Source organism: Hesperophylax consimilis, chromosome 20 (assembly GCF_061612785.1).
Source record: "Hesperophylax consimilis isolate HC1 chromosome 20, BYU_Hcon_1.0, whole genome shotgun sequence".
NCBI classification, from domain to species: domain Eukaryota; kingdom Metazoa; phylum Arthropoda; class Insecta; order Trichoptera; family Limnephilidae; genus Hesperophylax; species Hesperophylax consimilis.
The window spans coordinates 5,619,910-5,691,998 of record NC_142855.1 but is presented as its reverse complement, the minus strand read 5'-3'; the positions used below and the strand labels follow the sequence as shown (position 1 = coordinate 5,691,998).

The 72,089-nt window shown below is 36.0% G+C and overlaps 1 protein-coding gene across 1 annotated transcript; it reads left to right on the top strand.

Moving 5' to 3' along the window:
- Nucleotides 1-35,560: 35,560 nt before the first annotated feature.
- Nucleotides 35,561-52,552, top strand: LOC149413969 (uncharacterized). Its single transcript, XM_089643947.1, has 4 exons — nucleotides 35,561-35,737; nucleotides 51,455-51,613; nucleotides 51,706-51,900; nucleotides 52,320-52,552. The coding sequence occupies exons 1-4, from the start codon at nucleotides 35,561-35,563 to the stop codon at nucleotides 52,425-52,427; spliced, it is 639 nt and encodes a 212-aa protein (XP_089500073.1). The 3' UTR covers nucleotides 52,428-52,552.
- Nucleotides 52,553-72,089: the final 19,537 nt, after the last annotated feature.

Below are 72,089 nucleotides of genomic sequence, written 5' to 3'. Positions count from 1 at the left end.
AAATAAACAACAATCTCGCTAAACGTTGGCGGTGACCTATGGTAGGGGTGTTGGTTATCTAATAAATGGTTCCCGGGGCGGCGGTACACATAATTGTAATAGTTCTCGAGGGCTCTGATGTACAGACATTATGGCTCCTGTTGATTGACGAACATATACTAAAATATCGTTGGTTGGAATCGTAGCTTGAAATGACTTTAGCCATGTTTAGTAATAAACAAATTAGAATAAATTTTTTAGCAATCATAATTTAAAATTTGAAAAATTTAATTCTCACCAAACTAATCGCCGCAATTTTAATAGGCACATATTATGGATATTACGCTTTGTTTCAACTTAATCATTACAAGAAACTTACGTCGGGAGAAATGGTAAAAGATACATTAAAATAAAATTTTATTCAATCAATGTTCAAAATTTCTCTTATAAAATGACTTAGACAAATCTTACCCCATGAACCCGGGCACCCCTGCTAAGTCACGAAACGTAGTAAATGATGCATTAAAGTTACATTTTTGTTTAATCAAGTTCAAAAGATTTTGTTGATCTCATATATATTGATCTATTCCCGTAGTATGTTGATCCAGGTAAGAAGTTATTAGACAAAGTTGATCTGTGTCCCTATATATGGTTTTACTAAATGAACCAATCAAGGGGCAATCGGTGGACTGTTCATCACAAGGTTTTATGTGATTCCGTAATCTTTTGTGATATTGAACTCAAAGTATTAGTCTCTAGAGTCGAATATCGCATGAAATGACCGTGAAATGGTACCGTTTCAAATCAAAATGACGTGTGTTGCTTGAATTGTTTATAAGAAATGTATGCGTATTTAGATCGAAACGAAAATTTCGCAAAAACAAATCCATAAAAAAATCATAACTTAGCAGGGGTACACGGGTTCATAGGGTGAGGTTTGTCTAGGTCCTGGCGGCGGATGCGTTTTCCCATCTACTGCGTGGCGGGCCGGATCGAAAGAAACTGGTTGAGGGATACCTTTCGACCATAAAAATCCAAAATGGCGGCAAAAGGAATAATGTTATGTAGGAAATTTTGAACCTGTATCTTTTACCATCTCTCCTGATTACGCTTCGTGACTTAGTAGGGGAGGCCGGGTTCTTGGTCATAATGGGTAATTAATGGATGATTGGACGCGGTTGGAGCTAACTAAAAACTGTCCAAAGAAGCGAAGCTAGCAGTCCACAATGGAGTGCTGGTACCTACCCTAATATATGGAAATGAAGCATGGAATTGGCAGAAGAAGGCTGAAAGTAGACAGAATACTGTAGAAATGAAATCCCTGAGGCATATGTGCAGTAAAATCATGTATGACGAAATGTGCGTATGCTGTGTCTATTCTACAGGTATTTTATAAGAGCCTGTTAAAAGAAGCTAGCAGCATTGATCCCCGGTGCACCGTGCACGTGCGTGATACTTGACGGACACGAGCGGAACACAGGTTCACAGTAAAGTTGATGTTATCTATGTATGAACGGGTCGTTTCTCCGACTCGTTTTACCGTAAGTCGGCTCGCATGTGGAACGAGCTATCAGCATCTGTTTTTCCTCGTCCATATAATTCGCGCCTCTTTAAGACCAGCATTAATAAATTCATTCCTACAGCCCCTACCTTAACCCGCCTCATAACGCTGCCCAACCGGTTGGCGACATAGTTTCTATGTATTTAACGTGTAAAGACAGGGGCGCTCTAGTGAGAGGTGTCACATAAAAAAATCATACCGCCGAATTTGAATATGGAGACTTACAAAAACTTCCGTCTGGAGCCAGTGAGACTATGGCATCCTCAAAGGAGACCTCAAAGGAGATGACGAGGAGGAAGGTGGGAGAGTACCTGGCTATTCAGATATAACCAAACACTAATTGTAAAATAGTGCAAATTAATTTTAATAAAATTTATTTGAACCCGCGACCTTCGGATTGCTAGTCGAGAGCCACCTTAGTTTGATATGTTTGGTGACTTAGCAGGAGTGCCCGGGTTTATGGGGTGAGGTTTGTTCGGTTCTTGGCGGCGGATGCGCTTGCCTACCAAATGCGTGGTGGGCCGGATCGATTAATCCTCTTTCAACGCATCGCCTTGCAACGCAGTAGGAGAGTTGGAATCTTATGTTTATCACTCGAACACACTGACCCCCAGAATACTACCCACCCATCCATACCTATTTCCTTCCCAGAACTCACTGACCTTCCTTTCTTTCAAAATACCCCCAACACAGCATTCACAAAGATGACATAGGCCTTGAGGGTTACGATTTTCCTTATGGCCTCCTGTGTGGAGACGATGTAAAAAAATACAAAAAATAAACAACTATCTCGCTAAATCGTTGGCGGTGACTAATGATAGGTGTATTGGTTATCTAATAAATGGCTCCCGGGGCGGCGGTACACATAATTGTAATGATTCTCGAGGGCTCTGATGTACAGAAATTATGGCTCCTGTTGATTGACGAACATATACTAAAACATCGTTGGTTGGAATCGGTGCTTGAAATGACTTTAGCCATGCTTAGTAAAAAACAAATTGGAATAAATTTTTCAGCAATTTCAATTTAAAATTTGAAAAATTAAATTCTCACCAATCTAATCACCGCAATTTTAATAGGCACATATTATGGATATTACGCTTTGTTTCAACTTAATCATTACAAGAAACTTACGTCGGGAGAGATGGTAAAAGATACATTAAAATAAAATTTTATTCAATCAATGTTCAAAATTTCTCTTATAAAATGACTTAGACAAATCTCACCCCATGAACCCGGGCACCCCTGCTAAGTCACGAAACGTAGTAAATGATGCATTAAAGTAACATTTTTGTTTAATCAAGTTCAAAAGATTTTTTAAGCATGGATTTGACGTTTTTGAAAGTTCCATTTCAATATAAATACGCGTGAGGCAGTCTATCCTCTTTAAGTACAGAGTCATTTTCATAGAATATGGATGTTCTAACGAAATCTAAAAAGTACCACAACGCGCGCGAAATTGGCGGTTACAAGTTACAACACATGCAAGCGGTCAAGTTTGTCAGAAATATATAGATCAACAAAATAAATCGTGTAAAATGTATATGCGACCGAAAAATGGGCGTGGCTTACAGCTAAATCTCGATGACACAAGTTGATCTGTAGGGATTTACATATGTATGCCAGCTTGGGTAGTGGATCAACATATCCGGGGTGGATCAACAAATGCAAACGGATCAACATATACCTGGCGTACCGTCGCGCGAGATCAACATAGTACGAGAGGGGATAAATATATAATATAGTGTATATATTTTTTTTTACATAGTATATATAAAAAAAAAAATTAAATTAAAATACTCTTGTACCACCTCATAACTTTACTTATTGTTTAGAAATATGTTTTTGCCTTTTAAATTCTTTGAATCATTTATTAACTAACCTATATTTTTATTACTTTTATTGTTATTTTTTGTGTTTATTTTTTGTTTTATTACTAATATTTTTTGTTTAATTTAAACAAATGTAAAAATCTTTTTGTTGTCCTCTCCTAAACACAAGCAGCTGCTTTATTAGGAGAGTGATTGATATATTGATGTTTATATGGTTAAAAAAAATTGTAACCTTGTTTAAATGTTTCAATAAATTAAAAAAAAAAAAAAAAAAAAAACTACATCTCGCACAGTTTCTGTGTTTTTAGATAATAATTGAAATTTTAACGGGTTTCATTATATTTTAAGTACAATTTGGCGTATATTTCAATTTTGTACATCTCATGCATTTTTTGTATGACCGATGAGTATTCCCCTTTATGTGGAATGCCTACGTGTCTCATCTCTGAAGCGTGGTGCCCCACCTATGAGGCGCTATGCCCCACCGGTGGGGCGTACGCCCACCGTGAGAAACACTGCTCTAGACTTTAGTACCTACCGGTGCTCAACCTATGAGGCGCTATGCCCCACCTCTGAGGCGCTATGCCCCACCGTGGGAAACACTGCTCTAGACTTTAGTACCTACCGGTGCTCAACCTATGGAAACACTGCTCTAGACTTTAGTACCTACCGGTGCTCAACCTATGAGGCGCTATGCCCCACCTCTGAGGCGCTATGCCCCACCGTGGGAAACACTGCTCTAGACTTTAGTACCTACCGGTGCTCAACCTATGAGGCGCTATGCCCCACCTCTGAGGCGCTATGCCTAACCGTGGGAAACACTGCTCTAGACTTTAGTACCTACCGGTGCTCAACCTATGGAAACACTGCTCTAGACTTTAGTACCTACCGGTGCTCAACCTATGAGGCGCTATGCCCCACCTCTGAGGCGCTATGCCCCACCGTGGGAAACACTGCTCTAGACTTTAGTACCTACCGGTGCTCAACCTATGAGGCGCTATGCCCCACCTCTGAGGCGCTATGCCTAACCGTGGGAAACACTGCTCTAGACTTTAGTACCTACCGGTGCTCAACCCATGAGGCGCTATGCCCCACCTCTGAGGCGCTATGCCCCACCGTGGGAAACACTGCTCTAGACTTTAGTACCTACCGGTGCTCAACCTATGAGGCGCTATGCCCCACCTCAGAGGGGCTATGCCTAACCGTGGGAAACACTGCTCTAGACTTTAGTACCTACCGGTGCTCAACCTATGGAAACACTGCTCTAGACTTTAGTACCTACCGGTGCTCAACCTATGGAAACACTGCTCTAGACTTTAGTACCTACCGGTGCTCAACCCATGAGGCGCTATGCCCCACCTCTGAGGCGCTATTTTATTTTTATTTTTTTTTATTTTATTTTATTTATTTGCAAAAACAGTACAAAAACCAATACATTGCAAAAGCGGTAAACAAATTATTGAAGAAAATTTTATACATAAGTATACAGTTAAAACATATGCAAAAGCGGTAAACAAAATATGGAAAAAAAATTATACATAAGTATACAGTTAAAACAAATACAATATTTCGCGCTTAAAGTCGTTGTAGGACATATGGAAAATATCCAAGTTAGCTGGAAGGGAGTTAATTAACCTAGTGAGTCTTCCCAGGGGCATCACCATTGGTAAGTTAGTTCTGGACCTGGGAAGAATTAAAAGCCTGTGTTGGCGGCCTCTCGTGAAATTATCCGGGACATAAAGTCCTATTTTTGACAGAATGTCTGGAATTGATACTAAACCATTCAGAAGCTTGTAAGCCATCATCAATAATGCGACGTCCCGTCTGGAACTAAGGCTGCAGATATTCAGCATTCCCGAGATAAATGCTGTTGGAAACAGCCATGGGTAAAAACCAAACTCTCTCATATAGAGGTATCGTAAAAAATTCTTTTGAATTTTCTCGACCATTAGTACATAGACAGTGTCCTCTGGCCCCCATACCTGAGATCCACTCTCGAGAATGCTACGCACTAAGCTAAAGTAAAGCAGCCTAATGACTGCAAGGTTTGTCAGTTCCTTTGAATTGTGTATGACAAAACCTAACATTCTTGTAGCTGATTTACAGATCTTTTCAATGTGAGCGTGAAATGTTAAGCGAGCGTCATACACAATTCCTAAGTCCTTATAAGTCACCGTATGCTTTAGTGATGTATCTTTCATTTTGTAATTAAAATATACGATCTTTTGTGACCTTGTAAAACACATAACTGAGCATTTTTGGAAGTTGAAACCGAGTTTGCTGTCAATACTCCAGTCAATAATTGCATTTATATCTTCCTGGAGCTTTTTACAGTCTTCTAATGATCTTATTCTTAAGAACAGTTTAATATCATCTGCAAAAAGTAAAAAACGGACGAATTTGATTTTTCCCCGAATATTATTTATAAAAATTAGAAACAATAAGGGTCCTAAATTGGAACCCTGCGGCACACCAGAGTTTGTAGGATACGCGTTAGAGTTAAAACCACCATAGGAAACGAATTGACATTTGAATTGAAACGAATTATGCCCCACCGTGGGAAACACTGCTCTTGACTTTAGTACCTACCGGTGCTCAACCTATGAGGCGCTATGCCCCACCTCTGAGGCGCTATGCCCCACCGTGGGAAACACTGCTCTAGACTTTAGTACCTACCGGTGCTCAACCTATGAGGCGCTATGCCCCACCTCTGAGGCGCTATGCCTAACCGTGGGAAACACTGCTCTAGACTTTAGTACCTACCGGTGCTCAACCTATGGAAACACTGCTCTAGACTTTAGTACCTACCGGTGCTCAACCTATGAGGCGCTATGCCCCACCTCTGAGGCGCTATGCCGCACCGTGGGAAACACTGCTCTAGACTTTAGTACCTACCGGTGCTCAACCTATGAGGCATTATGCCCCACCTATGAGGCGTTATGCCCCACCGGTGGGGCGTTCGCCCATCGTGGGAAACACTGCCTTAAACAAACAGCAACAATTTAAAAAATATATTTTTCTTAAGTGGGAAATAATATCGCTGAAAAAATCTCTAAGCCTCTACACATGCCTAAACCCGCAACCAGTAATACACAAAACCGAAATACACTATCCGTTTATTAACACTAGAAAGACCGGTTACTGCTCCATACCTATAAAGACCACAGCGGTCATTTTGACCGCTGATAACATGCGAGTTTATTATTATTGTAGTTGTATAATATTTGGCATAATATTAAATAAATTAAACAATATTTATATATTAAAATGATTAACTTTAATTAATTAGGTGCACATTTAGTACAAACTGTTTTTTTTTTTTTAATAATATCCGAGGCACTTTCCGCAAACAGATTTCTTACAATTATCATATGTGTCAGTTGTTTTATTTTTTTTTCATTTTTTATAAATTTGACACTGTTGTCTTTTAGAAGTTTTATTTTCCGGTTCCCTTTCTGTCAATTTTTCAGGAGCAAATACAACTGGACCAGCTCTGCTATTTGTATATGCTGTCCTTAGTACTCCAACAAGCTATAGAATAAAATTGTGACGAGATATATTTTTTTATAAATTATCCATGCATTTATGGCGGTTAGATCAAGTATGTTGTAGAAAACGTGCACAGGCCACCTTCTACTTCCAAACAAACTGCTGGTATTTCTCTCCAGGCCCTTCTCATTGTCCGACAATACTTGTTTATTCAGTTCATAATTTCTCTGCCAGCTTCATCGAAGTAAAAAAATTGTCAGTTGTGATATTTCGTCCCTTTTTGAGAAACGGTTGTTTCATTATTACATATTCTGGTAATGACTCATTTTAACGTTCCACAGTTTTACCTAAATATGGAAATCTATTACATAGGTATTTAGTTTCTACGTCCACTAGAAGCCAATACTTTATTCCAAATTTGTCAGGCTTATTTGCTATATACTGAGTAAACGGAAAACGAGTTTTGCTAGGAAAAAGCTGTTCATCGACCATCAAATTTTCACCACGAACGTAACACAGATTACAGTTTTATAAGAACTTGTTCCAAATTGCCGATGCTGGTGCAAATTTATCAGTTGCCAGTCGTGAAGATCTCGTAGTTCGTAAATCAAAACGCAAATATTTCATAATTTTTTTGAACCTGTTCTTACTCATAGTTTCATTGAATATGGGAGGTCCCCATAATGTCAACCATAATAAGTCAATATCCAGGTGGCTAGCATTATAAGCCCCGCGAGCATATCTTGGATAAAGAATCCTAAACATTTGGATCCTAAACAAACCCAGCTTAAAATGGCCCAAACGGTCACATTGACCGCGGCGGTCTTCGTAGGTATAAATCATTATATTTCGTTAAATAAATAAGGTACGTACCTGTTTTTTTCACCATGGTCGTTAAATCATGAATCATGAAAAGTAAAAAAAAAATCAGATGATTACCATAAATTTTAAGCAAAGTATCGTCATATTACATCGAGAAACGGTCAAAATGACCGCTTCGGTCTTTCTAGTGTTAAAAAACCAATGAATCCGAAATACAACATATAATAGAAAACATGCAAGGCGGCTCTTCTCCAGGTGTTTTCTCTGTCTATACCAAAGAATTTTTTTAATTTGCTGTTGCATTTGTTGTCGAACTGTGTTGATGTATAAAAACATATTTTTTATTATTTTACCTAGAATCGCCACAATTAAAAAAATATTTGAGAAGGTTTTAAAAATAAATCTACTCGCTGTTGAAAGTGTACAAAGTTTAATAATAAAAAACCAAGAGATTATCCAATACACCAGAATTTTGAAGAGTTTACAGTTTCAAATTTAATGATCTTTTCCGAAAAAAACCTAATTATTAAAATAATAAAAGAAAACATAATAAGAGCTTTTCAAGCTTTTGGTAATACTTACAAAAAACATATATATCAAACACAAAAATGTAACACCACTTTTGCTCAACATATATTTACTATTTATTTACATATATTTGAGGAAAAAATGCTTCAACAGCCCACCCGAATATGTCAAAAAATCGAAAACGATAAACAGCCACTAAAAGCGATTAAAGAAAAATTCTGTGTAAAAATACAAAAATGATGAAATTATCTTCATAATTGATATAAATTTGATTTATTTTATTTATATATAAATATATTTTTTAATAATCTTATTTCCGTAAATCATAATTAATTAAAAACACGTATTTTTCTTTATATTAATGCTTACCACTTTTATAAACACGAGCGCCTGCTTCTATAGAAGAGAAACATAAAAAAATCAAAAGCGGTCAAAAGTTATTATGCGAATTATTTTAGTAAATATAAATGATTATATTCTGTGAACTCTTTAATTATATTTAAAAAAATATTGCGTACGAATATGAATTAATCTTTTAGTTATTATTGTTAAGCAATAGCTTATTTCAACCAAATATATAAATTAACGTTATCTACGAAAACGTAGGTTATAACAAGCGTTGTGTTCCACAAAATAAAAAAGTGCATTTCGATACAATTCACAAATACTTGTTTGACAACAACTTTATTTTTTAAATCAACGTAGACAAACACGAAAGTCAAATCACATTATAATAAGATTTTTATTTAAATAATTCATAGTAAATTCTAAGGTTGGGTACAGAAATGGGTTTCAATAATTAACAGCCACAATTCTTAGATGCACAATGAATGTACGGACAAGTAATTGTATGCTACTGTTATTATTAATTTTACGATGGTAGAAATTAATGTGACAAATATTATTTATATTCTTAGAATTATGTTGCAACGAAATCGCTATGGGTTTTATCTTATGGCTAAAAAGGTTTTTTTCCAGTATGGGTACGCATATGACGAATTAAATTTCCCTTAAGAGCAGAGGAATAGGTACAGAATGCACATTTATAAGTTTTTTCTTCAGTATGGGTAAGAATGTGACGTTTTAAACTTCCCTTTTGAGAACAAGTATGGCTGCAGAAGGAACATGAATGAGGTTTTTCTCCAGTATGCGTAAGCATGTGACGTTTTAAACGTCCCTTTTGAGAAAATGAATAGCTGCAGAACGAACATGAATAAGGTTTTTCACCAGTATGCGTAGGCATGTGACGTTTTAAATTTCTCTTATCATAACATGAATAGCTGCAGAAGGAACATGAATAAGGTTTTTCTCCAGTATGCGAAAGCGTGTGACGTTTTAAATCTCCCTTTTGAAAACATGAATAGCTGCAGAAGGAACAAGAATAAGGTTTTTCTCTAGTATGGGTAATCATGTGACCTGCCAAATTTATCTTAAGAGAACATGAATAGCTGCAGAAGGAACACGAATAAGGTTTTTCTCCAGTATGCGTAAGCGTGTGACGTTTTAAATCTCCCTTTTGAAAACATGAATAGCTGCAGAAGGAACATGAATAAGGTTTTTCTCTAGTATGGGTAAACATGTGACGTGCCAAATTTATCTTAAGAGAACATGAATAGCTGCAGAACGAACATGAATAAGGTTTTCCTCCAGGATGCGTCTTCAGGTCCGATAGTAAGCCTGAAAAGATGGTAGATAAAGCTAAATAAGTTATTTCTTTAAAAAACAAGAAAATTATAAAAACAAATCAGACACAACAAAAGTAATTTTACCTGAAGTCTGGGTAATACTTTCAGAGTGCTCCAAGCATTCCTTTTTAACATCCAGCAGGTCTATGTCTATTTCCGTATAAGGAATCCCACCTCCGTCTTCTTCTCTGTGTCCTGCCTGGATCGGAACAGTCTCCACATTAATGCTACCTGGAATAACAAAACATCATCACAATAATATGTAAAGATCTGCTGAATGTCCAGCTGTTTGCAGTAACATAGCCTTTGCGGGTACAAATTTCAATGGCAATTAATACAATATAATTTATTTAAAAGAATAATTCCCTTTTTAACCACAAAACAAATAAAAAATGTCATCCCCAAGTGATTACCTGTAAGAAAAACTTTTTTTAACACAAATATTTGTTTTAACAAGAACTTTAGACTGCAAAAGACCATTTCCGAGAAAGTGCTAGTGAAAAACAAAATTAAATAATTTTCGTAATAAAATGACGATACCATTAACGAATGCATTAAATATACTATTGAAAAATCACGAAGGAAGGGTAAATAAGGAAAATTTGTAATTATTTTCACTTATTAACATTATACATTGTCTGTTGGTGTATAGTAGCTGAGAGAGGTGAATTTGGATTACTCTCATCGTAGCTTCTGTCATTCGGTCATCATACCTTAGAAAGCCCATATTCGATATAATCCATCTTTTTATGTTATGTAATGTACTTATTTGATTAAGTTCACTTAGAATTGTAATGTGCTCATCTCAGCACAGGAATTTTCTAGAGACACGAACAGCGGAGGACAAAAAAATTCCGATATCACCGTGATAAGTCATGATATAGAATGATCTTTTATAACACAAAAATACACTTTACATACAAATCTTATAATCTTAAATTATTTTTGGAATGGAGAACATTTAAAAGAGATACTTTATTTAAGTGGTAAAATATGGCATGGCAACTGCTTGAAGAACTAGGAATTAACATTTCACGTTTTCTTAGTTCGACAGTTTCCTGCAAAGCAATATGACAAATGTAAAATGAAACGTACTGATGGACGACAAGAGGTGAAGGAGAAAACAAGCAGCTGTCCTGACTGCGTCGTCTGAAACTACTTTGTGATAATATACTTAATGCAACTTACTAGTTGGCTGAACACTCCCAGCATACTGCAAACATTCCTTCTTTACATCCGGAAGGTGGATGTCTATATCCATATACGGCATTTCACCTGCGCCTACTTCCTGGTATCCTGGTTCCGTCTTGATGGAAAAATTCTCTTGGTTGGGAAGGTCCATGGCACTGCTGTTATGTGATGGTAATTGGTTAATTAATAAATATTAATTAATAAGTACAGCAAGGCTCTAATAATAAGGGAACTTGAACCTTCTGTTCGCGAATTCGAAGAATCTTATATTTAAAAACTTATTTGCGAAACATTAATGGCCAAGTCATCAATAATAAAATCAACTCAAATGGAAACCCAATACTAAGTTTGTCCCCTTTTAAAAATACCACTAGGCTCGGTTAGGTTAGGTAACGATACGGTATAGGTTAGATTATGGGTCGCCATTTGGTCAGTTTTTTTTTATCTGGAGAGTACATACAACATGACTCCTACTTCATAAAAAAAATGTGACCGCTCTTGAAGCTTCGTTAACCATAAGCTTGAAAGGAAAAAAAAAACGAACCTCGACACAAAAATGGCTCAAGGAACGAATTAAATTCTGTGAACGAATAAATGTTACAATAAAAGATATAAATTTGTTTTAGACCACTTTTATTTTAATTGTACTCTACCGGTTTCGGAAGCACCCTTCCTTTGTCAGGAGAATATTAAAACTTTTAATATTCTCCTGACGAAAGAAGGGTGCTTCCGAAACCGGTACAGTACAATTAAAATTATAGTGGTCTATAACAAATTTATATCTTTTATTATAAATTATGACGATTCACAAAGTAAATGCTTATTAAAAATATGTAATAAATTTTCCAATCATACTGTTTAATTCGCTACATACTTTTAAATACATTTGAACTTATCCAAAAATATAACAAGAACTTCGTTCCTGGCATCTCTATAAGAGCAATTCTTGCTTGAAGTATACCCAAAGTTAGTCAAATCATTATACATTATAATCTCAAATAATCCTTCAAAACTTCACGTCCTTTTGTCATGCCTGACATTTTTTATTTTATTTTATTAGTTAAATGTACGCTTACAAACAATTACGTACGACGGCTCCCTATGCCGACTGAGAAAGGTTGATTCAACCACGATACAGATGATCCAACTTGGTTGAACGATTATGTGATTAGATGTTCTAACCGTTCTCCTTAATAGCCACGCCACATATCACATACAACGCATCTCCACATGGTTCAACATTCGGCTTAACTCAACCAGATTGATAAAACCGCTTAACTAAACTAAATGGTATGTAAGGCACAATGCGTGAAGACGCACATAACCTCAATTAATTTGAACACAGAATATGGAACACGATCGATGGCATAACTCTCGGATTAATCCAGTAATATTTAAAGTAAATGGGTACTCACATTATCTTCTTACTCACAGTTAGCTGTTCAATGATCACAAGGGATTGCACATTTGATATTTACAACACATCAAGCTGTAAAGCGTCTTGTTCATTTGACAGATAGGCCGTAGCATAAATAAACAACTCACTAGATCGATATCTTCGGGCTTTTTGTACCAAGTAAATTAGTCTTCTATTTAACCATAGATATGCTAATAGACAAATTTTATGTGTTGCAAAAACTACGTCACACAGGATAGAAAAAACTAAAAAACGGCTTAACCGTAGACAATATAATTCTTATTCGGAGCCTACCCCAATCACAAGACAAAAATATGATTATAAAAATAAACATGTTTGAAATGTGGAAATACTCCCTCACAATAAGAAAGATCCATTCGACAAAGTGATGTTATGCGAAAATGAGCTTAAAGTATTTTTATTTATAGCTTATTTTCTCAGGACAGTGCTGTCAGGTGAAATCTGGTTGTTCTGAGATAAACAATCTGTCGTAAAAATAAACAAAACTGACTTAAAATTTGATAGCTTTTAAATTAATGCAGAACTATTATAAGGTTATCAAATATGAAATATGAATAATATTCACGTATTATATGTTATATGCTTTTAACGAAAGTATCGAATTTTGAAATTTCCTTGCTTTAACAGAAAAATGAAAAACACAGTGGATGTTTGTATTTCGTTTTAACATAAGTAAAATTTATACAAATGTATTAAACAAGATTTTATATTTAAGGTCATGGTTTCCTTATCAGAAAAGCGAATTTCTTTGGTCTTTTATGAATGGAGCAACGATTCCTACTTTGGTTGTATTGCATAAAATATAAATTTTAATGCAAGTTTTTTTTAATGATTAATATATAATGTAAATAAATATAGTTATTACAGAAACAAAAGTTTTTTGGAAAATTACTAATATAATTTGTATATTAATATAAATATAACAAAAACAGGAAAGCAATAATATATAAGCACAAAACACATTTAGAGGGTGTAAAAAGACAATATAAAAATACATAAACAGAAAATACAAGAATATGTTAGTACAAAACACATTTTAAAAAAGGTGTTGATATATAGGAAAAATAAATAAAGGAAAATACCATCTGTAATATTTAAAGGCTTTGAAACGAATAATATTAGAGGTAGAAGAATTCCTAGCAGACTAAGTTTGCCAAAATAATGGCAGAACCATATCAAGAAATATTTCGGGTGAAGGTCAGGTGTCATAATACAATTGTTAAAACAAACAGAATTATGAGAAACTTCCTCATAAGGAAAAAACATATTAATTTAGGATTTTTCAGAATATATATAGAATATTGCAATGCTTTAACACAATCCTACCACTGTTTGAGATTTGGAAATACTGCAAATAAATGCCTTAATAAAATAAAGAATCCAAAATGTATGCACTGCGCCGAAGACCACCAATACCAGGGATGTAAAATCTGGACCGCCCCCCAAATGTGCCAACTAGTGGGTTTCCAATCTAAAGAAAAAACTAAATTACCCAACAGATCACCTACCAAACATTTAGAAATTAAGTTAAGAAATTTCATGTCAAACATTGCTCAACAAAAAATCTAGTACGATTCGAAATAAACTGATATTACCCAAAAACAAACCATCAACCATACTTATTAAAAATTTTGATTTCATATCAAAACAATAAATTAGAAAATATTTTCGAAATTCGGATATACGAATGTACAACCACTAATACTTGTAACTATGTTTTCCCCCAAATTTCAACGGTTTATCAATAATTCACCAAAATATTCGATGTATATCCAGCAATTTCGATGAGTTCATTATTAAAATCAATAATTTGAAAATTCAACCGAAATGCATAGTGTTAACAGAGACATTCACAAATGATGATTCTCCCGCCTATCACCTACCAAACTGTAATTTCATCCCGACAACAATAAACATTAATAACAATAGCGGAATTGCAGTGTTCATTTATACTAAATTCAGTATTGTCACTATTTTAGAACACCCGATATTTCTTACTAACTGCATTCTAATTGAAATAAAACTCGATAAATATATTAATCATATAATTGCCATTTACAGAACACACGAATCCAATATTTTATTATTTAGGAACCAAATGAAAAATATTTTATTTACACTACAAGATAAAACCTGTTTCGATGCTGGCAATTTTAATATTAATATTAATGAAAATTCAGAAAGTCTTTTTAAAATGCGTGCATAAATTGTATGACTAATAGATTTTAAATCATACTCTTCTTCAATGATAAATTATACTACCAATCTTTTGTATGTAGATGATAAATTGAAGATGTCCACTGAAAAATTCACATTATTACCCTTCATTAGTATTCTGGGCAATGAGGAGCAGTGTTGGCTCGTGGCTTTTGGGTATACCAGAGTGCTATTTATAGTATTGTATGTAGATTTTCAGGAAAACCGAATTTTCGAAAAAATATTAAAACTCGTTTTGAGCTAAACTTAGCACGCTTATTTTTGTTGTTTGTTTTTGGGGTGTTATGCCGTGTTGCGCTAACTCCTTCTTTAGCCGACGTTTCGGACAGCATTGCAGTGTCCATCATCAGGGCACATCCGGTAGATCCGAAGATGTGACACATGTCTCAGTATTAATCTTACGCTCGTAACGGCAGCCCGCACGGTACTGTCTTCGCGCTCTCGTTACACCGCAACGTAACACTTTCATGACGGTAGAAGAGTTGTTGAATACGCTAAAAAATGAAGTTCAAAAAATACAAACCGTTAAAGACTCGAAAACCAAAACTAATATCGAAAAAATTATTATTGATCTTGACAATGAAGTGAAATCTGAAATATTAAAAATGCAACAACAAATAATTCAACTACAAGACAAACTTATCGAAAAAAACGACCAAATGGTGGGAAACTTTGAAAAAATAATGAAAAGCGCATCAACACCATCCTATGCACAGGTATTATCAACAACCAAAGTCACTCCTCGAGAAGAAGAGAGATTCTCAATCATCATTTCGTCGACCAAAAATAATGCTAAAGCAGAAGAAATTGAAAAGATAATAAAAAAAGAAATAAATTAAAGCAACATAAAGACAGGAATAAATGGTTTGAGAAAAACAAAAGAAGAAAAAATAATAATATCATGCCCAAAAAAGGAATATGCAAATACCTTAACCCCCGAAATAAAAAAACTGAAAACCGATTTGGTGGTAAATGAAATTCAAAAGAAAAGACCAAAAATAATAATAAAAGGATTAAAATCCAATCTTACTGAAGACGAAATAGTTTGCGGAATAATTACCCAGAACGAAGGAATTGAAGATGTTTACGAGGAAAGTGAAGACAACAAAATCACACTTATAACGGAGATAAAAAACACAAACATAAACGAAAAGCAGCGCCAGTTCACTAGCTACATCATGGAAACTAGTGGCAAAATGCGAAAAAGTCTCCTTGCACTCGGTAAACTAAATATACAGTTTCAACGAGTAAAAATTGAAGATTGCGATCCACTGACTCAATGTTTTCATTGCTGTATGTTCATGCATTCGGCTAAAAGATGCCTACACCGAACCAGCCCTCCAATTTGCCCACACTGCATGGGCGATCACATCCTTTCAAAATGTCCGGGAAGAGAAAAAACAGTACCAGCATGTGTAAACTGCACCAGACAAAATTCTAAATATGGAGAAAAAAACACCACGGACCACGCAGCCAACAGTATTAGGTGCAACTATAGAAACAAAATGCTGAAAATTGCGAGGGATCGCATCGATTACGACTAATGATGCATATTATTAATTACAAGTGTAACGAAAACCTAAATAATATGCACAATATTTTCAAAAAAATATTACGAAAAGCCCGCCCGCAAAAAGTTAACACGCAGTGATAATGTACAAGCCAACACATATAATATTATAATTGCAAATGTGAAGTGTATTCCCAGCGCCAACATTATTGTTAATTTTATTACTACCTCAAAATGAACGACTTTATAATAAACGCAATAGATAATTCATATAAAATAGACGAAAGGATTTTTGACACGGTAAATAATACAAACGATTTTATAGATATAAAACCTACAGCCAGCCTAATAATAATACACATGACGTTAGATCTTTGGAAAAAAATTTCCAAGAATTTCTAATAACTATTAAATAGACTTGACTGTATAATATTATCAGAAACGCATTCATCGAGTGAAATTAATTATAATATACCGGGTTACTCGTACTATGCAACAAAATTTAAAATTAACAGAAATAGCGGCGTCGCCATATTTGTATCAAATATTTACGCTGTCACAAGTGTAAATGAAATAATGGTGAATAATGTCAATTTATTAAACTTAGAGATAAATTTTATGAATTATTCATTTAATATCATTGCTATTTATCGGACACACTCTTCTGCTATAACCACATACATAGAAGAATTTAAAAAAATATTACAACAACATAGAAACAAAAAAACAATACTCATCGGAGATATTAACTTAAATATCGCTAATGACTACTCCTCTAACGATAAAGATAACTATTTAAATATGTTAGCAGAATTAAATTACATTTCATGTATAAATTCATACACCAGAAACATTATCGGACAACGACCATCTTGTATCGATCACATATTCACAAACACCAAAGATATACAAAATATATCATCTGCGGTAATTAAAACATCTGTAACGGATCATTTTGCATGTATATTTAATTATGACTACAAACATCAAAACCTCTCATTACCAACCACAACGAACGTTAATAATACTGATAAATACAACTATAGTATTAATATAAATTCTCTCACTAAAATATTAAGTAACGAAAAAGAATGGCAAGAAATATATCAATGTAACGATGTAGAAGAATGCTGCAAAATATTTGATAAAAAACTGAGTTTTCACATAAATGCTTGTAGAAATATTAAATCTAACAAAACATCTTCAAAACTAAAGTCAATCAAACCATGGATAACTCACGGATGAATCATCTCAATTAGACACAAAGAAACACTCTACAAACAATATACAAAACAACCGGAAAATATAACATTACAAAAACATTTCAAAGCTTATAAAAAAAAACTTATATATCTAATAAAAAACACAAAGGATGACTACTACAAACAAAAACTTGAATTATCTGGAAATGACAGTAAAAGGATTTGGTCCATCATAAATGAAATTGTCGATAAAAAAACATTTAAAAAATAAAACAATCAACAATGTAAATCATAATGATTCAAAAATCTGCTGTAAAGATAAACCTCTAGAAGCCGCAAATGTATTTAACAATTTTTTTGATAATGTAGGAAAAAACCTCGCTAAAAAAATCCAACAAGGCCTTACCCCAAATGACCCAAATACTACAGTAAATAATGAGCATAAATTTGAATTATTTCAACCAACAACACCAGAAGAAATTGAACAAATTATTACAGGTATGAAAGGAGGTTCTGCCCCTGGTTTTGATGGGGTCACAATACAAACACTGAAATGTATAAAAACACAAGTATCAAAACCATTAACTCATATAATCAATACAAGTTTTCAAAGCGGAGTTTTTCCATCCATGTACAAACAATCTGTAACTATACCAATATTTAAAACCGGCAATCCGGAAGAACCAACCAATTACCGCCCTATTTCTTTACTATCAAACATTGCAAAAATATTTGAAAAAATTGCCAAAAAAAGAATAACTCAGTTCATAAAGATTAATAATATAATTCATGAAAATCAGTTTGGATTCATGGAAAACAAAAGCACAAAAAACGCCATCGCTAAATTATCTAGTACCATACAAGACGCTTTAGACAAAACATTAAAATGTGTTGGTATTTTTGTTGATCTCCAAAAAGCCTTCGACAGCATATCTCATGTCAAACTAGTACAAAAATTAAAGATCGTAGGTTTTAATGACACAGCATTAAGTTGGCTAAAAAGTTATCTTCACCAAAGAACACAAGTTATAAAAATTAATCACGCATCTAGTCTACCACTCACAAGTGATTTTGGGATACCACAAGGTACTGTTTTGGGTCCTTTACTTTTTATCATGTACGTAAACGATATTTTCAAACAAAACCTCAGTGGAACAGTTATATCTTACGCAGATGATACAATTATCATAATTAAAGGTAATGACTGGAAAATTGTAAATGAAAATGCAAATAATGACATCCAAATTCTAAAAAACTGGTTCGATACAAATCTACTTACAATTAACGCAAAAAAAACAGTTTATATACCATTCACAATAAATAAATTCAAAACTAACCCCAACATTCATATAATAATACACAACAAAAAATGTAACAAAGATGTTTGTAATAAATCATGTACCATACTAAACCAAACAACTGAAATAAAATACCTCGGTGTAATTGTAGACCAACATATGAAATGGAACAGACACATATGTGAACTTGTTAAACGCATTAGAAAATGTATCTATATATTCATTAGATTAAGAAATGTTCTCAAGATAAACAACCTGAAAAAAGTCTATTACGCACTAGTCCAATCATTACTTCAGTATGGAATCATTGGGTGGGGAGGTGCATATGAAAAATTTTGAAGCTCTGTTAAAGTGGTACAAAAACTAATTATCAAAGTTATTTTGAAAAAAAAAACAACTTTCTCTTCAGCATCATTGTTAAAAATTTTCGAAGTACCAAAAATTGAAGACCTCTATAAAAAAGATGCAATATTACAAATATATAAAGAAACTGTAGTAAAAAAAAAAAATTTAACTCATCCTTAAGGCATAATTTTAACATCCAAATTCCTCTATTTTCAACACAACAAATGCACAATAACTACATTTACAAAGGCATAAGATATTTTAATAGTCTTCCCGAAGAAGTGAAAAAAATACCAGATTTTATTTTATTCAAAAAGAAGGTCAAATTTATCTTTAAAAAAAATTAATATCACCTATCAAATGTTATAACTTCAATTCATGTTACAACAAAAATTAACGTCACAATCCCTTTTTAAGTTTATATTTATTGTACTGTAATAATGTTAATTACTGATATAAACATGAAATAATTGTCAAATAACTCCTACGCCAAGCTCAAGAGCTAGCACTCTTCAGTGGAGTAGAATTTCAACAACATATGTTTTACACTATTACTTATTATTACCTAATTTTATGTACAATGTAACAATGTTATAAGTTAAACAATAAAAAAAAATAAAAAAAAATGTGTGTTCTGCTATCCTTTTGGAAATCGTCCGCTCTGTCTGGCCTACATAAACCTTGTCACAACCAGAGCAGCTGAGTTTGTACACTCCATCTGCTTCCAGAGGAAACTTAGTCTTTGCAGACCTCAGTAGATCTTGGATTTTGGTGGTGGTTCCGAAGAATTGGCATTTCGCACTTGGACGGGCCCAGGCCACAAATAAGTAAGCACAAACTCGACAACCAAAATTTACACATCTTCGGATCTACCGGATGTGTCCTGTTGATGGACACTGCAACGCTGTCCGAAACGTCGGCTAAAGAATGAGTTAGCGCAACACGGCATAACACCCCAAAAACAAACAACAAAAATGCTTTTGGCCGTGAGAATCTAAAAACTTACCTTAGCACGCTTAGTTGATGAGTTCATGTTATCGTAATTAGTCCCAGAATTTCTGAACTGAAAGAAATCCCGATTTCTAGAAATCTGGGATTGGTGAATGTTGCGTGTCGTATCTTGTGATTGTCCTGTTTTATATTTAAATTCAGTCAAGCCTAAGCTCTCTCACTTTCTCATGTTATAATCTTGGTGTGTAGAGCCTTTCACATTATTTTTTACTGTCTATGCCACCTTTTATATTAAATATGTTTGTCTATGGCACGTCATAGTGTAATATTGTCATGAATTTCGCGTCTATAATATCTTGTGTCTGAGGTCACGTCAAATTTTGTTTTGTTTAAAAATAGGGTGGTGATTCCAAATTAGGATTCAATTCTACATTATCATTCAGTCTATGTTCATTATCAATCAACTCTCGCTTCTCTTTCTGAGTTTTAAGTCTACCCACTTGTTTGTGAATTATTCCTTGAATAAACTAAGTAGTAACCATATCAAGCCAAAGCACAAGTGTTTTACTTAGAAAGAGAACCTCTCAACACCTCAATCTCTCTCAAAACGGCAAACCAATCCTTGGCGTGATAACGAAGGAAGCAAACAAGCCGATCAGCCTTACAACCTGACTGGAGGCTTCTGGAAGTCACGATCGAGGACGCTGCTCAGTGAAAACATATAAATCAAATATAAAAGTTAGTCAAAAATGCCCATAAACAACATATTCCGCTTTTAATGATGTTAGTAGGAGTAACAAACAAAAATACTAGAGAAATTTACGGGCAAAAATTTTCCTGCTTATATCATCTTTGGGAAAATGTAAAATTACAAAACTTTTATAAAACTAAAACAATAGTTTGGCAAACAAATATTAATGACCACCATAATTATTTATATTTTTATAATAATAAAATGAAAACGGAAAGAAATGTTCCAATTACCAAACAAAAAACAGTTTTTCGATATTAGATGAAAAATCAAAGCAGAAACTTCCTATACAATATAACATTCCAACAATGCTGAAAAATTTTCCAATATGTTTAATAAAAAACTTAACAACAGAGGTATCATTATACACAATTTCCAAATTCAGACGTCTACAACCTTGGATCATCACTTGCGGTCTTATAAAATCAATTAGAGAAAAAGAAAAATTATATAAAAAATATTCATATGATGAAAAAGTCAAGAACTTTCTAAGAAAATATAGAACTAAATTAACGAGTTTCATTAAAAAAAGTAAAAACGACTTCTTTATAAAAATTATTTCTACTTCCGAAAACATTCTGAAAGATATTTGAAAAACGGTAAATTATGCAATCGAAAACAAGAAAAAAATAATACTATTAAATAAATTAAACACGAACATAATATTATAGATGTATCCAGAGACCCTAAACAAACAGCAAACATTTTTAATTATTATTTCTCTAAAGTAGAAAATAACCTCGCTGAAAAAGCCTCTACACTTGCCTAAACCCGCAACCAGTAATACACAAAACCAAAATACACTATTCGTTTTTTTAAAAACTACTCACTCCGAAATACAACATATAATAGAAAACATGAAAGGCGGCTCTTCTCCAGGTGTTTTCTCTGTCTATACCAAAGAAATTTTAAATTATCTGTTGCATTTATTGTCGAACTGGGTTGATGTATAAAAACATATTTTTTTTATTATTTTACCGAGAATAGCCACAATTTAAAAAAAAATTATTGGCTTTAAAAATGTGTTTTAGGAATACCAAAAATACTGATTTATTTTCAAATGTATTTACGGAGATATGGAAGATTTCAAGAGCAATATAGACCATCGTTACATTATAGACGCGGGCGGGTTAGAGAACATAACAAAACTAACTGCACAATAAACTGTTACTCATTGAAAACTTCCAATAAAATTAAATACTTAGGAATAATTTTAGACTCAAACGTAAAGTGGGAAGATCGAATAAACCTTACCATAAAAAATAACAAAATTAGTTGATTTATTTTTGAAAGTTTGACACATCTCTTATTGGAACATCTAACGTCAATCTACTAAGCTATAGTACAATCAAATCTCCAATACGCTGTAGAGTCAGCTGGGGAGCTGCATACAAAAAAAATCTACTGCCTGATGACATTGTGCAAAGTTTTATTATAAAAAGTCAAGAGATTAACAATACACCCAATTTTTGATGTATTGTAAATAAAGAGTTTAAAGTTTCGAATTTAATGATCTTCGAAAAAAATGTAAGTATTAAAATAATAAAAGAAAACATAATCACAGCTTTTTAACTGATAATCATACTCGTCAAAAGCATATAATTCAAACACAAAAATGTAACACCACTTTTTCTCAACATATATTTTCTATAACAAAGTGTATATCGATACAATTCACAAATACTTGTTGGACAACAAGTTAATTTTTTAAATCAACGTAGACACACACGAAAGTCAAATCAGATTATTATAAGTTGTTTAAATACATAATTCAAAGAAAATTCTAAGGTTGGGTACAAAAATGGGTTTCCATAATTAACAGCTACAATTCTTAGATGCACAATGAATGTACGTACAAGTTATTGTATGCTATTGTTAGTATTAATTTTACAATGGTAGAAATTAATGTGACAAATATTATTTATATTCTTAGAATTATGCTGGCAAATAAATTGCTATGGGTTTTATCTTATTGCTTAAAAGGTTTATTTCCAGTATGGGTACGCATATGACGAATAAAATGCCCCTTAAGAGCGGAGGAATAGGTACAGAATGCACATTTATAAGTTTTTTTTTCAGTATGGGTAAGAATGTGATGTTTAAAATTTCGCTTAACAGAACATGAATAGCTGCAGAAGGAACATGAGTAAGGTTTTTCTCTTGTATGGGTAAGCATGTGACGGTTGAATGTTCCCTTATCAGAACTTAAATAGTTGCAGAAGGAACATGAATAAGGTTTTTCTCCAGTATGGATAAGCATGTGACGATTTAAATTTCCCTTTTCAGAACATAAATAGCTGCACAAGGAACATGAATGTGGTTTTTCTCTAGTATGGGTAAGCATGTGACGGTTTAATTTTCCCTTTTCAGAACTTGAATAGTTGCAGAAGGAACATGAATGAGGTTTTTCTCCAGTATGGATAAGCATGTGACGATTTAAATTTCCCTTTTCAGAACTTGAATAGCTGCACAAGGAACATGAATGTGGTTTTTCTCCAGTATGGGTAAGAAGGTGATTTTTCAAATTTGCCTTTATAGAACATGAATAACTGCATAAGGAACATGAATTTGGTTTCTCTCCAGTATAGGTAAACATGTGACGTTTTAATATTCCCTTAATAGAACATGAATAGCTGCATAACGAACATGAATAAGGTTTTTCTCCAGTGTGGGTAAGCAAGTGACATTTTAAATTTCCCTTTAGAGAAGAAGAATAGTTGCAGAAGGAACATGAATAAGGTTTTTCTCCAGGATGCGTCTTCAGGGCCAATGTCAAGTCTGAAAAAGATAGTGGATAAAGCCCAATAAGTTTGTATTATTTTAAATGAAAACAAAATAATATTAATACGGGTTCAGACAAATCAAACTGATTTTACCTGCAGTCTGGTTAATACTTTCTGAATGCTCTAAGCATTCCTTTTTAACATCCAGCAGGTCTATGTCTATTTCCGTATAAGGAATCCCACCTCCGTCTTCTTCTCTGTGTCCTGCCTGGATCGGAACAGTCTCCACATTAATGCTACCTGGAATAAAAAAACATCAACACAATGATATGTCAAGACGTACTGTGACAAGAGTGTCGGCCTGCGATTTGCGGGTACAAATTTCCATTAAATACATGTTAAAAAAAATAATCTAAATTATTTGTCATTTAAACAAAATTAATAATGCCATCACCGAGTCATTCACACGTAAGGAAAACTTTTTTTTAAAACAACAATAAACATATTAGTTTTTACAAGAACTTTATGCTTTGAAACACACTTTCCGAGAAAATGCTGGAGAAAAACGAATACGATTCAAAATAAAATGACGGTACTTATTACATATCGCATTAAAGATACTATTGAGAAATTACGAAGGAAAGGGAAATATGAAAAGAAATTTTTTATTTTTTTTTACTTTTAAACACGATGGCAGCTTTTTTCAGCGATTGTGTTCTATTCTTGAGAAGGTTAAGTTTCTTAATGCCAACCAAATAATGAATTCCGAAATCCCCTTCATAGGTCAGGATACAAGTTTAATTTAAAATACACGTTACAAATATTTTATTATCTCAAATTATTCTTTTTTTCTTAGGAACAGAAAACGTTTAGAAGAGATACTTTATTTTATTTTATTTACGATAAAATATGGCGAGGCATCAGATTGAGGAACAAGGAATTCTCTGCGGGCATTGTATGTTCACATTTTCTTAGATCGACGGTTTCCTGCAAAGCAATATTACAAAGATAAAATCAAAAGTACTGATGGACGACAAGAGGGGAAGGAGAAAACCAACAACTGTCCTGACTGCGTCGTCTGAAACTCCTTTGTGGTAATATACTTAATGCAACTTACTAGTTGGCTGAACACTCTCAGCATACTGCAAACATTCCTTCTTTACATCCGGAAGGTGGATGTCTATATCCATATACGGCATTTCACCTGCGCCTTCTTCCTGGGACCCTGGTTCCTTCTTGATGGAAAAATTCTCTGGCTTGGGGAGGTCCATGGCACTGCTGTTATGTGATGGTAATGGGTTGATTAATAAACATTTATTAGCGAGTCCACAACGACCCTTATAATAAGGGAGCTTGAACCCACTGATCACGCATTCGAAGAATCTTACATTTAAAAACTTAATTGTGAAAAATTTATGGCCATAACATATTCAACAACAATCACCAACAATAATCGAAAATTGTGCTAAAAACATTCTAAATTCGCTGAAGTTGAAGTTGAACTTGGGACGAGAATCGGTAACTGTTGTACGCCAGATGTTTTCAATGTTATTCTTGGAAACAGTGAAAGCCCTAACAAGTGCCCAAGGTGATTTATTATTCCGTCCGCCGCCTTTTATTTCGGAACAATGCACCACTAACATAATCACCAGAAACAAGTGTACAAGGAGATGGACCTTCCGAGCGTCACAAGGTTTGTTATCTATGTGAGGATACTGTGTCAGCGCTTAATTAGCAGCAGACACATACCTGGACGGATGACGAACCTCGTGCTGGCACTGTTGGTGGCGCGGTGCACTCTTTCGCTGCAGTAGCTGGTCCAGTTTCCTCACCACCTGGGATTCTTGCTGCAGAGTCTCCATCCTCTACCTTCGTCGAATGTCACAGCGGTGCTGCCAAGGTCTGGAATCCATGAGAGGACATTGTGTCAGCGCTCTATTAGCAGCAGACACATACCTGGAAGGATGACGAACCTCGTGCTGGCACTGTTGGTGGACGCGGTGGACTCTCTCGCTGCAGCAGCCGGTCCAGTTTCCTCACCACCTAGGATTTTTGCAGCAGACTCTCCATCTCCGTGTCACCTGTTTCTGTACTTCATTTTATTTAACTTAATTTCAATTTGTAATATTTATATTATTTTTTTTTGTAATATCAGCATTAACTGTACAGCGCCCCTGAGGTGATATTTCGCAAAAGCGGCGCTATAAAAATCATCCAATAAATAAATAAATAAAATCAAATCAACACAAATAGAAAACCAATACTTAGGTAGTTCCCTATTGACAAAGACCACTATCTTCCCACTACCTACCTACTCCTACAAACTCTGCCACTGGAACTCAGCACAATTCCATGCATCCCATATAAGCTTAAAATATTGGAAAGACATGTTACTGGTAGTTTGTTGTTATAGCTAAGATTATAAGTCCATTTCGTCAGTTTTTTACTCTGGAGAACATAAACAACATGACTCCCGCTATATTAAAAAAACAAATTGTGTGCTCTTGAAGCTTCGTTAACTTTAAGTATGAAAGGAAAAAAAACGAACCTCGGCACAAAAAGCTGCTACTCAAATAATAAAAAAATATATATTTTTGCGGTTTCATTCGCTTCATCCTTTTATATACATTGAACTGTTCCAAAAAGATAACAAGAACTTCGTTCTTAGCATCTCTATCAAAGGACTTCTTTCTTGTAGAATACTCAAAGCTAGTCAAATCATTAAACATATAATGTCAAAAAATCCATCAAAACATCACGTCCTTTAGTCGTGCCTGACATTTTTATTTTATTTTATCAGTTAAATGTACGCTCACAAACAATTATGTATGACGGCTCCCTAGGCCGACTGAGAAAGGTTGATTCAACCACGATACAGATAATCGAAATGGTTGAACGATTGTGTGATTGGATGTTCTAACCGTTCTACTTAATAGCCACGCCACAGATCACATACAACGCATCTCCACATGGTTCAAGTTGAGGTTAAACTCATCCAGATTGATACAACTTCCCAACCAAACTAAATGGTATGTAAAGCACAATGCGTGAAGACGCACATAACCTCAATTAATTTGAACACAAAATATGGAAAACAATCGATTGCATAATTCTCGGAATAATCCAGTAATATTTAAAGTAAATGGGTACTCACATTATCTTCTTACTCACAGTTAGCTGTTAAATGATCACAAGGAATTGCACATTTGATATTTACAACACATCAAGCAGTAAAGCGTCTTATTCATTTGACAGATAGGCCCATACATAAATCAACTATCTATAGATTGATAACTCCGCCCTCTTTCCATACGTTTGTTTGGTCAAGTTTTAACCTTAGATCTGACAAATTTGTATTCATCCGCATCGCTGACGTCACACCACACCATCGACAAAGGATAGAGGAAATTTAAAAAAAAGGCGCAACCATACACAATATAATTCTTCTTCCGAACCAACCGAAAACCAAATTCATTAGCCTAAAACATAAGTAAAATGTCACCCAAGACCACAAGGTCCCATCTGACAAAGCCCTGTCCTAAGAAAGAAATGACCTTTAAAGTATCTTCCTTTACAGCTTATCTTCTCAGGACAGCGTTTTATCAGAAGGAAGCTGAAAAAAAACTCGTAATTATATGTACAATATTTTTTTTTTAAATATAAACATGAAATACAATAATATAAGTACAAAACACATTTAGAAGGTGAATTTAGAAGAAATTACTGTATCAATATAAAACTAGCTGTTGGAAATGATAAATATTTTCTTTCAACATCCAACGCTATTGAAAAAAATAAATAAGTTAATAAGGCAGTCAATGATTTAACCTACTGTTTTAGCTGTATAAGCGTGTAATTACATTATTATTTTTTTTGTTTCCCTCTTACTTATCTTATTAATTAAATATTTATTTTCATATATAAATTGTAATTATATACTTTTGTGATACTTTTTAGTTTTAAAAACTTTATATGCCTTTTAGATATTTTTTACTTAGGAATAGTAGACAACATAAAGAATGTAACAGTGTAAACAGAAAAGTAAATTTAACAATATGTTATTGTTTTCACAATACATATTGGCACCTGATAAATAAATAGGGTATAAAAATAACAAATAAAAACACCAAATACAAGAGTATTTACACACGAAATAAATTTAAAGAAGGTATTGAGAGAATATTCATTACGGTGTAAAGTATGTAATAAAAAAGTAGAACTATATGTACTATACATATAAAATAAACTAATTTGACATTTTTTTTATTAACACTAGTGGTGACTGAAAATGGGCTGCAGACTAATACGGCCAAACTGAATAATGTAAACGCCGCATCAGAGAATATTTGGCTTAACATTACAATATTTGACTTATATATTTATTTTTTGTTATTATTCAACTACTCATGTAGAGATGTCAATAGAAAATGAATTGGCAAGGATACACCACAACCATACAATGGACCTGATTTGATGAGGAGCATGGCAGTACTACGATAGTTAAAAGACGCTTATAGGAAAAAATTGTGGTCCCAATTGGTTTTAACTTATAAAGAAATTAGTTATGACAACCAGTTCTTCCTATATTTAGCATATTTTAAATGTCACAGTACTGCCATTTTCTTCATGGAGTCAGGTCCATTGTATGGTCGTGTATCCTTGCCAATTAATTTTCTATTGACATTGGTACACCATGCATTGATTATAAATTATACAGTAATTTTGATAATGAATTGAATCTTTTTTTTAATGTTCGTTACAATTAAGCCAATCAAAACATATACATTTGGCAATGGTTTCTTTTAACGGGCACAAGATATAAATTTTCGCAATTATGATTTAGTACATACTCGACGACATAATGAATTTCAAGAGCGTTGATAGCAAATTTCTTAGTGGGATAATTTTAGCAAAACCTTTCTGTGGGACGGTACTCGCTTGCTAGGATTGATGAATTTATGGGATCATATGGGTCACCTATACAAGATATTTTACATCTATGTTCTGCCATCCCCTGTGCAACAAGAGCAACGCTGCTGGTTGCAGAGAAGACATGACAGGGTCCTGCACTCATTTCTGTAAAAAAAATATATCATAGTTATTGAAGAAATTGATGAAAAGATTGACATATTAGAGGAACAAAACAATTCCCTTTTAAGTAATATAAAACAGATATGTACCTTCATTTTCTACTAGCATCCCCTGTGCAGCAACGGGTAAGCTGCTGGTTGAGATATTACGCTCCGAAATAAATATAATTATTACATTAACCGAATCAACAAAACATATTGTTATTATTATAGGCTGATGCATTATAGAATACCTTTTAGGGTGTAGTCATTATCGTGGAGGGCATCACAATACGTTCTGTATGATCCTGGTGGAACACGGATACTATCTAAAAACGAAAATAAATTCAATTCTCATGTGAAGTTAAGTTAAAAACTCCTTGGGCAATTTTCTGAAATATTCTTCAGACTCAAAAAGCGATTTTATCTGAAACAAAACGTAATTCGAAAATATTTTCCACCGAATCTGTATTTTGACGGTTCTCTTGAGCCAATACATTGCAAATTGAGAGGTTAAGATTAACCAAAATAAAATATTTGTCTGTATCTAATATCTCCCAAAATTGCCTGAGTGATTAGTTATGGATGAAACGCTTAAAACGAGATTAAAAATAGATTCGAACCCGTATTTTGGTAATCACCATGTGTCTGAAGTTCTCTTGGTAAATCTACATATTTTTGAATGCCGGGAAGATTGAGTTGAAATGGACTCTCAGAGGTTATGGTAGGAAACTTGTGTCGAATAGTCTCTGTCCGTACATCCTTTCACACAACACGTTTTAAGGACTTTATCGGTAGGCATTTTCACACATAAATCAACTGTTTCACACAACCAGATATTTTAAAATGTTTAACAATGTTATGATGACAAACAATGGCGTCCGTCAAACTTTGTTTACAGTTTTTTCGAGGAAGTGAAATGGCGGGAAGCATGAGTCGGCCACCTAGCGGCGAGAACACGCATTACACGGTTTGCGAACTCTCTCTTTCTGGCACACGCGTCTTATGGTAAAGTGAGCGAGAAACAAAAAAAGCATCGCCGACGTCACAAAAATAGATTTTCAAAATGGCTACAGTTTGTGTTGACGTTTTTAAGCGGAGTTATACTTCCCCGGGCCCATAATTAAACAACTCACTAGATCGATATCTTCGGGCTATTTTCACCATAGATGTGACAATATTTAAATCAAAATCTACGATTTAATATTAATTTCAATGATATATAACACCCATAGTGGACTAGATAGCCAACCTGGCGGCCATTGCTGTAGGACTTTGAAGCCATCTTGTAAGAGTCAGATCACGGTGGGAATTCAAAATACATGCATTCTATCGTACATTAAGAACATATTTGTTTAAAAATCTTTTTATCAAATGTATACTATATTTCTAATTGAATATTGAGTAAATGATTAGTAAATAAATAAATGGATTATTAACCGCCTCACGGAATGTGTAACAAAAGGCTTTTCTAATTATGGTTAAATATATTAAAATAAGTTATTGTGAAAGAAAAAGGACTGGATTTGACAAAAGTTTGATTGGGAATTGGGAAAAGAGAAAAAAATGACGTATTTTATTCTAACAGGATAGGCTCCTGGGTTTTTATTAGAAACTAGAATATATACACTCATTTTTCAAAGCAACACAACTAAGCATAACAAACACTGTTTTGAATGGTAACAATTATTTTATAAGCAATAATTATTATATAACTGAAACACTCATCCACATTGAAAAATCTCCTGATAAAAGATACATGACGCCAACGGGACACGTGTCCTTTCAATTTTCGGTCGACAGCTCTGACCACTGAGCTATGGCGGCTTATCTCTTATCCGCGAAATAATTCAATATATACTAGTGTTTCATTCAACAATTACTGCTAGTTATATTTTTTCACCTGAAAACAACCAATTTTATTTTATTTGTTGCGTTGGCGTTATGTATCTTTTATCAGAAGATTTTTCAATGTGGATGAGTGTTTCAGGCTAATAATTATTGCTTATAAAATATTTGTTACCCTTTGTGCTATGCATAAAAAATCTTGTCTTAAACATTAGTTTACCAAAAAAAAATACTGTTTTGAATGATTTCTGCTTTTACGTTGTACTTAAAAAGTTTACAATGGGATAAAACAATATGCTGCAATAACGTATATAGTCACATACAACAACAACAACAACAACAATACGGAGAGTGCACACGCATTATTTTTATCCTAACAAAATCATCTAAAGCAGTCATAAAAAGTATTAAATTCAAAGTGTTTCACCTAATTATATTAAATTAACACTGGCTTAAAGTTTACTAATTGTCAGAAAAGTATATAGTGCATTAAAAGTGTATAAAACAAGGATTAGTGTAATCAAGTGACAGTTGTTATAAGCCCCCCGCGCCCGCACCTACACCGCCCGCGCCGCCAGCGGTAGTACTTACACGCCCTACCAAAAATCCAGGGGTTCACAACTGTTTAAAAAAAAAATAAAAAAAATAACAATGGCTCTGAGTGATAAAGCTTCGCAGTACATTATTTATTTATTTATTTATTTATTAAACGCCATAAAAGGCTTTTACAGTAATGTGAAACATGGGATTATAAGTACACAGTTCAGGGCTGTCAGAGACTTGACAATTAGAAATAGCATTTTTCATTAAAATAATACATCCACAAGCAGTTTTTATTGATGCTATACATATACATTTCACATATATGTATATATGTGGAATGTATATGTATAGAACACCATATATATGTTACACATAAAGAAGAACACAACAGTCAGTAAGATGCAGTACAAACAGACATTTAACATTTCACAAACATATCAATTACATTCATAACCAAGTATTTTTGCCTTGATGCAAGACGGTGAGGTTTTGAAAATATCAAAAAGGTCTGTATACGTGTTGGCAGTGCGGTGAAAACGCGCCAACGGTGAATGATACAAATAGTTAGTGCTATGATTGTCACTGTGGAAAAGATGGTGGAGTCGAGTTGATTTAACAGGGACACGAAAATTTATAACACTTAACATTTGAGGGCAGTCTATGAGATTGTTCAGTAATTTAAAAAGTATAAGAATGTCATTAATAGTTCGCCGGGTAGAAAGAAGTGGTAGATTTAGACCAGACATTAATGTATTATAGCAGATATCAATTACAGGCTGTCTCAATTTGAATTGAACGTATCGAAGAAATTTTCTTTGTACTTTCTCCAAGCGGTGTAAGTTACAGGTATAAATCGGAGACCATACAGGAGATGCATATTCTAGGTGCGATCTCACAAGAGAGCAGTAGAGTAATTTAATTGACTCAATGTTTTGAAAAGTCCTTGTGTTACGCATTACAAAACCTAGAATTTGCATGGCCTTATTGGAAATTGTTTCACAGTGACGATCAAAGGTAAGTTTTCTGTCAAAAATAACACCAAGGTCTTTGATAAATGGTACTAATGCAATTTCATTATTGTTAATTGAATACGATATGGTTATTGGAGTCCGTGAACGGTAAAAACACATGTGGAAACACTTTTTTACGTTTAGGAATAATTTGTTTATTTCACACCAGCTAGCAAGTCTATCTATATTATGCTGAAGGATAAGTGCATCATTTAAACATTTTATAATCTTAAAAAGCTTTAGGTCATCTGCAAATAGAATGAATTTGACATTTTCGAAACATAAAGATAAATCATTTATAAACAATACGAAGAGAAGTGGGCCCAGATGAGAGCCTTGAGGAACTCCAGATGTTACTTTAAATTTATATGAGACTTTATTATTTAATTTTACCATCAGTTCGCGGTTACAGAGGTAACTTTTCAACCATTTTAGGAATGATCCATGTATACCAAGGGCTTGCAGTTTCGCGAGAAGGATATTAATATTTAACTTATCAAAGGCTTTTGAAAAGTCAGTATATATTGAATCTACTTGTGCACGAGACGTGAAAGCTTCACAGATATAGTGTTCATACAATAGAAGATTGGTTGTGGTAGACCGACCGGTCACAAAACCATGCTGTTCTGGAGTAATAATATGCCTAAACTTAACAGCAATTTTATCTAAGACAATACTTTCAAACATTTTCGGGGTGGTAGACAGTATGCAAATTGGTCTATAATTTAAAACACAATTTTTATCACCTGATTTAAATACAGGTGTCAAGTGATTAAGTTTCCAAGGATCAGGATATATTCCAGTTTGAAGTGACAGATTGAATATGTGTTGAAGTGGAGCTGCTATAAACTGAGCGCATTCCTTTATGAATACCGGTGGAATTTTGTCAGAACCTGACCCCTTCTTACAATCTAGAGATCTGATCTTTGTATTAACATCATCCAGAGAAATGTGGCATGTTGATATGTCAGTTACATTGGTGTATTTAAATTCAGGTATAGTTACATTATCATTTTTCTGTTCATAAACACTTGAGAAATGATCAGCAAAGAGGTCAACTATTTCTTGATCACTGTCGGCACGTTTTCGCCCTGAATACATTGATCGAGGACAGCCGTTGTTGTCTTTAAGAGAATTCACATAATTCCAAAAATGTTTTGGATTTGACTTGATAGTCTGCTCTACATCTGTAATATAATCTGAATAGCATTTTTTAGATAGACTTTTACATTTATTTCGTAAAACAGAAAAAATTTTATAGCAGTCAGTGGAGTTATCGGATTTAAAGTTAATGTGGGCAATTTTTTTACATTGAATGAGTTTTTTTAGTTCAGTACTAACCCATTTTGGGTAACAGTCGTTACGTTTTACAATAGAAGTTGGTATGCAATTTTCAATAGTATCATAAAGGTTTGAATTGAACACATTTGTTGCTTCTTCTACGTTTGTAGACATAAAAATGCGGGACCAATTGAGCGAAGAAAGATATAACCGCACTTGATTATAATCGGCTTTCTTGTAGTTTAGTTCGTGAACGGGAGGTTGGGGACTAAGGAGTTCAATGGGTGCCAAATAAATGGTCGCTTGTAAAGGGGGATGATGAGAGTCAATGGATACTATTGATTCACGCGATTCGCTGACATTACTATTATTTATGTTTGATATGACAAGGTCAAGAATTCTGTCATTTATATTTTTAACATGATTTAATTGTTTAAGGTTGAGAAAGTTGATGATATCAATGATTAATTGGGCTTTAGCAGAAATGGGATTTGAAGACTCGGTGGGTTGTACCCAGTTTACATTTGGGAGATTAAAATCCCCAAAAATTATTAATTTTGCATCAGGATATTTCAATTTCAAAGATTCAATTTCATCACAATGTTTACAATACACATCAGCACTAACTTGGGGGGGGATATACACACACACAATTATTATTTTTGTTGCTTTGAGTTTCACTAATATAGCTATTTGTTCAATGTTTTTATTTTTTAGTTTTAATAGTTTTGAATGGAACATCTTTCTGATCGATATTAAAACCCCGCCGCCAATAATATTTTCACGATCCAGCCGGTAAACATCGTAGTTGGTGAAGCCTAATTCAGGGGAAGATATATTTTCATGAAGCCAGGTTTCTGTTAGGCAGTACACATCGTTATTTATCGTTGGAATATTACACCTTAGGGTGTTGAGCTTGGTACGCAAACCTCTAACATTTTGGTAGTAAAATGTTAGTTTCGTGGGGAGTTTTTTGTATTTACAATAACAGGTTTATTGTTCTTATATTTGATTGTGAGACCTATTTCACCGTCTCGGGTTCTTTGGTCTAGGGTTAATCGTAAATTGGCGAGATAATTTCTTTGGGCTGGAGTTTGGTCGGAATAAATTTTAATGCCAGGGTACTCTGTTATGCTATTTTTTTTTCGCAAAATATCAATGGCTTGGGTGGGATTGTCAAGCATCACTTTTAGAGGTCTGGGTTTGTCCGTTTTTTTTATCCCCAGACGAAAGGTTGTGATGTTGGCCTTGGTGATGGTTGAGTTTATGGCCGTTAGTGTATTTGATATTTTTGTCGTGTCATCTGTAATTTTGTCAATTTGAGAGCAGGCCAAGCTTTCAGGAAAGTTGAAAATAATAATGTTTTTCGAACGTTTTTTCCTCTCCTCGAGCTCGTCAGCAGCTTCGCACATTGTTAAATTTGGTAAATATGAAGATTCATGTTGTGAGGTTGATTCTATCAATTTTGAGGAGACCATATGTTCATATGACTTAACCTGTCCCTCGAGAATTCCAACTTTAACACCAACATCCAGCATGGTGCCAGAGAGGTTGGAAAGTTTGTTTAGTAATTTAGTCATCTGATCTTTAGTTAGTTTAAGTGCCGGATCAGTAATATTACTATATAAAGCACTAATTTCCTCCTTAGCCTTGTTGATATATGATAGTGCATCAGTGGTACTCATCTTGCAATTGGATTTTGTATATTAATAATTTATATAAGATGCAGTGACAACCCTGTTCATGCGTTGTCTATGGCGAGAAGTGGGTGGGCGTTTCACTTGTACTCTTCGAAACTTTGATTGTATTAGTATTCTTCCTTCTAATCGGCTTTGTATGTGTGTGTCTAATGGAATCCAGTGACAGTTGAAATTTTAATTAATAATAAAGAATTACCGGTTAGGCAGCTGCAACTGTTGGTACACAATGTTAATTTTTGATTATGGTAAAGTACTCGTGGGTGAAAAACACTACTTTAAGCTCTTAATTTTAATATAATTATTAATTTGTGTGGAGCAAAAATTTACGTGTTGACTGTGACACTTAGTATTGTTACAATTACAATTACATTACCAAAGTAAATGCGATAATCAGTGGATTGATCTCAATCGTTCATGAGCCTAGCAATAAATTCTCTAAGGAAAATATCGTAAAAATAATACCAAAAACAACCGAACTTATGGCTACGATTGCAGAATTGGTAGTCGATTTTGGAGTAATGCAAGGAGAATTAAATTCAATGAAAAATAATACGCAACTCAGCAGGATCAACCCGATTGACATTAATATGGGTGATATTGTCACCGAAATGGAAGATAGGGCCATCAGACCTAACAACGTCATATTATATAACGTTCCCGAGAGCTTGTCTGATGAAAAGGCAGTCATCATTACGGAAGATAGAGACAAAGTTTCTTCGGCTATAAAAGCTATCGACCCGTCATTAGATCTAATCAACGTCAAAGTATTCCGACTGGGTGCCAAGAAAATTGCCAACAAAAATCGTCCAATTAAATTGGAATTTACAAACAATATCGCACCGAGAACTCTCCTACGTAATAGCACCAAATTTAAAGACGGAATCAAAGCAAGTAATGACTTAACCATCCTCCAAAGGAATCAATTGGTGGAGCTTAGAAAGCAGTTATTGTTCCGTCAAGAGAATGGCGAACCAAACCTTACCATAAAGTACATAAACTCCAAACCAACTATTGTTACAACCCTTCCAAAAAACGACACAATGTAAACAAACTGAAGTGCTATTACCAAAATGTCAGAGGCATGAAAACTAAACTTAAGGACTTTAAAATACATGCCCCAACACTGCCACATGACATCCTCATTCTTACGGAAACCTGGCTGGAACCATCCATCAACTCTGCTGAGCTTGGTCTACCCCACCATCATATTTACCGGTCTGACAGAAGTCAACAAACCAGCGCTAAATCTAGAGGCGGTGGCGTCATGATAGCTGTCAACAAAATACATCCTTCAAAACTTCTGAAAACCAAAAATTCTAATGTGGAGCAAGTTTACATTTTACTAAACGGCAAAAATCAAAAAAATATCATAGGCAGTGTTTATATTCCGCCATCATCAGATATAAGTGTATACAAAAGTCATTTCGAGGATATTGAACAACTGTCGTTTAAATTTCCAAATAGTAAAATCACTATCATCGGTGATTACAATTTACCAAAAATCAACTGGGGTACCCGCGACAATTCTACATTATCTCAAAACTCTAGCTTAACTGACACAGAAAAAGAAATAGTTGAATTATGTGATTTCCTTAACCTAGTTCAATTAAACAATGTAAAAAATGACAATAATAGATTACTAGATCTTGTTCTTTGTACCGACTTGTCAACTGCGGTTGAAAAGTCACTCGATTCAGTTCTTCCCCCTGATTCTCATCACCCACCTTTAGATATTACTGTATTATGTAACCCTATAAAATGCCAAATTAAAAACCAGACACAATATCCTAACTTTAATAAAGCCAATTATGTTGCAATACGCGATTATCTATATAACACTGACTGGTCTATACTAGAAGGAGGTAATCTCGATGAGAATATTAAAGCCTTTTACGATCATCTATATAAAACCATAGAAAACTTTGTCCCAATTAGTTATAAACTATCTTCAAATTTCCCTCGCTGGTTTAGCAAGGACCTCATTAACATAGTAATTGAGAAGAAAAAAGCGCATAAAATTTACAAAGAAACAACAAATCTTTCTGATTTTATAATTTTCAGCAAGCTGCGAAAAGATTGTAATAAATTATCAAACATTTGTTATAATAATTACATTAAGAATGTGGAATTTTCGATTGGTAACAATGTAAAACATTTTTTCAACTATTGTAAAGCTCAAAATAACAACAACCTTGGCATACCTGAAACTATGCACTATAAACTGAAAACTTCCTGTAAAATCAAAGATATTGTCAATTTGTTTGCAGATTTTTTTAAGGATGTATATGAAACAGATATCCCTGATGAAGACATTCCAAACTTTGAGTCCGATATAAATTTACAACTATCTCAGATACATATTGAGATTAAAGAAATTGCAGCATGTATCAAACTACTGGAACCTAAATCGTGCTCAGGGCCAGATAAAATTCCCCCCGTATTTCTAAAAAACTGTGGGAGTAGTGTCTCTTACCCTCTGTACCTACTATTTAATCAATCACTTTTAACAGGCAAGTTCCCACAAATATGGAAAAATAGCTTTCTCACTCCTATATTTAAAAGCGGAGACAAGTCTTTAGTTGAAAATTACAGACCAATATGCATACAATCGTCAATACCAAAATTTTTTGAAAAGTTAATTCTCCAAAAAATATGTTCTTGCATAAAATTTAATATCTCATCATTTCAACATGGTTTTATCTCTGGACGATCTACCTTAACTAACCTTACACTGTATTAACATTTTATCTCTGGTGCTCTTGCTAATAGAGAACAAGTTGATTCAATTTACACGGATTTTAGTAAAGCCTTTGATAAGGTTTGCATTAAAATTCTTATAAATAAATTGTCTAAATTAGGAATAAGTGGTAATTTATTATGTTGGATTAAGAATTATTTATCAAAACGTGTACTAACTGTCTGTATTAAAGAACACTTATCTTACGAATTTGAAGCCACTAGTGGTGTGCCTCAGGGTTCGCACCTTGGTCCAATATTGTTTATACTATTCATAAACGATGTCACTTCCATATTCACTGATGTTAACATATTATTATTTGCTGATGACATGAAAATATATAAAATCATAAAAAATATATACGACTGCTTGTCCCTCCAATCCAATTTTATAAAATTCGTAGAATGGTGTACCATTAACAAACTTACACTTAACATAAAAAATGTCAAATCATGAGTTTCTTTAGAATTAAAAACCCTATCAAATATAGTTACTCTTTTAACAATCACAGTTTATTGTCAGTACCTGTAATAAGGGACCTTGGAATAACCTTCGACTCTAAACTACTATTTACCAATCACATTGATATAATAACGGGTAAAGCAATGAAAATTCTGGGCTTCATTGTAAGAATTTGTAAAGATTTTAAAAATATCCAAACATTTAAAATACTATATACAACTCTGGTTAGGAGTCATTTAGAATACAATTCCCCCATATGGAACCCTTTCTACAAAAGCCATGCAAACTCCATTGAAAGAATCCAACGCAAATTTCTCAGATCAATTAATTTCAAATTAGGTATTCCCGCGGTTGACATAAACCTTGAATCTTTATTACAAAAAATGAGACTCTTATCGTTAAAAGATAGAAGAATACTCAATGATCTTATTTTTTTATTTAAAATAAACAATAACTGGTTTGACTCCCCTGAATTGGTCTCATTAATAAATTACCATGTACCTAGTAGACCGACTCGACTCAAAACACCTTTCCACTGTGACAATACTATGACGAACGCAGAACAAAACTCAACCATAAATCGCTTGCATATTTTAGGCAATGAATATGCTAATATTGATCACGCTGCCGGTAATCTGTCTTCATACAAAAGATGCGTTAAACTAAATTTGTTTGCTAGTACCACGTAAATACATCATGTAAACATAATATGCCTACCAGTACTTCTAAAACTATTAATGCACTTGAAATCATAAGTACTTGTAAAATTTATCATATCGGTTAACATAATCCTGGATTTATTACTTTTTATATTTAAATCATTGTCGGTACCTTGAGATAGGTATCTTATTGGTACATTTTATTGTTTTATTTCAATCTTTAAATTTTTATTTTTATTTTTACTTTTTCCTAATAAATTATGGTTTGTACTTTAATACTTTATATTTTAAACTATTCACTTTACAATTTACTTTTATACATTATAGTTTTTATACACTACTTATTACCTTACTTTTTACCTATTTTCTTAAATTTTACTAACATTTATACTGTTATTCTTCATGTTGTTGTACTATTATAAGTATGTCAATTATGTTAATGGCACGTGTTGTGCCGTATATGTGTAAATAAATAAATAAATAAATAAGACAAAGGCCTAGTCATAGTCATATAGTTACAGGCTTAAGACTGGTAACGTAAATAAATCAAGGTAAATATTTGCTGAAGGATTTACAGATGTATTGTAATAATTGATAGTGAGTGATTTTCTTAGGCAAACATAAGTTACCGCTCACATTAAATATTGGAATACCGGTAGGCCTATATATTAGTCTTTGCCTAAAATTAATGTAAATAACACAAAACAGTACATATATATCTTATAAATATAAACAAATCAATGTAGATAAAAAATTGTGGGCAATATTACCTAAGCAATTGGAACCTGATTATATTAAAAAAGTGAATTTGCACATAGACCTACATTTGCTTCATAAAGACTTGTTCAGAGCAGACAATTGAAATCCTTTGAATAAAATCAAAGGCGGCTTTGCGGCCAGCACCTAGGCACTAGGCGCTTCTTGACCGACTCCGATGTTTGCGGCTACATCTGGTCCAGCAGGGGGGTATAACTCCGATACTTTTTTTGGTTTTTGATGACGTCGCTACAGCCCGACCAATGAAAAGCCGTCGTGGTTTGATCTCTCACTCTCTCTAGCATAAGACCCGTGTAACAGAAAGAGAGGCTACATTACACCTCCCCGGAAATGCCTGAAACCATGTGACGGATGTGAATGTGACGCCATCTTGACAGTTGACAGTTCATATTGTTGTTTTGAGTTGTTTGTTATGTGAAAATGTCTGAAGGTAAAGTTATCAAGCCGTGTTGAGTGAAGGGCTGTACTGACAGACAATCGACTCGACATAAATATCCAAAACACGGAAGCTTTGAGGAGCGCAGGTTCGGCGAATGGGCCTGTAGAATCGGCAGAATCGAATTCGTATCTTAACCTATATTCGTTTGTGGCTGCCATTTCTCCATCAGAAACAAAAAACCGAATGGATCATTTCGAAGTTCCGCACTGCCGACTTTAAATCTTCCCGGCATTGGTAGTTATCCGGATTTACGACAATATCGGACCCGTTGTGACGAAAATACAGGTGCAAATCATGTTCCGCCAGGACCCTACATTACAGGACCGTGTGATGTCACCAAAGACCATATTACGTCTTGCGAGATATGAATCCTTCTTACAAAAGGATTAAGGAAGATTATGAAGGTAAACATCTGTTCTATGTTACTTGAAAATATTCGAAAATGTCTTCATCCATTATGCAGATCTTTTAATTCCTTTCCTCGATCTAAAAGATTTTTTTTTTCAGATTCAAGTGTTCCTGTAGGACCCAGCGGTAGTAATTCAGTCGCCACACGAAAAAACGATGCTCCCTTGTGTAAGAATATTTATAGTTTCTTGTTTGATAATCATGTATCACATGTAAGAAAATGTATTATTGTATTATCATGTATTCTATAAATAAATAAATAAATAAAATGTTTTGTGCTCATGAATGCTGTATTCATATTATTTTTTGAATAACTTTATGACTAAAACCTCAAATTGAAATATTTTATCATTTAGAACAATATTAGCGACTCAAATGAATGTTTAATACAACAAAAAGATTCAGTCGCAGACTTGGTTTACATTTAAAATGTGTTTTGTGCTTATAAATTTATTTGTGTTTCTTGTTTCTGTCATATTAGTGAAATAAAATAAAAATACTTCACATGTAACAAAGTTTTTCATTTTTCTGATAAACAGAGAAATGTTAACATTCAATGCTGTCGTAGAAAAGTACAATAATTGTTTGAAAATGTTTTTCCTTTTAAAGTAAAGGAATTCAAATTTCAAGTAGGTAATTTGAAGCTATTTTTACGACGGCCTCGGGACGACAGATTTTCAACTTACAAAGCGCCGTCCTGAGAAAATGTGCCGTAAGGAAAGATACCTTATAGCTCATTTTTGCAGGACCGCACTTTGTGAGTTGGAACCTTGTCGTCCTGAGAGAATTTGTTAACATTTATTTTTAAATTAGTATTTTAGGCTGATGAATGGCAATATGATCTTTCCTAGGTAGGCACCTAGGAAAGATCATATTGTCTATGGCCGCGCCTTTTTTTTATTGTTTCGGCTACCTTGTCTATGAAATCAAAGGCTGTAATGACGTCATCGGTTAAAAAATAGTGGACAAAATTTCCCCCTACAAAAGCTCGGAGTTATCAATCTAGTGATTGGTTTATTTATGTGGTCCAGCTTTGCCGGCAACATGGTGGTCCGCTTGACAACAGGTCTCCAATACTAAATATTTAATTAAACTTGATAAACCAATTCTCCATTGTACAGAAATCACGCTGGCTGACCTTTTCAAGATGGCGGATCGGCTCTTCAAATCACTACGGGCGCTGCTATATGGGAGGTAGGGTGATTGGCGATCTAGTCCACTATGGGTGTTTTATATCATTGATTAATTTACACTCCACGAACGAGCATAGACGAATCAAAAAAAAGGCGAAACCATAGACAATATAATTCTCATTCGAAGTATAACCCATCACCAGCCTAAAAAATTATTTTAAAAATAAAATGTTTGATATGTCGAATTATTCCCTCACAACAAGAAAAATCCATTCAATAAAGTGCTGTTATGCGAACAAAATTAGTTGATTTCTTTTTGAAAGTTTGACACATCTGTCATTGGAACATATAACGTCAATCTGCCAAGCTATAGTACAATCAAATCTCCAATACGCTGTAGAGTCAGCTGGGGAGCTGCATACAAAATAAATCTGCTTCCTGATGAAATTGTGCAAAGTCTAATTATAAAAAATTACGAGATTAACAATACACCCAATTTTCGATGCATTGTTAATGAAGAGTTTAAAGTTTCAAATTTAATGATCTTCGAAAAAATCTAATTATTAAAATAATAAAAGAAAACATAATCACAGTGTTGTAATCTTCTGTGTTTATTAAATTAAAATATAACACTTTTCCTAACTGGTTTTATTGACGATGTACCTATTACAAGAAAGATGACAGCAGTGTACAGAGCATAGATTTTTTTTGGTAGGTGGGAATGGGTACCGCCGCCCTGGGAACCATTTATTGGATGACCAACACCTCTGCCACAGGTCACCCCAAGTGGTTCGCTACGTTTGGTGACTTAGCAGGGGTGCCCGGGTTCATGGGTTAAGGTTTGCCCAGGTCTTGGTGGCGGGTGCGTCGGCCCACCTTCTGCGTGGCGGGCCGGTTGGGAGATGCTGGTTGAGGGAGACCCTTTACAACCGGTTACCGCTGTCCGGGCCGCTCGATAGTACAGGGGCCCGACCCTCAAGCTCACGACTAAGGGTGGGCTGCCCCATCAGCGAGTGAAAAAACCCCGCCACTGCTGTTGTGCCGGTTCGTGACCGGAGGGGACCCAGCAGCAGCGTTTGGGGCGCATTGGATGCCCTCTCCAGCCGGACTCTCCCAGCCTATTGCCTAGCACCGCAGTGGGTAGGCTGGAACCAAACGCTCATCACTCCTGGACAGCCTGAACCCCAGATTCCTACCCACCCCTCATATTGGTGAAGTCATCAAATCGGCGATGGATGGCTTCATACAATCGACTACTAAAGAAACTGGTGTGGGCTCAAAGCCGTGGTTCAGTCGACAATGCTCCGAAGCAGTTCTACGAAAAAACGCGGCTTACCGAGCCTACAACACATCTCGAACGCCCGAAAGCAGATCAGCATACAACAAATCGGCAAAGGAATGCAAGAGAATCATTAATAGGTCAACATTCGAACACGACCTGCAGATCAGCAAAAAGCTGGCTGCCTGCCCGCATGGCAGCAGAGCATTCTGGTCCCTTGCGGGCTCAATAGGTCGGAATTTTTGCAAACCCAGTTTGCCACCTCTTACCAGACCTGACGGCTCACTAGCAAACACCGCCACCGAAAAGGCTAACTTATTAGGAAAATACAATCATTTGCAGAAAATAAACAAGTCGACTGTATATATACAGACTTTTCGAAGGCATTCGACAAAGTATCCCATAAACTACTAATCCAAAAACTATTTGCTCTAGGAATAAGGGATAACATGCTAAAATGGTTTAGTAGCTATTTGTCAAATCGTAAACTGTTCGTTAAAATAAAATCTTGGATGTCGAAAGCTTTCCGGGCTACCAGTGGCCTACCGCAAGGTAGTCACCTTGGCCCGGTTTTGTTCCTCATTTTCATCAATGATATAACCAATTGCTTCAACGATGTCGAGGTATTGCTCTTTGCAGATGACGTCAAACTATACAAGAAAATAACTGATATAAATCATTGCCATATACTACAGTCAAATATTAGTAAGTTTAGAGATTGGTGCGTTCAAAATAATTTATTTTTAAATGTAGTAAAGTGCAAAACCTTGACTTTCTTCAGAAACAAAAATCCTGTTTTATTCGAATATTCCATCAATAACATAGCTTTAGAAAGAGTCACGGAAATGAGAGATCTTAGAATTATTTTGGACGAAAAACTATGTTTCACCAATCATATCCATCAAATTGTGAACAAAGGTATGAAAACACTAGGCTTCGTATTAGGAACAACTAAAAACTTTAATTCTTTGCAAGCCATTAAACTATTATACGTATCTCTAGTAAGAAGTCTAATTGAATATAACTCAGTAGTTTGGTCTCCATCTTATACAATTCACATTAACAACATTGAGCGAATACGAAAAAAAAATTCTACGTTTTATAAATTTTAAATTAAATATCCCTGTCGAAGACTTAAAATACAATTTCTTATTAAATACTCTAAAAATACATACATTAGAAGATAGACGTAAAATAAACGATTTAACGTTCTTATTCAAAATACTTAACTCTAAATTCGACTGTTGTGAACTCCTGCAACTTATAAACATACATACACCCACAGTAACAACACGACAAAATACAATATTCTACAGCAGCACACATAAGCGTAACTACATTGCCCACTCTCCGATACAACGACTTCACACCAAGGGAAATCATTACTTGGGTGATGTTGACATATTCAATACCAACTTGGCAAGTTTTGTGGATCATTTAAAACATTTATTTCAACAATACTCCTAAACACATCATGTAAACCAACAAATAGCTGTAATTGTAAAAGCCCTCTGGGCTAAATAAATAAATAAATAAAAAAAATGTTTGCGGAAAACTCGACCTTCGATGACGGAAGTGCTGTTCCGCCGTCGGTTCCTCACTGCGGCTTCTATATGAAAAAGCTGAGGATCCGGCATCGGGATGTACTCCACGTTATACGGGGGCTCGATGTTAACAAAGCTAGTGGACCTGATGGAATACCTGCCCTGGTATTGCAGAGGTGTGCTGCGGAAATAGTTCCAGTTTTGACAAAGCTCTTCAAAATGTCCCTGAAGTGTGGCACTGTGCCCTCTGGTTGGAAAAAAGCGGTCATTCACCCTATTCCCAAGAAAGGTGACCGCTCCAACCCGGCCAACTACCGCCCCATAGCGATCACATCAGTTCTGTCCAAAGTGATGGAACGTGTGATCAACGACAAACTGCTCACATACCTCGAGAAGAACAAAATTATCAACGACCGTCAATACGGATTCCGGCGGGACCGCTCGTGCGGTGATCTTCTCGCGTATGTGTCGCATGTTTGGGGGCGGTGCCTGGAACGTCACGGTGAGACCCAAACGGTCGCACTAGACATATCCAAGGCCTTTGACCGGGTCTGGCACCGAGGACTTGTCAACAAATTGCCTTCTTACAGACTTCCCGCATCCCTGTGTACGTGGATTGCTGACTTTTTAAGGGATAGGTCGATTCAGGCAGTTGCTGACGGTTTCACCTCATCCTCACACTCTATAAATGCTGGCGTCCCACAGGGATCGGTTCTGTCTCCGACTTTGTTTTTGTTGCACATCAATGACCTTTTGACATGTGCACCGATTCATTGTTACGCGGATGACAGTACAGTTCATGATAGCTTTTTGTTTGACAAGCCTCCAAAGGGCACACAAACTCCAGCGGCTCGGAGGGCTTTGAAGCAGAGAATGAACGGTTATCTCGAGAGTATTTCCTCCTGGGGTAAAAATAATCTCGTCGAATTTAATGTTTCAATGACCCAATCCTGTCTGATTACGTCTAAAAGGGATCTAAATGATAATCTAGTCTCCTTCAACGGAAGCAATCTTCCGAACAGGCCTTCCATTGATATGCTTGGTGTAACTATAAGTGACCAGCTCAGGTATGGGGGCTCCATCGAAGCCAGAGTAAAGCTGGCCTCTCAGAAGCTGGGCGTACTGTACAGGGCCCGCAGATACTTTAATAGTACACAACTGCTGACCCTATACAAATCGCAAGTGCGCCCTACTGTCGAATTTGGCAGCCATCTCTGGTCCGGAGCCCCTAAATATCTGAAAAAAACCCTTGACTCTGTGAAAAAACGGGCGGTCCGTTTGATAGATTCCCCAATCTAAACAAACGGACTGCAATCTTCAGAGCACAGGCGTCAGGTAGGTATGCTGTCCTTGTTCTATCGGTATTACAATGGAAGATGCTCTGAGGAACTAGCGTCATTGATCCCATTTGGCACCGGTGCGTAGTCGGGATACACGCCAAACGCGTGCCCAACATTTGTACACGGTTGACACTTGTCACATGATAACGGGTCGCTTCTACGATTCGTTCTTAAGTTCAACAGCTCGGCTGTGGAACGAACTGCCGGCCTCTGTGTTTCCTCCCTCCTACAATATGGGACTCTTCAAGACCCATGTTCACTCCTTCCTCTCCACAAAAAGACCCTCCACACAGCATCCCCAAAGATGACATAGGCCCTGAGGGAAATTATTTTCTTACGGGCCTTCTGTGTGGAGTTAATATAAAAATAAAAAAAAAAGATAAAAGAAAACCAAATGGGTTGCCACACACAACATGTTGCCAACTTTTAAACTAACATTATTATTACAGAAAATAATGTATGACATTGCATGTTTTAACACCCCCGCTCAATGTAACACATTCTTACATTATCTATATCTATAACTTTTAACTACCTATGTTATAACTGAGAGATTTTACATTAGGCCACATTGAGTAACAAATTTAAACAATAGGTTTTTGTTTAATGACTTAGTAAACATATCAACTATTTGATCCTCAGTCTTAACATACACTAAACATATTTTACATTCCTTAATTAAATCTTTGACAAAATGATAATGTATATCAATATGTTTTAGTCTTTTAACCCCTCCGACTTTTCGCGAACTTGAAGCTAAAATGTCTTTATCGAAATGTCAATTTCACGAAAACGTTGTGTTATTACCGCCTCACAATCAAAGCTCTATAAATGAAACATTACTGAACGGAGCCGAATAGTAAAAACTGTTTTAGAAAAGTTACAAAATAGGCTTTCAAATTGTTGTATCATAAATAAATATTAACATTTGTAAATATTTAAATTTAGAATGGAAACATGAAAAAATTGTAAAAATGACTCACCTGTAATGTTTTATGTAAAAACGATACTAAAATCACGGATAATGTAAAAAAAAAAACACTTATTTCATCGTACAAATGTACAATAAACAATTCTGTCACTTCACTTTTTGACCATTTCATACAAAATATATTTTTAAAAAAATAATTAAACTTGCGAGGCGGGTCGGCACGTCAAACGGCTTTCTTGGCGTCGTTTTACGATTTGGCGGGTAAAATTTGCTTCCACTGTGTAGGTCTTTTTACGGGTTTCTATGGATAACTTTGAATAGAGATGTGAAGCTTCATTCAATACGAATATTCTCCTTTTTGTTTTAGGGATGTCACTAGAAGAATAACGGAGTTATGACGATTTTTGTGGAAACACACGCGTTGACGTGTAAACACGCTTATTGTACTTGACTGCTATCGTTATTTTATCGTGTATATCTGCTTACGTTGCTGACCGGTTATTATTATCAGTATTTGCAACCATTATGGCAGACTGGTTATCACAATATATAGGTACAGGACAAACCTTTATGTTATTAAAGTCTTTCAATAAACTTGACAGCCAACAAGATTCACTAGCCGCCATACTGACTGCAACATACTCTGCCTCGGTTGATGATAAGCTTACGGAACACTGTTTCTTAGAACACCACGATATAATACAATTGGAGAACTTGAAACAGTAGCCAGTGGTAGACTTTCTATCTCGTGTGTCACCACCCTAATCTGCATCACAATGCCCAACAAGCCCATCATCCTTACATTTGAAAATCAGCTTATAATCTAGACTAATCTAGAGTATATTTTATATATCTTAAAATTCTTTTTAAATGAGTCAACAAAACATCACTTGCATTATTTTGGTACCTAATTAATATAGATACAGCTACACAAAGGTAGTGCCTGAGACCGCATACATTACACTTCCAATAATTTTCCTACAAGTATTTTCAATATCCTTGTCAGACTTCTTTGGATTCTAAGATTTTTACATTAAAATTTTGATCAATAGGGGTATACATGGGTTTGCAATTTTCCATGTTAAATCTTTTTAATACATTTTCTAAATAAGATCTTTGACATAATTCAGTTACACCATCTTTCAAATTCTGTTTAACACTGATACCAAGAAAATTTGAAAACAGTCCCAAATCTTTCATCTTAAACGCATTGTGTAATTTTAATTTAAGATCACTTAATTCCTGTTCATTATTACTAAACATCAAGAGGTCATTGACGTACAGTAAGACATAAGTTTGGTTTTCTCCATTACATTTAGTAAACAAACAAGGACCATTCTTTGACTTTACATGCCTGCTTTACTTATTACATGGTTAAATTTTTCATTCCAATATTTATGGGATGTTTTTATCCCATACAATGATTTATTTAGTTTTTCAATATTATCACAACCATTATATGCCCCTTCCGGTAATTTAATAAACACAATTTCCTTTATATCCCCATATAAAAAAGCCCCAGTCACATCCATCTGATGTATTGATAGTTTTAATTTTGTAGCAACTGAAACAAATAATCTAATTGTTGACAATTTGGCAACAGGTGAGTAAATTTCATATAAATCTTTTGTATCATTCTGTTCAAAACCTCTGGCAACCAATCTTGCTTTATATTGAATAATATTATCAATTTTCTTTATTTTGAATACCCAATTACTACTTATAATGTTTTGTTTTTCAGGTACAGCGCAAACTGTCGAAGTATTATTTTCTTTCAGAGTATCCAGTTCTTGTTTTATAGCTTCTTCCCACTGACAGGCATCACTCCTCTGCATAGCTTCTTTATAGGTGCCTGGTTCTGTCTCTGCAGTGTACACATTTTGGCAAGTATAGAATTGTGGCGCCTTTCTGACACGTTTGGTTTGACAAGGAGAAGCTGGCTGTAATGTACTATCACTATCTTCATCACTTGTTTCTTTAGGTTCATATAAGCTGTGTTGCTCATCATCTGACATCTGATTTGTAATGTTTGGATCACTCACAACATCTTCTACTAACTCTTGCTGGTTATTATCGGTTTCATCGTTGTATTCTTCTGTTACAGACTCTAGGTTTAAGCTATTACATTTCCCAATAACAGGTTCCAGAAAAATGACATCCCTCTTTATAAGAACATCATTTTTATCAGGGTAAAAAATTCTATACCCTTTCACATTTTCTCCGTACCCTACCATGATTCCATTTTCTCCTTTAGAATCCCATTTTCTTCGTTTTTCTTTTGGAATATGAACAGGTACGGGCGTACCAAAGATATGTAGGTTACTGAGATCAAAATGTTTGTCTGTCCATAATTCATAGGGTGTTTTTCCTGGTTCATTACTTCTACTGGTTCTGTTGAGAACATAGGCTGCAGTGTTGACTGCTTCTGCCCATAATTTTTTTTTAAGGTTCTTGGCACACAGCATTGACCTTGCTGCTTCTGTTAAGGTTCTTATTTCCCGTTCCTTGCCATTCTGTTGTGGCGTATATGGTACAGAAGTTTGGTATACTATACCCCGGTTTGAGAACAAAGTTGACACAGCTTTATTAATGAATTCTAAGCCGTTGTCACTTCTAAAAGTGATTATTTTGTTACACGTGACATTTTCAGCATTGTTTAGAAAATCTTTAATACAATTAATCACTTCGTCCTTCTTTTTAATAAAATATACAGTTCTATAGTGTAACGGACGTTGTTGACCACATTATTTATTTTTATCAAAATATGTTTTACATTTATAAAATGTGTCTACCCCACGCCACTGAAGAAATCCTCACTCCCCGCCACTGCTCATTTTGTCCCAGTTTCGGCCAAAGCGGCCTGAAAACTTTGACTCCGAAAGGCATCGGTACCGCATCGCGCACCTACCTCTGCCGAGCGGAACGATGTCCAAATTTTTCCTATGTACAATTTACTAAGAAATATAAATTTATTAAATGTTGCAAATGCCTATTTTTTACTTGTACATCTCCTCGGCGGTAGTTAAATAAACACTATTTGCTATGTGCTACCACTGAGAAGATATTAAAAATGCTGTTTTTGACATATTTGTATAACCATTTTTGTACAATTATTTTTACCTTTTTCGCTTGTACAAAAATCTAGGAACCTCGTAGCATAGTGAATCTTTTCTCTTTCTGAGCGCTATGTTACGGGGAACCTAAGAAAAATACTAACTATTTACAAACTTTTCTTATTTTCTGTCGTATCTTGGCTAAAAAAATAAAAAAAATAACTAAAAATCTAGTTATCAAGGTACACATTCTTATAACTGCTATGTAATTAAACTATGTAATTGTTATTCGGGCGAGCTTGCAAAATCTTTGCAAACTCCCAAAATTAAGCGTCTGCCTTCGGCTATACCACCGGCAAAATGAATATGCTACATTTTGCGGGGGCATATAAACGCATTACTGGCGCGGATATAATCCCCACCACCTTTTGGCTGACAGCACAATGTCGGCTGCGAGTCAAGCTTATTGCATATAAGCGGCAACACAAAAAATATTAAATCAGTTCATCTTTACCACCAAAACAAGCGTTTTATTATCAACAAGTGACTCCTGCCCACCAACTGCCTCACCTCGCCGAGTCTTCTGCTCCATAACCTTCTGGTGTTACCTCATCAAGACCAGCCGGCCCTGCTCAGGAAAACCGCCAACACCAGAAGCGAGCAGAGACGAAAGCACTCCCAGTGCCCAACAATCACCGAGCACTAGGTGCGGGAGGCAGATTGTTCATAAATTTGTACTACTATCATCATCATCGGCCGTATAGGAGCATTTTCATCGGTTGAAGACACGGCTTGGAACCGGCGCCCAAAATCTACAGTCTTGTGCGGTCTCCCGTCCAGTACATATAGCAAGAGTAATCATCTTTTAAAATCAAGAAGTAGGTACCTCGCCCCGCCGACAGATACTGCCTCCATCGGCCCGCAAACATCGGCATGTAACAGTTCACATGTTTTAACAGCTTTTGTCTCAGAGTTCATAAAGGGCAGCCGGTGTGATTTACCCTGTAGACAGCCTTGACACTTCGGCCTTAGCATGAGAATCGATCGAACTTAACGATATCGGATTGCTAAGCGTATCTACCGACCATTTTATAACGACTTCCCTAGCATGAGAATGCTATTGATAACTCTAACGACATCGATAAGGCAATAAATACAAATCGATATACGCTGGCAATACTGGGACGGAATTGTCTATGAATTGAATAGACGTCAAACGTCAGATTTCAAGCGTGACCATTTTAACCGCCGTGTTTGTTTTAATATTTTACGATGTCGCAAGCAATGGTAGCTGGGTAAGTTATTTATTTATCTTTTTATGTGAAAGAATTTCCATTATTATCAAAGACATATACTTACATTCTATTGTGTCAAAATTTTGAAGTTATTTTTACTAATATTTCAATCATACGCAGTATTTTAAGATATTCAAAATGCTGATATTATGATTTCAGGAAGAGAGTAAGGTCGACGACCAGTCAAATGGATTTGCTAACCAGCTATATGGCTGACCATTCGGAGTTCGCCGCTGGAAGGTTTGTGGGACCTCGGGGTTCGGAATTTGGCGGAACAACTGGCAGAATTGGGTCCTGCTAAGTCAGCCGAGCAGTGGAAAACAGTGAGTATTTGTACCTACCTATACAAACTGGTTGCAGCAAACTTTGCTGACCTTCTAATATAATCTATCATCGAGACACTTGATCTCTCTCTCTCGCCAAGCGAGCTGCCCTCACGACTGGAAACACTGCCGAGATACCGGTGTTAACTGACCTGACACAGAAGGTCATCAACATCATCGGCAGAGCCAGTTCTGAGGGCAGCGGACTTCCAGAAAGCTGTATAGGAGAGGGACCTGAACTCATAATGCAGGATGTTGAGGTCACTAATGTCTTAAAATGTTAATATAATATATTCTGTCAAAATTTAGTTGATCTTTCATTATCAATGAAAATTATTTGTGTGTTTTACAGTATTCCGATGAAGTTGGAGAAGGGCCCACAGATTTCCAGACGGCGCAGTTAGCTTCCCCTTCTCGCCCGAGCAAGAAGAGGAAGCTAACTGACAAGCCAGATGTGGGGGTTCGGATGGTGATGGCGCAGGAGGCTAGCAACAAATCATCCAAGGAGCTTGTGGGAGCTATTAATAATTTCTCCAATATTTTTAAGGTATTTCCTATTTCTCTTCGAATAACTCCCAAATACAGCGCTACACGTGTAAGTTGCCAGATTAAAATATAAAGAAATAGCGTCAATTCATGTTTAGGCCACCGCCAACTTATAAGTGTGGCACTGTACTTTTAAATTAGAATTAAATCTTAGTAGAACAAAATAAAATGCCCAGCTTTGACTTATTTCATTTATTTATTGTACTATTCCCAATGTACTATTTTTCCATTTTGCGCGGTGGAGTTTTTATTGTTCTGTTTGTTTAGATATTCTTTGTGTTAAAAAAAATTAATAAACATGTAAAATCCAGCTTGGCGAGAAATTCAAAATGAATAAATTAATTTATAATCTTCCTTTTAGTATGTCGACTACCTATTGTTATTTAAATTAAATTAATGAGTTGTTATTTATCATTTCAGAGTTCAATGGATCGATTTGCTGACATTTTTGAGGTATTTCCTGTTCCTTTTTGTTCCTTTTTGTTCCAATGTAGGTACATACAATACAATGTTTTAAAGTACTATTGAAGTTCTTTTTGTGAAATATTGCATGCAGCGCTTTGCATATATGAATATGTACTTGATTAGTAGCAGTTCTTCAAACTCTCGCAACGTCTCTGTGAGGCGTGAATTGTTTTTTCAATGTAGGTACATACAATACAATGTTTTAAAGTACTATTGAAGTTCTTTTTGTGAAATATTGCATGCAGCGCTTTGCATATATGTATATTTGATTAGAAGCATTTCTTCAAACTCTTGCAATGTCTCTGTGAGGCGTGAATTGTTTTTACAATGTAGGTACATACAATACAATGTTTTAAAGTACTATTGAAGTTCTTTTTGTGAAATATTGCATGCAGCGCTTTGCATATATGAATATGTACTTGATTAGTAGCAGTTCTTCAAACTCTTGCAACGTCTCTGTGAGGCGTGAATTGTTTTTACAATGTAGGTACATACAATACAATGTTTTAAAGTACTATTGAAGTTCTTTTTGTGAAATATTGCATGCAGCGCTTTGCATATATGAATATGTACTTGATTAGTAGCAGTTCTTCAAACTCTTGCAACGTCTCTGTGAGGCGTGAATTGTTTTTACAATGTAGGTACATACAATACAATGTTTTAAAGTACTATTGAAGTTCTTTTTGTGAAATATTGCATGCAGCGCTTTGCATATATGAATATGTACTTGATTAGTAGCAGTTCTTCAAACTCTCGCAACGTCTCTGTGAGGCGTGAATTGTTTTTTCAATGTAGGTACATACAATACAATGTTTTAAACTACTATTGAAGTTCTTTTTGTGAAATATTGCATGCAGCGCTTTGCATACATGTATATTTGATTAGTAGCATTTCTTCAAACTCTTGCAATGTTTCTGTGAGGCGTGAATTGTTTTTACAGTGTTGGTACATACAATACAATGTTTTAAAGTACTATTGAAGTTCTTTTTGAGAAATATTGCATGCAGCGCTTTGCATATATGTATATTTGATTAGTAGCATTTCTTCAAACTCTTGCAATGTCTCTGTGAGGCGTGAATTGTTTTTACAGTGTAGGTACATACGATACAATGTTTGAACATGATGAAGCACTATAAGTCAGTTTCCTTGTTTAATATATTATCATTCGTGGGAGAAGTACTTTCGCACTAGTTCGTCTCTCACTCTGCGGGCTGCAACAACCCTGCTGACATCTTCAGGCTGGTGCAGCAGCTCAACCTCTCTTAACTCTACATTATCATTATAATCGTCTGTTAATCTGAAAATAGAGAACAATTTATTAATATTTTGTACTGTTGCCTTACTTTTTTAAATGCATATAGTTCAACAAGGAAACTGACTTATAGTGCTTCATCATGTTGTATAGTATAGCACAAGTAATAATTATTTGACCAGCAGCATCGGGCTCATAATGGAGAACTCTGTCTTTCCTGAGGCAACAGAATATAGCCTTCCATGCCCCAAATAGGCGTTCTACGGAACATCTCGCCTCACAGTGCGCCTTTGTGTATCTGTATTGGGCACTCCCCTCGACTGCATTCAATATTGGTGTCATCAGATAAGGCTCGAGTGTATATCCAGAATCGCCTGATTGAAACAAAACACCCATTATAATAGGTACATATAACTACTAAATTATGATTTCAGACACTGTTGAGTTGTTTAAATACTTGAGTGACACTGTAGATATTCTCTTGCCCCGTTACCCATCGGCTGAGTTTGTAATCCTGGGGGACTTCAATGTTCATAATGAACAATGGCTGAAGTTCTCGGGCCCAACAAACTCTGCCGATAGATCAGCGGAATCCTTTGCTCTTATCCATGGACTAAGCCAACTCGTAGAATCTCCAACCAGAATACCAGACATCCCATCACATCGAGCCAACCTACTCGATTTGTTTCTCACTAGTGAGCCACTCGGGTACAGAGTGGAGGTGACAGCGCCCTTAGGATCCTCTGACCACTGCCTGATTACCACCTCTGTCCCATCCTCCATGAACCGTCAACCCGACAAACATGTAAAGAGGAAGGTATGGCACTACAGGGCAGCAAAATGGGATGGCATGCGGTCTTTCTTCGGCGCCTTTCCTTGGAGTACTGTATGCTTTAGCTCCGAGGACCCACCAATTTGTGCACGCGAGGTAGGAGAAGTAATCACATCAGCAATGGATTGCTACATTCCCTTCTCCGTCAAATCCTCTGGAGCGGGCACAAAACCGTGGTTTGACCATCGCTGTGCTGAAGCTGCCAGACTCAAAAATACGGCTTTTAATGCACTCCGGAAGATTAGCCTCATGAATAACCTTTCGGAATACCGAAAACGGGCAAGGGATTGTAAGAGAGTTCTAAATAGAGCTAAGAGCGATCACGACCAGAGAATTGCGAAAAAGCTGGCTGACTGCCCCACTGGTAGCCGTGCTTTCTGGTCACTCGCTAGCTCGATCGAAAGAAATTTCTGCAGAACCACTTTCCCACCTCTGACCAAGCCTGATGGTCGGCTGGCTAACTCGGCCCGCGAGAAGGCTGAATTATTAGGCAAAATTTTCGCGGAAAACTCAACTCTTCAAGATAACGGAGAGACTCCCCCTTCCATTCCGCACTGCGGTTTTCAAATGGAGGAACCGAAGATCCGGAACAGAGAGGTTCTCCGAGTCTTGAACGAGCTGAAAGTCGACAAAGCCAGTGGGCCGGACGGAATACCTGCCTTGGTCCTCAAGAGGTGCTCTGCAGAAATGACTCCAGTGCTCGCGAAATTATTTAGGCTCTCTCTCAAAGGTGGAAAGGTGCCAGATCTTTGGAAAAAGGCAATCGTCCACCCAATCCCAAAAAAGGGGGACCGTTCCGACCCTTCTAACTACCGCCCCATAGCCATCACTTCCATACTCTCGAAGGTATTAGAAAGGGTGGTTAACAACAAATTGCTCACATATCTCGAGAATAACAATATCCTAAGCGATCGGCAATATGGATTTCGTCGAAACCGATCGTGTGGCGATCTACTCGGATATGTAACGCATATTTGGGGGCGGTACATGGAACGTTTTGGTGAAACCCAAACCGTTGGGTTGGATATCTCCAAAGCCTTTGACAGAGTCTGGCACCGGGCGCTTATCGGGAAGTTACCATCGTATGGGATCCACCCAACCCTGCATAGTTGGATTGCGGACTTTCTGAGGGGAAGAACAATTCAAACCGTGGTTGACGGCTCTTCTTCTTCACCGCACCAAATCAATGCGGGGGTGCCACAAGGATCTGTGCTGTCTCCGACGCTGTTTTTATTTCACATCAACGATCTCGTTGAATGTGCACCAATTCACTGCTACGCTGATGACAGCACCGTTCACGAGGGTTATCTTTTTGACAGGCCCCCTTCCACCTATGATGTCCGAACAGCTCGGGAAGTTTTGAAGCGAAAAATTGACCACCATCTAGAGATGGTTCGTGCCTGGGGTAAGGCCAACTTGGTCAGTTTCAACGTCTCAAAAACCCAAGCGTGTCTGATTTCGGCAAAGAGGGAGATCAATTACTGTCTGGTGCAATTTGATGGGAGCACTCTCCCCAATAAAGACTCCATTGAAATGCTTGGAGTTAATATATCAGACCAGCTCAAGTATCGGGGATCCATAGAAGCCCGAGTAAATCAGGCCTCCAAAAAGTTGGGCGTCTTGTACAGGGCTAGGAGATTCTTCAACAGTGACCAGCTGCTGACCCTGTACAAGTCTCAAGTCCGCCCAACTATTGAATTTGGGAGCCACCTTTGGGCTGGTGCCCCAAAATACTTGATAAACCTGCTTGAATCTGTGCAAAGAAGAGCGATCCGTCTGATTGACAATCCGTTTTTAACAGACCGATTGCCTTCTCTAACGCATAGACGCAATGTAGGCATGCTGTGTCTGTTCTACAGGTATTTCAATGGAGCCTGCTCCAAGGAGCTAGCAGCATTGATTCTTGATGCACCGGTGCACGTGCGCGAAACTCGACGGACACGAACTGAACACCTGTTCACGGTTGACGTTGGCTTCATGAGAACGGGCCGTTTTTACGACTCGTTTTTATGTAAGTCGGCTCGTATGTGGAACGAGCTACCGGCATCTGTTTTTCCTCCCTCCTATAATCCGAGCCTCTTCAAGGCCCGCATTAACAAATCCCTTCCTACAGCCCCTACCTTACTCCGCCTCACAACGCTGCCCAACCGGGTGGTGACATAGTTCCCCTGTCTGTGCACTGCACAGGCACGGACGCTCTTGTGAGGTGTCACATAAAAAAAAAAAAAAAAAAAAAAGATTTTTTTTGCCTTTTTTTAAATGAGTTGTTGAAATACATACCTAGCAAGAAATACGTCCCAATTCTCTGATTGTATAGTCTGTTCATTTCAGTTTTGACTAAACTATTATTCCAAATGAATTGGTCATGGACACTACCCGGGAAGCGTGTGTTGATGCTCAATATTTTCAACGTAGCATCGCAGACCTGTTTATCAAACATAAAAAACCTTCAATAAAATTTGAAAACAACAATCCGGCTGTTTTATTTCTGAAAAATATTTACCACTTGAACATTCAGCGAATAAAATCCTTTGTGGTTTTTGTACTGCTCCTCGTGTCTGGAAGGGGTGACGATGGCGATGTGGGTGCAATCGATGCATCCCAGAATATGTGGAAAGTTTAATTTTTCCCTAAAACTACTCTCTACTTGCTTGCGGGCTTCATTTGTAGCCGGAAAATGTATCCATCTTCTGTACAGATGTTCTAAAACTGCTTTCATAAACAGTTTTATGCACTTGCTAACGGTAGTTTGCCCTATCGCCAAGAAGTGATCTTGGCCTACCCCACGTTGGTAGCTCCCTGTAGCAAAGAAGCTGATGGGTGCGAGTACCTGTCAACATCATTGGAGAAGCATTAGATTTAAAACTTAATTTAAAATTATTTTTAATATATAAACATAAATTAATTAATTGATTTTTAAGATATAGAATGGACAAAAAGAGACATCTCTTGTCAATTTCGGATAGTATTTTCTCTGCAGGTGAATGATAAGCAAATTGCGGTCACCTTTTACATCTGTTCAGTGGATTCATCTGAGATTGTGATATTTCGTCAAAAGAGGTCTATTTAAGACAAAAATGACTAAAACATATTTTTTTTGTCACAATAAAATGTCACAAAAATCGGCAGTGTGTGTTACAATGAATGTGCTGATTCATCTAAAACATTAATAATTCTTCTCTCTTGTGAGCTGGTTGTTCCTTATAACCTTATCTAGTGCAAATTTACTTCATTTTACTTAACTTCACTCTATTTTTGTAATATTTATATTTTCTGTAATACCTGCATCAACTGTAAAGCGCCCCTGAGGTGATATCTCACAAAAGCGGCGCTATACAAATTATCCAATAATAAATAAATAAAAAATGCAAAGTGATTGCTGATTGCTGCCTGAAACCGAATCTGATGACAAAAATAGAAGACCTCAATTTGTGAATGCCATTCTTGGGTGAGTTTTTCTGTTCATTTGTATTTTGGTGACTGGTTTGTTATTTTTCTCCCTGCAGAGATAATTTATTAATCCACAAATTCATTTTCATAGGGAAATATAATATTCCCTGGATGATCTGTGCTATCTACAAGCCAGATCATCAACCATAGTTTTGGTCCCACGTAGCTCGGATATATTGCTAGCGAAGATTAATTAATATTTAGTGATTTAGATTTGGACACATGATAAATGGAAGTTCTATTCACGTAATTTTTTTGGTGATTTAAGAAGTACCTATCAGTACCAATTTCTAGCATACATAAATAATTTTTCTAGCATTAGAAATTTGCGTATTTTTTTTTGGTAAATTTCATTAAAGCTCAAATTACTTAATATTATTTAGGTATAGTGAATTTAGTTTCGTTTTTTTACGTATTCTTTGGTAGATTCGAAACAAATAATATATTGGAATTGTCGTAATTTTTGGAGAATTCTAATTTACAATACTTACAACATTATTGTATACTTTTTTTGGTTAAGAATATTTTTGTCATCTCATTAAAAATGCCGAGAATTGCTGAAGAAGTTTCTGGAGATATTCAGGATAGAACGTTGACTCTTTTGACGGCAAAAAAGGAAAATCTTTTTTTGCGGATGAATGAATTGTATAATTTATCAAATAATTTAACTACCTTCGAGTCAAGAAAAAATGAAGATTTCATGGCACAGTCGGATATGATTGGAGACATGAGAGTTCAGTTTGAAACTGTTATTGATAAACTTAACGACCGTCAGTTGACTTTAGACGACTCATTTAAACCGGATTTCCAACAATTAAATGCATTTGATGATATTTATTTGAAGGTCAAACGAAGTCGATTTAACCTTCAAAACGCGTCACGCAACGATTCGCGGGATCATTGTATTATTAAATTGCCACCTTTGGAATTACCATCATTTGATGGTAAAATGGGAAATTGGCCGACTTTCTACTAAGCTTTCAAATCTAATGTACATAATAATAGACAATTAACCGACGCCCAGCGTGTTCAATATTTAATTGGTAAATTGACACACGGCGCTTTAAAGGTTACTTCAGGCATTGTACCTGGAGGTGACACATACAATATAATCTGGAATGCTTTGGTAAACAAATTTCAAAATAAACGTGCACTAGGCACACATTATTTAAATAATATTCTTGATGCAAAAAATTGTACAAATACATCTGCCAGTCTTGACTTTTTTATTGAAAATTTTTCTGCATCAGTAGCAGCGTTAAAACAATTAGAGATTGAAAATTTAACTGATTTTATCTTATTTCATTGTGCATTTAGAAAAATTGATTTTCAAATCGCACAGATTTTCGAGCAGTCAGTCAGGAATAAAGAGATTCCGACATATGACGATTTAGTCTCGTTTGTTCAAGATCAGGTTAAGATTTTAGAACGTTTAGGCAATTCAAATGAAGCCGGTAAAAAACTGCCCACCACGTCGTCATTTCGTTCTAATAAAAATTTTAAATCGTTCCTTGCTAGCAACGAGAATGTACCTCGGTTTACGGCTTCGCGCACAAATTGTTGTCTTGTTTGTAATAAAACTAATCATACAATTAAAGATTGCGTTAAATTTAAAAATATGAGCTCCTCACAGGCGCGTTTTGAATTTATAAAGTCAAAACATGCTTGCGTAAATTGCCTTAGTGGAGGGCATACAATAAACGCGTGTAAATCGATTTTAACTTGTGAGTTTTGTAAAACACGTCATCACACTTTCTTGCATTTTGGCAGTGCTGATAACAATGCTAAAACTCCATCAAGTACCCACGCACACACGTCGCGAACATCTACAGGGACATCTGAAAATTGTGATACACAATTAGAAGAACCTCCGCTAAACATAAATAACTCATGTTCTCTTTCTGTGAAAGCGACACATAATACGATTCTATTATCAACCGCGCAAGTATTCGCAAAGAGTAAAAATGGAAATAAAGTTATTGTTCGGTGCTTAATGGATAACGGTTCACAGAACAATTTAATTACTGTTGATTGTTGCAAGATCCTCAACTTACCAATAATTCCTTTAAACAATTCCTTTGTAAAAGGAATCGGTTCAGCATCCAAACCAATTTTGGGTTACGTTTATTTGGACATTGAGTCCCGCGTGTACCCGAATAATAAATATAATATTTATGCGCTTGTCATTGACAGTATTACAGATCAGCTACCTAATCACTATATAACCAAGGGTGATATGAGTTACTTAAAGGGTATACCCCTCGCTGACTTAACGTGGAATATTCCTGGATGCGTGGATATAGTATTAGGTGCACAACTGTTCCCATATATTTATTTAGGGAACAGGGTTGAATCTGGTAACGGCGAACCTCCGGCATTAGCAACAGCTTTCGGTTTTGTGTTAATGGGTGACTACCCTAGTAATGTGCTTAATACAAGTACGTCATTTTCGGCACTTGCGCTTAATGACTTAGTACAAAAATTTTGGCTGTTAGAGGAAATACCCAACATGCAATTTCTAAGTCCGGAAGAGACGGAATGTGAGAATTTATTTATATCATCCATTTCTCGCACCGTCGACGGAAGGTATTCTGTTGCTTTACCTTTCTGTAAAGACCCGAAGCAATTGGGTAATTCCCTTGCTACTGCTCAGCGCCGATTTATGGCTTTGGAGCGAAAATTTAAACATTCACCGGCTTTGCGGGAGAATTATAATAAAGTTATTCATGAGTACATTGAAAACGGTTATTTAGCAAAAGTTTCAAGGTCGGATATTACCGATGACGGATATTACATTCCGCATCACGCTGTCACTCGCCCGGATAAACCTATGCCTCGGATTGTACTTGACGCGAGCGCTAAGACACATACAGGATTGTCATTAAATGACGTTATTTATACTGGTCCGAATTTGCAAGCCGATCTGTTTTTGCTTCTGTTAGACTTTCGTCTTTTTCCCATTGCTATTACTGCAGACATAAAGCAGATGTATTTGCAGATTGAGGTTCCAAGTCAGCATCGCAAATATTTGAAAATTCTATTTCGATTCGCGGACAACGATCCCATACAAACCTTTCAATTCAATCGGGTCCCTTTCGGACTAACAGCTAGTCCATACTTGGCAATGCGCACTGTTCGACAGTTGGCCCAGGATATGAGACAACATTTTCCGGACGCTGCCAATGTGGCAGAGTCTAATTTGTATATGGACGACCTGGTATATTCTATTGTAGATGAACCCAGTGCCGTACGTCTATCGCGAGAATTGATCTCGTTGTTTGAGTCCGGTGCCTTTGATTTGGTAAAATGGACTAGTAATTCTTCAGTGGTACTTGAGAATCTTCCAGATTCTCACCGAAGCCCAGTGGACTTTACTGTTGGTTCTAACAATGCCGCTAAGGTGTTAGGCTTTTCGTGGGAACCAGCTGATGACAGCTTCTTCTTTACGTCTTCTTATGTTCAGGAGAAGTGCACGAAGCGGAACATACTCTCCATAGTAGCCCGCTTGTTTGATGTTCTCGGCTTGGTCGCCCCTGTCATTCTGTATGCGAAATTACTTATTAAGGAGCTATGGCTGTGCAACATTGGTTGGGATGATATACCCCCTGAGAGCGTTATTCAAAGGTTTTCGGCTCTCACACAGGAATTTCCTTTAATTTCGACAGTAAAAATCCCCCGCCATGTTGGCGTCCTAAAGGACAGTACAGTGCTCGTTGTCGCCTTCTGCGATGCGAGCATGAATGGTTATGGCTGCGTGATTTATTTGCACACCACTGATCTCTCTGGAAATATTTCAGTGAGGTTATTGTGTGCAAAATCAAAGGTTTCTCCCACGAGAGTGACAACTCTCGCTCGTTTGGAGCTTTGTGCCGCAGTTTTGATGTCAAAGTTGATACGGACGGTTCAAGATAGTTATCGTGCGCGTCTTTCTATTGCAGGAACATACGCGTTTTCAGATTCTACCATTGCGCTATCCTGGATACATTCCTCACCGCATCGTTGGTCGGTGTTTGTTAGCAATCGTGTAGCTCAGTGCCAGGAAAATTTGTCTCCGGAAAATTTTTACCATGTCGCCGGTAGTGAAAACCCGAGCGATTGCCTTTCTCGTGGCATGCTACCCTCTCAACTCGTTTCACATGATTTATGGTGGAACGGCCCACCATGGATTCGCCACCCACCTTTGGAATGGCCAGTAAAACCGTTTCGCCCCACCAATACCGGTGAAATGCCTGAACACAAAGTTAATGTGCTCACTGCAATGGTTCTGGGTGAACAATCGGTTCTGGGTGAACTGGCCCAGCGTATATCCACTTGGGATAAACTACTAAGGAGTGTCGTTTATATCCTCCGATTCATAAAAAAGATATCACCTTCCTCTGGAATTGTCAATAATCTTGTGACTGCTGAAAAGGCTGTACTTCGTTCCGTGCAAAATGCTCATTTTTCAAATGATATTGCTGCACTTCAGAAAGGCAAATTCCACTCCAAAAGGCTTCAGGGTTTGTCTTTATTTCTTGATGAGGACAATTTGTTACGTATCGGGGGACGCCTTTCTAAATCGGACTTACCTTTTGAGGTTAAACATCCGATATTACTACCTAAACATGACTGTGTTGTAAATCTGATCATAGATCACTTTCATGTCATGAACTGTCATACCGGTCCAGGACTTCTTATGTCTATATTACGTCAGCGCTATTGGATATTAGATGCTAGGACGGTTATTAGGGCAAGGGTGCGGAAATGCAACTGCTGCTTCCGCTCAAAACCATCACATCCTACCCCAAAGATGGCAGATTTACCTTCATATCGTATTACTGAAGCAAAAGCCTTCGTTTCATACCGGTGTTGATTACGCGGGTCCTCTACGTATTACGCTTGCTCGTCGGAGAGGACAACATTCGCAGAAGGCATATATTTGTCTGTTTGTATGCCTTGTGACTAAGGCTATTCATATTGAGTTGGTCTCTGACTTAACTTCAAATGCTTTCCTGGCTGCTTTCAGCCGTTTTATTTCACGGCGTGGCCCTGTGTCGTGCTTGTATTCGGATAATGGTACCAATTTTGTGGGTGCAAAGGCACAATTGGATGACCTTTACAAGTTTTTGGTTGAATCGGAATATGAGCCCGCGTTAAAACGAGAACTCGCCAAGCGTCGTATCGAGTGGAAAATGATTCTACCACGCGCACCCCATTTTGGGGGTATGTGGTAGTCTAACGTGAAAAGCATGAAGACTCACTTATACCGAGTGATCGGAACTCAGCTTCTCACTTATGAGGAGCTTCAGACTGTGTTGGTGCAAATAGAGTGCATAATGAACTCTCGCCCGCTCACAGCCGTATCTTCCGACCCTGATCCGGAAATCATAACACCTGCGCATTTTTTAATGACTACACCATTACAATACTTACCTGCATCTATCCCGACGGGCAGTAAAATTAATTTCGCTCAGCGCAAACGATTATTGGATAGTATGGTTCAGTCTTTCTGGAAAAAATGGCGTGTGGAGTATCTGCACACTTTGCAAGTCAGGCAGAAGTGGGCTACCCCTGATCATCCGATTGAGATCGGAACTGTCGTTCTAGTGGGACAGGAAGATTCCCCTCCGTTGAACTGGCCTTTGGGTGTAATCACTGAGGTCCATCCCGGATTGGACAAAATTGTTCGCGTTGCGACGGTGAAGACACGATTTGGGTTCTTCAAACGACCGGTTATCAAGTTATATCCCCTTCCGACTCAATAATTTGCTTACTTCTATTTTTTGTTTTTATTTTTTGTTATTTTTTTTTTTTTGGTAGTTCGAATTATCTCCGACTATGCCATGATATTCCGTTACAGTTAATTGTACTCTTGTCAGTTGAACTTTATTAAGTTTATACTTTTCGTTCTGTTGAAAGCTTTTTTTTGGTGACTTTCCGACGTAATTCTTGGATATTATATGTGAATAGAGTCACTTGAAATGATTTGACGTTTATTTATTTGTACGTTGTTCTCTTACTTCTTTGCAAGTTCTGAGAACTTCCAAGGCGGGGAGTATGGAGAAGCATTAGATTTAAAACTTAATTTAAAATTAGTCTGAACTAATTTTTAATATATAAACATAAATTAATTAATTAATTTTTAAGATATAGAATGGACAAAAAGAGACATCTCTTGTTAATTTCGGATAGTATTTTCTCTACAGGTGAATGATAAGCAAATTGCGGTCACCTTTTACATCTGTTCAGTGGATTCATCTGAGATTGTGATATTTCGTCAAAAGAGGTCTATTTAAGACAAAAATGACTAAAACATATTTTTTTTGTCACAATAAAATGTCACAAAAATCGGCAGTGTGTGTTACAATGAATGTGCTGATTCATCTAAAACATTAATAATTCTTCTCTCTTGTCAGCTGGTTGTTCCTTATAACCTTATCTAGTGCAAATGCAAAGTGATTGCTGATTGCTGCCTGAAACCGAATCTGATGACAAAAATAGAAGACCTCAATTTGTGAATGCCATTCTTGGGTGAGTTTTTCTGTTCATTTGTATTTTGGTGACTGGTTTGTTATTTTTCTCCCTGCAGAGATAATTTATTAATCCACAAATTCATTTTCATAGGGAAATATAATATTCCCTGGATGATCTGTGCTATCTACAAGCCAGATCATCAACCATAGTTTCACGCTGGGCGTCGGTTAATTGTCTATTATTATGTACATTAGATTTGAAAGCTTGGTAGAAAGTCGGCCAATTTCCCATTTTACCATCAAATGATGGTAATTCCAAAGGTGGCAATTTAATAATACAATGATCCCGCGAATCGTTGCGTGACGCGTTTTGAAGGTTAAATCGACTTCGTTTGACCTTCAAATAAATATCATCAAATGCATTTAATTGTTGGAAATCCGGTTTAAATGAGTCGTCTAAAGTCAACTGACGGTCGTTAAGTTTATCAATAACAGTTTCAAACTGAACTCTCATGTCTCCAATCATATCCGACTGTGCCATGAAATCTTCATTTTTTCTTGACTCGAAGGTAGTTAAATTATTTGATAAATTATACAATTCATTCATCCGCAAAAAAAGATTTTCCTTTTTTGCTTTGAACTCGGAAAAGTTGAAAAGATTAAATATTTAGGTATTGTTATTGATACAAAATTAAATTGGCAGTCACAAATTAATAATACCGTCTGTAAATTAAGATATCTTACATACACATTTTACAGACTAAAAGAAGTGCTCAATGTTGAAAAACTGAAAATTATTTATTTTTCTTTGGTGCAATCTTCACTCATATACGGAATAAAAGGATGGGGCGGTGCGCTTAATGCACATATCAAACCATTACAAAAAATTCAAAATTATATCATCAAAGTTATGTATAGTCGGAAAAGAACATTTTCAACGTATGAGTTATACAAAGAATCTAAACTATTCTGTCTCTGTAAATTATTTATTCTGCAAACTATGAAATACATATTTAAAAACAAAAATAAATTCGAAATAAATGAAAACAGAACCAACATTAGAAATAATAATGTATTTTATACTCCCCAAACGAACACAAAACAAATGCAAACACACTGCAGTTTCATTGGACCTCGTACTTTCAATCTTTTACCGAAAAATATTCAAGTGATAACTAAACTTCCTCAATATTTAAAAGAATTAAAATTATGGCTTTTCGATACAACAGTTGAAACTTTTTTTATTTAATTTGTATCAATTTATGTTTCTCATAAAATATTCACCATATATTACACTAAACACTTATAACTTCACTATACACTATTATAAACACTTTTTATACAAAACGCTAATACAAAATGTAATCTTGTTTTTATTTTATATGCCCACAATTTGTTTATTTCTAGGTACAATAAAATTATAACTTAAATATACTACCCACGCACAGGCTGCGCATTAGTGGGTTCCCATTATTCTTATTGATTTATATAATATTGTATGTAATTAATGTAAAAATTGGGAAAAATAAAGGAATTAAAAAAAAAATAATAGAAAAAATATCTCTTCCAGCCTTCCCATTTCTCTAGAACATACTTCCTAAATACACAAACTCATCCACCTGCTCCAAGTATTCCTCATTCACAACTTACTATATGGCACACTGTTTTAGTAGTCTCTCTTTCAAACAACATTACTTTAGACTTACTTACATTCATCGTTAACTCATTCTTAGTAAATACTTCGTTTCATACTTATTGTTAAAAATACAAACATTATATAATAAAAATGCAAGATAAAAGAGATTACAACGAAATGTAACTAACTAACCGCTTTGTTATAATTAGTGACAGCGGCCGTAAAACAACAATATTCTATAACAATATTCAAGTATTCTCGTCTGTCACTTGTTAATCTGGTTGGTGTTGGGAGCATAATGTCTTATACGGCAAATGTTGTAAAAACTGATCATAAAACACAAATAATTAAGGAAAAAAAGAAAGCTTAGTTATTACTAAGTCAATGTAGAAGGAACCTAATTAAGTACGTACACGGCGGTCAATTCCAGTCTTGAAGAAACGTCAATAGAAAAGTTGAAGCGCTTGAATTTTTAAAACCTTGCAATAAAAATGTAATAAATTTAATACAATGATTGGGTAGTTTATAAGATGTTATTTTAGAAAGGTGGAGTAGCAATAACTGCGTTGTAAGGTTTTAGGAAGCAAATTACCATAAATGAACCACCCACCAAATGACAGTGGTCGAAGTATTTTGACATATCCATAGACAACAGAAAATTAAAGAATGTAATCACCAAAGTAAGCATCGGACAGTTTCCTTCTTTAATTTGTATTTTGAAACTCTAGTAATAGTCAGAGGGACAATTGCTTTCCCAAAGGTTTGTAGAAAATATATTTATCGAGGTTCGCTTATAGAAACACTATTAAGGATAATACACAAGGTGTCGAATAAAAGTCGACATAATGTTTTTTTTTTAACATGAACAATGTGTGTACTGAATTGTCAAAAAAGTTAGGTATGTATAGGTATACATGACAGGTATAAGTTTGTACACACCACTATATTCTTTGAATGCATCACCATTACATACTTTTGATGACTGTTGAATTTGACATCCGCTTCTGGTTATGGGCCGATGCTAAAAAACTTTACTCTGGTAAATTTGTCGCCACGACACATACCTACGAGATTTCCAAATTCGATTATAAGCTGAATGACGAAATATTGTCTTCAGTGAAATCCATATGGGGCTGTTCGAGTCACATTTGATCCTATACAGTGATCAATACTTCGGAGCAGTGTTTATTAGTCATTCACACAGAATACAACACTTCGCCGGTCTGCGCCTGCACTACAAGCCCTACGTGGTCGCATCACCTACCTCTCTACCTCTCTCACTGGAGCATCAGGAAGATCAGTCTGGTCTCTGCATCGATACCGTCAAGCTACCGACTACGACCCCGTGATCTTGGTGCACATCCCATTGAGGACATGCATTAGGGTGGATCGATTTTTTGTTTTTATGCTTTTCTTAGTAGCGGGGTGTGGAATGGATGCTCTATGGGGATACTTTTAAAAGTCATTATGACAGCATTAAGATATTTCGAGTGCAAGTACTGCCCCAAGTCAATTCAAATTTAAAAAAAACAGCGAGAAACTACAAAAAAAGGGCTTAATCTTTGCTCAATAAAAGTAGTAGCGTCCCACGGGGATCGGTTCTGTCTCCGACTTTGTTTTTGTTGCACATCAATGACCTTTTGACATGTGCACCGATTCATTGCTACGCGGATGACAGTACAGTTCATGATAGCTTTTTGTTCGACAAGCCCCCAAAGGGCACACAAACTCCAACGGCTCGGAGGGCTTTGAAGCAGAGAATGGACGGTTATCTCGAGAGTATTTCCTCCTGGGGTAAAAATAATCTCGTCGAATTTAATGTTTCAAAGACCCAATCCTGTCTGATTACGTCTAAAAGGGATCTAAATGATAATCTAGTCTCCTTCAACGGAAGCAATCTTCCGAACAGGCCTTCCATTGATATGCTTGGTGTAACTATAAGTGACCAGCTCAGGTATGGGGGCTCCATCGAAGCCAGAGTAAAGCTGGCCTCTCAGAAGCTGGGCGTACCGTACAGGGCCCGCAGATACTTTAATAGTACACAACTGCTGACCCTATACAAATCGCAAGTGCGCCCTACTGTCGAATTTGGCAGCCATCTCTGGTCCGGAGCCCCTAAATACCTGAAAAAACCCTTGACTCTGTGCAAAAACGGGCGGTCCGTTTGATAGATTCCCCAATCTTAACAAACGGACTGCAATCTTTAGAGCACAGGCGTCAGGTAGGTATGCTGTCCTTGTTCTATCGGTATTACAATGGAAGATGCTCTGAGGAACTAGCGTCATTGATCCCTTCGGCACCGGTGCGTAGTCGGGATACACGCCAAACGCGTGCCCAACATTTGTACACGGTTGACACTTGTCACATGAGAACGGGTCGCTTCTACGATTCGTTCTTAAGTTCAACAGCTCGGCTGTGGAACGAACTGCCGGCCTCTGTGTTTCCTCCCTCCTACAACATGGGACTCTTCAAGACCCATGTTCACTCCTTCCTCTCCACAAAAATACCCTCCACACAGCATCCCCAAAGATGACATAGGCCTTGAGGGAAATTATTTTCTTCAGGGCCTCCTGTGTGGAGTTAATATAAATAAAAAAAGTTAAAATATTAAAAAAATAACATTTCATTTACTAATAATATTATCTACTAATCAAGAAACAATAAAAGTACCATTGCTACACAAAAAATCAAAAAAACAATGTTAAAAAATAAAGTTAAAAATCATAAAAGTTATTTTGTTTTATAGTCCTTCATCGAATTGAATACTGGCACTATACGACAAGATTCTAACTTGTTTTGTATCCACCCTTCACGTCTTTCAGGGCCGCAAACAGCAAAGCATGATGCCGTTACCACTTCGATGCATCTTTCCGTGGCTTGCGTGTGACTGGGCATAAATCGAAACTTTCACAAAATGTTGGATTCGATAGTAATTTCGTGGTCTGCAATGGCATCAATTATTGTCTCGCTAGATATCAGTTTTGTAAGAGGTGGTTCTGATGGTTTTTCCCAGTAGATCAAGTCAATATAGTCTGCAGTGTTGAAATTATAAGTGGATAGCTTAAATACTCCTATTGGAGAGAACCGTGATGTACGTTCTCGGATACTTAGAATCCGTCTCAGAGCCAACTCTCTGATTTGTCTTCCTTCTTCGTTTAACATACTAATAAGTGTATTTGAATTACGGGATCTACCACCTTTTTCAAATGCTCTGGAAGGTAACGAGACAATTTTATGGTTTCGTGGAGGTGTCTCGCCCCGTAAACACACGAGAGTTGTGTTTTTATTTTAAACCACATCGGAGCATACACTCTTAGCACAAATTCAGTCAACATTCTCTGATTTTCTGACGGATTCTTGGTTGAAATGTAAGTCAAAGATTAGAATTGACTGTTGTTAATCAACGCGAATGACAGATTTTCCTCGGGTTTCTTTTCGCCAAGTTTTCGTTACATTGTCCTTCGGCGATTGCTCGGCACATTTCCAATAAATAAAGCTGGTCTGTACTAAGGTCGTCACGGAATTTTGTAATGTCCGGTAAGTTGCATTTTATTGCTTGAAATTCTATCACAGGAAGATGTTCACAATTCTTGAGTAACTTTCCAAGTTGGCTGCTGAAGCTTCTAGGACTTGTTGTCGTTCCATCAAGATATTCGAAAAGGTGTCTTAAACTTAACTCGTTAGCATGCAACTGACAGACCAACCACTGAAGTGAACGATGGAGCTTTCCTTCGAGAAGTCGAATAATGCCAGACTTAGTTCCAGTATTAACTGCTGTTCCGTCACATCCGATAGCCACGTTGCACGCTAAATCAATAGATTTTCCACAAAATATACGAACAATTTGTGAGCTATTGTCTTAGCATCGTCGTAGACAATGTATTGTGAGCCAGGTTCTTTCAAAGGACAGATATGTTCTTCTTTCACAACTTTTCTGCGTCTATCCTCCATGATTAATGTTTTATCCTTTCGACCGTCAAACGATATGCAAATGCACGAATCAAAATGGAGCTGATTGATGGCAGTTAGTGTGGTCCTAGTTTTGGCACGAGCACGTCGAATCTTATAACGATCGATCACGTTTGTTAGATTATCTGTTGTCACTAATCCAATATCTTGTAATGTGGCGCAGACGATGGCAGCACCTGCCCGATCAGAAATACTGTATCAATCCAATGTTCTGGATACAACAGATCCACTGTCTGTTGAATTTATTACATAAGAAGAAGAAGTAGATGAATCAAAGTATTGTTGGTCAGTTGGAAGATCAACGTTAGTAAAACTTGAAACTGTACTGCGAGATGTGGACGGTTGATCTAAAGATTTTTGTTGTTTCTTGGTTAAGTTTGCGATTTAATTTTAACATATTGCTCTCATTTTGCTCAGTAGTTTTTCTATCTAAAGAACTAATCATCATTTTTCTGTCACCTCTTTGATCTATCAAAAAATGTCTTTCTTTAATAGGTACTTTTTGATCTTGCGCACAAAATAATTTTCGAACGAAGAACATTTGCAAGCAGCGATATCAAATAACGTCTAGGTGCGTCTTTTGAAATCATCCAGTTTTTTAAGGTAACTCTCACTATGCTTTCTACCTTTGCATGGTTTAAGAATCGCCCGATATTTTTCATGGTCGTCCTTTATTAGCGCCAAAATTGTGCGATGTTCCACGATCGGTAGAGACGGTCGTTTCCGAATATTTTCTATTTTAGTAGCAACAATTTCGCTAGTATCTCTTACCAAATCCTGGAATCGTTTTTCTGTGCTTTGCGAGACGTGAATGAAATATTTCATATCAAAATGTCTTCATAACTTGGTAACACACTAGCTGCTAATTGTTTACTGATGATTGCAATAACGCATGCAACACCCCCGCGGCCCCGCGTCACTGCGCGCGGGAATGCGCGGTGCGCGAGCGAGGCGCGAAATTGGACTCAGCATTTTGTCAAATTTTCGCGGGAAAATAAATATTATCATATTTTTTTAATATTATTATTTAAGGCGCGGCAATTTTTATTCATTATGATATGTAAAAGTAAAAATTGAAGTATTAATATTGACACAAAACTGTTTTATAAGGGGACATTTTTTTACCAGATTTTAAATAATTCAACTGCTTTGGGGCAGTACTTCCTATCAAAATTTCAAATTGATATTTTGTATGCTTAATTGTATGTACCTAGAGCATCTATCCCGCACCCCGCGAAAACTGATTTATAAAAAATAAAAAATTCCATACAATGGCGATCCACCCTAACATGCACCCCATGGTGATTCACACCAACCAACCACTACAATGACACTGTCATTCATCGTCAGCATCAAACCACTACTAAATTCTCTATTCTATTTATTCTGACTACTCGGGACCAATGTTTGACAGCATAAGACGATCAACATTGAAAGCAAAGCGGGCGTGGTGAGTAGGTCTGTGTCCTGTAGCGGCGCGGTGAAGTAACGCAGGGGGGCGGCTACTCAGTAGGCAGCATAAATAAACTACTCTCTTGATCAATATCTTCGGCCTTTTTCATCCAAAAATTTTATACAGTACTTAAGGAAATACACAGTAAAAGTTTATTTTCTTAGTCAGATGAACCTTGCCCTTGGAAAACATTTCGACATTTTTCTGCTTCAAGGACATTTTTATTTTTAAAATATTTTTTTGGGCTAGTGAATGAATGGAGTAGGCCGAGAGCAATTATATTGTCTATGGTTGCATCTTATTTTTAAATGGCCTTGAGTTTTTTCTACCTTGTCTACTGCTCCGCTCCGCACGGTAAGTACTGCTTGTATATCTGTGGTTAAGTACTGTATAATTCTGTTGGATACAAAAAGCCCGAAGATATCGATCTAGAGAGTGATATATTTATGGGCCTATCTGTCAAAAGAACAAGAACAACACAGTTTGATGTGTTGTAAATATCAAATGTGCAATTCATTGTGATCATTGATCAGCTAACTGTGAGTGAGAAGATAATATGAGTACCCATTAACTTTAAACATTACTGGATTATTCCGAGAGTTATGCCATCGATCGTGTTCCATATTCTGTGTTAAAATTAATTGAGGTTATGTGCGTCTTCGCGCATTGTGCCTTACATAC

What these genes read in the sequence shown, in the direction of transcription:
- LOC149413969 (XM_089643947.1), top strand. Translation starts at nt 35,561, where the DNA reads ATGGGTGATATTGTCACCGAAATGGAAGATAGGGCCATCAGACCTAAC. An exon ending in TAGATCTAATCAACGTCAAA is followed by an intron (nt 35,738 to 51,454) that starts GTATTCCGACTG and finishes TCTCTCGCCAAG; the next exon opens with CGAGCTGCCCTCACGACTGG. An exon ending in TCATAATGCAGGATGTTGAG is followed by an intron (nt 51,614 to 51,705) that starts GTCACTAATGTC and finishes TGTGTTTTACAG; the next exon opens with TATTCCGATGAAGTTGGAGA.